At 48.7% G+C, this 70429-nt stretch overlaps 2 protein-coding genes across 6 annotated transcripts in view; both read right to left on the bottom strand.

The window, feature by feature from the left end:
- ZNF76 (zinc finger protein 76) overlaps positions 1-12729 on the bottom strand; it is a 36999-nt gene extending 24270 nt beyond the window's left edge. For 2 of the 3 annotated variants that reach the window (XM_011986550.1, XM_011986552.1), the window contains exon 1: positions 11798-11967. The gene's annotated coding sequence lies outside the window, so the exon portion shown is untranslated. Of the gene's footprint in view, positions 1-11797; positions 11968-12253 lie in introns of those variants that run through there. The other variant, XM_011986551.1, reaches the window with a different exon arrangement.
- Positions 12730-17751: 5022 nt separating this feature from the next.
- SCUBE3 (signal peptide, CUB domain, EGF-like 3) lies at positions 17752-57519 on the bottom strand. 3 transcript variants are annotated; one of them, XM_011986546.1, is made up of 23 exons: positions 56765-57519; positions 43519-43641; positions 42474-42599; positions 39393-39527; positions 38273-38398; positions 37946-38062; positions 35778-35825; positions 33253-33369; positions 31328-31450; positions 30709-30825; positions 29937-30062; positions 29525-29641; positions 29274-29378; positions 28863-28979; positions 28389-28547; positions 27932-28147; positions 27427-27588; positions 27052-27219; positions 26372-26533; positions 25758-25955; positions 25086-25238; positions 24897-24976; positions 17752-22299 (listed from the first exon to the last, which is right to left on the bottom strand). In XM_011986546.1, exons 1-23 carry the CDS (start codon positions 56847-56849, stop codon positions 22150-22152), a joined length of 3030 nt encoding a protein of 1009 aa, XP_011841936.1. In that variant the 5' UTR covers positions 56850-57519; the 3' UTR covers positions 17752-22149. The 3 variants fall into 3 exon arrangements, with proteins under 3 accessions (XP_011841936.1, XP_011841937.1, XP_011841938.1); XM_011986547.1 differs by lacking the exon at positions 35778-35825; XM_011986548.1 differs by lacking the exon at positions 35778-35825 and having other exon boundaries at positions 38273-38395.
- Between the last annotated feature and the right edge of the window lie 12910 nt (positions 57520-70429).

The raw sequence follows: 70429 nt of genomic DNA, 5'->3' as shown, positions 1-70429 counted from the left end.
GCAGTGGCGCAATCTCAGCTCACTGCAACCTCCACCTCCAGGGTTCAAGAGATTCTCCTACCTCAGCCTCCCAGGTAGCTGAGACTACAGACAGGAGCCATCACACCTGGGAAATTTTTTGTATTTTTAGTAGAGACGGGGTTTTGCCATATTGGCCAGGCTGATCTCTAACTCCTGACCTCAGGTGATCTGCCTACCTTGGCCTCCCAAAGTATTGGGATTACAGGCATGAGCCACTGTGTGGCAGAATCTGCTATATTCTTAACTCGAAGCAATGTCCATGAGGCTATGGAGAAACAGGCACAGTCATACACTGCTGGTGGTGGGAGAACATACTGGCACAATCTCTATGGAGGAGAGTTTGACAATATCAACCAAAATTACAAATGTACATGTACATATTGTCTGACTCAGCAATTTCACATCTAGTCTACAGGTAGACGGACGTGTGAAAATGGCACATGTCTAAGGTTATCTATGGCATCCCTGCATGTAATAAAAGCAAAAAATTAGAAACAGCATAAATGTCCATCAATATCAAACTTCCATACTATGTAGACATAAATGAGGAAGCTCCTTACATACTGACATGGCAAGATCTCCCAAATATAATGAATAAAAATGGCTAGGTATAAAACAGTGCCATTTATTTATTATTTTTATTTATTATTTATTTATGAGATGAAGTCTTGCTCTGTCACCTAGGCGGGAGTGCAATGGCATGATCTAGGCCCACTGCAACCTCTGCCTCCCGGGTTCAACAGTGCTTTTTATATACTGTCACTGCATTAAAAAATCTGTGGGCTGGGCGCGGTAGCTCACACCTGTAATCTCAGCACTTTGGGAGGCTGAAGCAGTCGGATCACCAGGTCAAGAGATCTAGACCATCCTGGCCAACATGGTGAAACCCCGTCTCTACTAAAAATACAAAAAATTAGCTTGGCAAGGTGGCATGCACCTGTAGTTTCAGCTACTCGGGAGGCTGAGGCAGGAGAATTGCTTGAACCCGGGAGGTGGTTGCAGTGGGCCAAGACTGCACCACTGCACTCCAGCCTGGTGACAGGGCGAGACTCCGTCTCAAACAAAGCAAGCAAGCAAGCAAGCACGCAAACAAACAAACAAACAAAATCTGTGGAAGCATAGTCAAGAAATTACTAACCAGGGTTGTCTGTGGAAGGATGACTGAGTGGCGATGATGATGGAAGGGTGACTTCTCAGGGAATATCCTTTATATTCCATGAAAAAAAAAGTGGCTGGGTGCGGTGGCTCACACCTATAATCAGCACTCTGGGAGGCCAAGGCAGGCGGATCACGAGGTCAAGAGTTTGAGACCAGCCTGGTTAACACAGTGAAATCCCATTTCTACTAAAAGTACACAAATTAGCTGGGCATGGTGGTACATGCCTGTAGGCCCAGCTACTTGGGAGGCTTAGGCTGGAGAATCACTTGAACCCAGGAGGCAGAAGTTGCTGTGAGCCGAGACTGCACCACTGCATTCCAGCTTAGGCAAACAGAGCAAGACTTGGTCCCAATAAAAAAATAATAATAATAAAAAAAAAGCTTTGAGAATGTGTTACCTATGCAACATAAATAAAAAACTAAAAATAGAAAGTCTAAATGCATGCTTTGTACTCCCTTTGTTGGTCATAGGAATATCTATGATTCTCCATACATAAGGAATGGAGAGTCCAGTGCTGATATGATGGATTCCATGTTACTGACCTATAGCAAAAGCACATCTGAAAACTGAGCTTCGTGATTCATGGAGGCCATTCTATAATATCATATGGAAAGCTGATCAGCTGAGCATGAGACAACAGCAAGTCTTTACAGGACCTGAGGACATGGTGGCTTCAATATGTGTGTCCCCAGCCTGGTCACAAGGGTGTGTCTGGATGAAGCGGTAGCCTAAGCAGGGACTACGTTTCTCCTTCACTGCTCCATGTGGCCGCAGGACAGTATTTCCTAGGTTGAGAAGATGATCTCAGAGAAAGAACTCTGGTCTTAGGCACACCTGCCAAATCCCCCACATCGAAGCCTCAGGTCAGTTCTACAATCTCAAAGAGCTCCCAGTTCCTTGGTTCTTATCTTAACTGTATGGGTCTCATGCTTTATCAACTATCCAAAAGTAGCAGGAACTCCCAACAAATGAAGTGGTGAAGTGAGATAGTACCAGGCTAACAAGTTATATCTGGCCTTCTTAGGGATGAACTATTCACTAGAGGGCCAGCTCTAGGGGAGTGTCAAAGAGGCACTAGAAAAGAGGTGCTCTGGCTTCCAGTAATGACAGTATAATGAGCCTGAGACCCTGAATGACCTGTCCAACATCACAAATCCTTCTGATTCTGAACTGGAAGTGAGGAGCCTGAGTACGCCTCATACTTTTTTTTTTTTTTTTTTTTTTTCCTGAGACGGAGTCTCGCTCTGTCACCCAGGCTGGAGTGCAATGGCACGGTTTCGGCTCACCGCAACCTCTGCCTCCCAGGTTCAAGCGATTCTCCTGTCTCAGCCTCCCGAGTAGCTGGGACTACAGGCGCCCGCCACCATGCCCGGCTAATTTTTGTATTTTTAGTAGAAATGGGGTTTCACCATGTTTGCCAGGCTGGTCTCGAACTCCTGACCTCAGGTGAACCGCCTGCCTCGGCCTCCCAAAGTGCTGGGATTACAGACATGAGCTACCACACCCGGGTGACTTCATACTTTTGCCAGCAAAAGAGACAACTGCATAGGATTTGTGAGACCATCACATTTCTATATCTTGACTGACAGCTGCCAGGGTAAAAGGCGTTTGAAGTTTGTTGGCAGCTTTGGGAAACAGCACCCAAAACAGGTTAGGGCCATCTGTTAAAGAAAATGGCTTCAGCTGCACTTGGATTTGTATCTCAGGGTTTTTTTCTTTTCTTTTTTTTGAGATGGGGTCTTGTTCTATAGCCCAGGCTGGAGAGCAGTGGTGCGATCTTGGCTCACTGCAACCTCCACCTCCCGGGTCCTGGTTCAGGCAATTCTCCTGCACGCCACCATGCCCAGCTAATTTTTGCATTTTTAGTAGAGATGGGGTTTCACCATGTTGGCCAGGCTAGTCTTGAATTCCTGACTTCGTGATCCGCCCACCTCAGCCTCTCAAAGTGCTGGGTTTACAGGCGTGAGCCACTACGCCTGGCCAGGTTTTTTTTTTTTTTCTTTCTTCACTCTCCAGGACAAAATTTCCCATTCCATTATGTAGTAGATGCTGACTACGTCTCCTCTAAACTAGTTTTGTGGGTGACTAATTTTATCGATTAGGATGAGCTATATCTTATACTCTCGTTTATCTGGTCAAAGAGACTCTCCTCACGATATAATCGTAGACATCTAAATGACACAGAATAAACACAGCCGCAGGGACAGTTTCCAGATGCAGTTAAAGGGATACACTGCCACAGAGTGTGTTTTCCTTAACACTTGACTCTTTTAGGGGAAAATAACATTCTTACTCTCTCTTATAGTGATTATAATTTAAGTTCCTGGAGAGCATACCTTTCAGCCTAATTAGCACCTAACAAAGAATGTGCCCACAGATACCAAATGATTAATACTATTAGGTTACATAGCTAACTGAGCTCTTTAGTTCAAATTTGAATCCTGATTCAGTTCTGCTTACTGTAAATTATCTAACTTGAACTCCTGAGACCAGATTTGAAACTCTTCATCTCCCACAGAACTGTGAGCTTCTAAGAGAAGCTCCTGGCAAGGAAGTACATGTTGAACGAAAGAATGGAGGAGGGAAGGAAGTGAAGTCCCCATCACTCAACCCTTCCCAACCACTCCCAATTCTTCCCTAGCCCAGCTAAGTGGAAGACTTTTCCCTCATCTGGAATACCATCTTGCCTCATCTCTAACGTGCATGTTCACTGCTTCCATGGAGACCCAGGTCAGGAACAAGCTTTCCCTGGCTAATGTCACACTTCAGCCCCATGTGCTGCCTGCACTTGGCAGTGAAGCCACACCGGGGGGTTGTCTGAGGTGCTCTCCACGGGCTCAGATTCATCTTCTCCATCATCATATCTCATGTGATATAGCACCCAGCACATGGCAGGTACTCACTGGGTATTACTTTAGCAAATGAAGGAAGAAATCTTATTGCCAATACCACTACCTGGTGTAGAACTTATTACCAGTTTCAAAAATGCTCTTAGATACATATATATTATCATGTTTATTCTAAGCACTTAATTCATCAACTCCCACCATAGGAGGGGCTGAGAAGACAGCTCATTTCTAGTCTAAAGTGGTCATTTTGGCTGGGTGTAGTGACTCATGCCTGTAATCCCAGCACCTTGGGAGACCGAGGTAGGTGGAAGGCTTGAGCCCAGGAGTTCAAGGCCAGCCTGGGCAGCATGGTAAAACCCTGTCTCTACCAAAAATACAAAAATAAGGCAGGTGTGGTGGTGCCCACCTCTGTAGTCCCAGCTACTCAGGAGGCTGACATGGGAGGACTGATTGAGCGGGAGAGGCTGCTGCTGCAGTGAGCCTCCATTATTGCACCACTGCACTCCAGTCTGGGTGACAGAACAAGACCTTGTCAAAGAAACAGATAATAAAACAAAATAAAATAAAGCAGTCATTTTGCAGATGAAGAGACAGAGGCCTGCGTTGCCAGAGGAGCCCCACAGGATCACATAGCTACCAGTGTTCTTCCCATACTCCGCTATCTCTTGCCAGGTAACAGTGTTCTTTAATTTCCTGAGAGTAGACATTTCCTAGGCTCCGACAGACTTGAATATCTAGCTGCTTACTCAACATCTCGACTCTGATATCCAAAAAACACTTCAAACTTGACATGTTCAAGAGTAAATTCCTTATCTCCTCCTTCTAACAACCTGCCCTCCTTCCAGGCTCCCCAATTTCAGTAGATTGGAATTCTACCATTTTGTTACTCAGGCCAAAAATGTGGGAGCCAGGCAGGTCACGAGGTCAGGAGTTTGAGACCAGCCTGGCCAATATGGTGAAACCCCATCTCTACCAAAAATACAAAAATTAGCCGGGCGTGCTGGCGTGCACCTGTAGTCCCAGTTACTTAGGAGGCTGAGGCAGATGAATCGCTTGAACCCAGGAGGCGGAGGTTGCCGTGAGCCGAGATCGTGCCACTGCACTCCAGCATGGGCGACAGAGTGAGACTGTCTTGAAAGAAAAAAAAAAAAAAATTGTAGCCATCCTCAACTGCTATTTCTTTTACATATCACATCCAGTCTATCAGCAAATCCTGTTGGCTCCTTTCCAAATATATCCAGAAGACAACCACTTCTCACTTTTCCATTGCTTCACCTTGGGTTCAAGCCACCAACTTCTCTTGCTTAGACTATTGTAGTAGCCTCCTAACCAGTTTCTCTCCTTCCATTTTTACCACATTATAGCTTATTCTCAACACAGCAGTCAGAATGACCTTTTCAATATGGCAGGCCATGTTATTTATCTGCCTAGAATTCTCTAATGGCTACCATCTCACTCACAACTCACAGTAAAAGCCAGAGGCCTGTGTGATCTGCCCCCAATTCACCCTCACCGCAACATCTGCCGTTTCTTCTCTCACTAATATACTGCAGCCGTATTGGCTGGCTTACTCATGTTTCTTGAATATATAGGGCACATTCCTGCCTCAGGGCCTTTGTGTTTGCTGTTTTTCCTGACTGGAATAAACTTCCCCTAGATGTATGCTTGACTTACCCTCTAAATTCCTTCAGGTCTTTGCTCAAATGTTACCTTTTTAGTGGGACCCCCTTCAACTACCTTATTTAAAATTTTAACACCCAGAATCCTGGCACTTTCTTCTTCTTCTTCTTTTTTGAGACAGAGTCTTGTTCTGTAGCCCACGCTGGAGTGCAGTGGCGTGATCTCGGCTCACTGCAAACTCTGCCTCTTGGGTTGAAGTGATTCTCATGCCTCAGCCTCCCAAGTAGCTGGGATTACAGGTGCCCGCCACCACGCCTGGCTAATTTTTGTATTTTTAGTAGAGCCAGGGTTTTGCCATGTTGGCCAGGCTGGTCTCAAACTCCTGGCCTCATGTTATCTACCCACCCCGGCCTCCCAAAGTGCTGGGATTACAGGTGTGAGTCACTGTGCATGGCCTACTCTTGGCACTTTCCATCTTCCTTCTCTGCTTAATTTTCTCAATATATATTTTACTTATTTGTTTATTGTCTGTCTCTACCCTGTCCATTCCTCAAACGGTGAGCTCACTGCTCTATTCCCAGTACCTAGAAAAGTACCTGGCACACAGCAGATATTCACCAAATATTTGTGGGATGAATCAATCAGTGAATGAATGAATATATATACCTTTAGGATCTCCCAGTAACCTGAAAGCTTTAGGCAAGAAGGGGAAGACCCTAGTCGAGCTCTGGTCTCTCTCCAGCCTGGGATCCCTCTTTCCTCCTTACTGCCTCACCTGCTTCTCAGGTCCAGTCCAGCCCTATTCCACCAGAAACCACACCTAAGCTGAGAAGAAGGGCAACAGGTGCTTGATGCCAGGATGTTACAATTCCCAGGCCACCAGGTACAGAATTCTGCAGGGTGCTAATTTTTAAATTTAGCATCCTGATATCTTACAAACAGAAGAGGTCAGAGAAAGGTTAGGACTAAATATACTACTTAACCTAGATAACAGTACTGATTCAGAAACAGCAGCTTATTTGCTCTGAGGTGTTTTCCAAGGAACAGTGCTAAATTTCCACTTGTTCACCTAGCTGTCCCTTCCTTTAATCTTTTTATAATGGATTTCCAACATACATAAAAACAGAAGGAATGGTATAATGAACCTCTTGAACCCATTACCCAACTTCAAAAATTACTAACATTTTGCCTCCTTGGTTTCCCCTGTTTCTTAATCGTCTCTGCAACCCACACTAAATATTTCAAACTAGCTGTTTTCTGGAGAACAGATTTATATAAGACAGCCCCTGATGCTGTTACCACTGTATTCGAGCAACCACGTCAAACAATCTATCTTACCAGAAATAGAGCAGGGAAAAAAAAAAAAAAAAGCACTTATACCCATTCCCCTACCTGAGCAATGACTAAAAAAGGAAGTGTCTAGCCGGGCGCGGTGGCTCACGCCTATAATTCCGAGGCCAAGGTGGGCGATCACAAGGTCAGGAGATCGAGACCATCCTTGCTAACACGGTGAAACCCCGTCTCTACTAAACACACAAAAAGAAATTAGCCGGGCGTGGCGGCGTGCGCCTGTAGTCCCAGCTACTCGGGAGGCTGAGACAGGAGAATGGCGTGAAACTGGGAGGCAGAGCTTGCAGTGAGCCGAGATCGGGCCACTGCACTCCAGCCTGGGCGACAGAGCGAGACTCCGTCTCAAAAAAAAAAAGGAAGTGTCTAAATTCCAGACTGTTTATATCAAGGGACATGCCCATTATCATGTTTGGAGAACTTTGGGGAGGGGTATTGTTGTGTCCACAAAATGAATGTAGACATGAACCGCTTTTACTTGTGTACATCTGATGCAGAATTTCTGAGTGAGTTTATTTAATCCAGCAAGTATTTACCGACTACCTGCTAAATATGAGGGATGAGATGAAGATAAAAGATAAAGAAAACCGGCCAGGCGCGGTGGCTCTTGCCTGTAATCCCAGCACTTTGGGAGGCTGAGGTGAGTGGATCACCTGAGGTCAGGAGTTTGAGACCAGACTGGCCAACATGGTGAAACCCCGTCTCTACTAAAAATACAAAAATTAGCTGGGCAGGGTTGCAGGCGCCTCTAATACCAGCTCCTTGGGAGGCTGAGGTGGGAGAATCACTTGAACTCAGGAGGAGGAGGTTATAGTGAGCCGAGGTTGCACCACTGCACTCCAGCCTGGGTGACAGACTCCATCTCAAAAAAAAAAAAAAAAAAGAAAACCTAGTCTCTGTTCTCACAGAGCTCACAGGGTGGGGGTGAGAAAGGTACATAAATAACTCAAATACAAGGCAGAATAAGTTCTGTGCCCTAAGTAAATAAATCTAAGGCAAGAACTCCTTTTTAAAATCCACCCACAGCAGTTGTAGAACCCAGGGTATACCCTTTCCTCAACTCTAGTTTTAGTTTCTGTTGTATTTATTGCTGTACAGCCAATAAGTACACTATAAGAGACCTGGGAATTTGGTGACCCATAGAATAGACTTTTGGATGTGGATCTTTGATGTCACATTTTGCTACTGACTCTCCAGACTTCAGTGGGTGGGGATTATCAAGTTTTCCCAGGGCTTGGAAAACAATGGGGCTAATTCAGTGCCTGCAGAAGCTGACACCCAAAGCATTCTACCCTGAGGGTATATACAGCAAGCAGCTTCATAACGGGATAGGACAGTGGGAGGGTGTCCAGGAGACACAGCTAGATTGATTCTGAAGGATTTCCAAGGGCTCTCTCCCTGCCCTCTAAAAAACCGAGATCCTTTGGTGATCTATTATTAGAAGTCATCAGAAGTTCCCAGAGAAGAGTGTAGTTCTCTGGATAAACCGAAAAGACTGATGAAGTTTGGTGGGACAGTGCAGCATATGAAGGAAGCAGAGCTGAAAGCAGCAGGGGCATATGCATGGCCCTGGAGTTAGATGCACAAGAGAGTGGAGGAAGAAAGGAGCAGAGTTGAGATGGAAGGGAGATTTATATTGTAATCGGTTATCAAGATTGGTGAGGTGAGGATGGCTGAGGGGACAAATAAGAGGAAGGCAGGAAGGGGAAGGCCCTGTGGAAGGGTGAACAACAATCCAGGTTTGAAAAGGTGATCACTGAGGGAGGAACCTGAGAGGCAGGATCTCGCAGGATACTGGGCAGGGGTATGAGAGGAGAGGCCTTAGAATGGGAGGGTGTGCAAGTTATACAGGATTGGTTCATGCTGGGATGGAAGGGGCTGATTCCATTGAAGCTAGTCACATCAAGAGGTCACTAAATGAAGTACAAATTATATGAAAGTTTCAGGTCACAGAATGTGGCTGAGGATGGCAGAAGGTGGGTTGGTGGAAGTAGAACACTGAGACTAAAAATAGGATGAAAGACTACTGGACTAGAGGGGTTTAGAGCATACAGACACGTGGATTCCTGGGGCTAAGGGACTTAACAAGATGAAAGGATTTGGGGTAAAGTGCCAATGAGGTGGGAGACACTGTACGGTTGGTGAGCTCATGGGGTAAGGGCTGGGAGCATCAAAGATTCATAGAACAAGAGATATTTGGGCAAAGGATGAAGAGAGAAGTTGACTGGGTTCAAGATACTCCAAAATAGGGCAACTTGAGAAAATGGCAGTAGGAAGGTCACTCTCTCTTTCTCCAAGGCTCTTCTTCCCTGAAGCAGATCACAAAACCTAGGAAGGATTTTTCTGACTTTCCCCTGAAGCAGGTCATAATACCCTCACAGAGAGGTGCCCTCCCTGCACTCAGAGGAAAGGAGTATCCTTATCTGTGAAGACACAGGGACACAGAGAGGAGTCTGAACAAACAGGCCTTGCTAAGTTTCTCCCAGTTTACTACTATTTGATATTACCCTTTTTGCATTTTTTTCCCACAACTATCCACTCTTCATCAAATCTAGTATAAAAATACACAAGTTTAATCATTTCTTTGGGTCTTCATTTCCTTATGAAGGCTGCTGTCACATAAAACTTACATTAAATAAATGTGTATAATCTTCTCATTAAATCTTTCTTTTGTTATAGGGGCCTAAGCCATGAACCTAAAAAGATACTTTCCCTCCCCTACAAGGTGCAGGGGTTTCAGGGGATATGAGATCAAAAGTTATGAACAGTAGGATGAGAAACTCACCAACTTATGTGGCAAAGGGTCACAGAAACCTTGAGGGTCAGGGCCAGTATCGGTGGCTCATGCCTATAATCTCAACTACTTGAGAGGCTAAGGTGGGAGGATCCCTTGAGGCTAGGAACTCAAGACCAGAAACCTTGGGGATCAAGGAATGAGCTGATGTTGGATTTAGGAATTACTAGAAAATAAGGAACAAGGAGCTGAGGTTGAGTACGTTTGGGGGAAAGACAGGCAATGGAGTAGGGTTTGGTTTTGTTCTGTTTTTTTTTTTAAACTGTGGGTTCAAATCTTAGCTCTGCTACTTAGCTGTGTGAGTTTCTGGTTCATTTCTCTAAAACCAACCAACCAAACAAACAAAAATATGGGAAAATGGAAGATATAATAATAATAAACTCTTTGGGCTGTTGAGAGGTAAATTTAACTTATATATCCAGAGCTTGGCACACAGTAGGTATTCAGCAAGCCAATCGTTATTGAGGGAAAAATCAGGGTAAAGAACCACAGAAGTGAGGCTACAGCAGAGATGAGAAGATAGGGATTCCAAGATGTCAGTAGTAGCAATATAATGCAAAGTATGGGCCACATGTTCAGTCTGTTGAATCCCTAGCATTCAGGACAGAGTAAGATCCATAGGAGCGTCTCATTTCTAACAACAGCTCATGCTGAGTTCCCATGTGCCAGGCATGGTGCCTGGTGCTTTACATGTGTTATGTCAGGCACCACTATTTTCCTCCCTTAGCAGAGGTGGGGACTGAAGTTAAGACAGGCTAAATAATATACCCCAAGTCCCACAGCTGGAGGGCCAGAATCAGACTGGAACCTAGGTTTGTTATGAACTCAATGCCCCCAAATGAAGCACTCTGCTATGCTGCTTTGCAAACATGTTAACTAATGGGGCCTGATCAAGGGAAATGGGTATGCACTATTAAGAGTGAAGAGGGTGATCTGGGAATGAGGGAGTAAGGTTCATGATGCAAGCAGATCCTGGGGTGAGGTTACAAGAGGAAACTTCCAGGGTAGGGTACAAAAATGATTGCAAAAAATTATTATCTTGACTGAGAATTGCAGAATTTCACAATTTCACAGATGGAAGGAAACTCAAAGATCATCTCACCCAACCTCATCACAGTCATTTTGAGAAACTAAGGTCCAGACTGAGGAGGGGACTTCTCCCAGGTTTCTAAAGCACAGCAGTGACAGAGTTGGGACCACACACTGGATTGACTGGACTCTGGATTGATCCAGAATTCTCTGATGACTCCAATTATTACTACTTCATATTAATCTCTATATTCTCCTCAGCACCAGAAAGGTGCTGGACGCTTGTAAGTCATGTGCTGATTGACACTGAAGGGCTGGGAGGGCAGAGAGAGATGCCAGTGGGGGTGATTTTAGGATAAAGGCAGACGTGGAATGAGGGTCATAGGGCTACAGCGCAAGGATACTGAGGGCTGTGTAGAAGATGAGTGGGTGGAAAACTATTGGAGTAGGGCTTAGGAGTTGCCAGCAGTTTTGAAGGGAGTCACCGAGTTTGTGGGGAACACAGGGTAGAATTGGAGGGTTACCGGGCCAGGAGGGTCACCCAGGTTTGGGGGTCACTAAGGAGGAGTGTGGGGATCTTAGGATCATGTGAGTTATCGGATTAAAACCGAGGGAGTCAGTGGTTGGTGGGTCTCTGAGAAGTGCTGGCGAAATTCCTGGGTTAGCAGCCAATGAATAATAACCAACGGTTACCTGGTGAGGTCTTGGGGTCAGTGGGTGGGGTGTGGGGTCACAGGGGTGGAGGCGGGCGCCGTCACGGGGTGGGGTTTGGGAGTCATGGGGGAGGAGCCGCAGGGCGGAAAAGAGGGGCAGGGACCCTGGGTGGGGAAGGGGGCCCGGCCGCGGTCCAGCGGCCAGGCCGCCCTGCTAGGGCCGGAGGGAGGTGGGCACGCCGGGCTCGGGACCTTCCCGGGGCCCTGCGCCCGCCCGGCCTCCCGCCCTGGGCATGGTGGACCCATTCTTCCCGCAGCCACCAACCTGACAGCCCCCGAGGGCGACTCCGCCGACAGACCGCCATGCACCGGGCCCCGCCACCAGCGCCGGCCCCACAACCCGCCTGCGCCATAGCCCGCCCGCCCGCGCGCAGCTTGCCTCGCGCGATATCCAGGTTCCAGGGCCGCCGCACTTTCCTCTCCTCTTGGCGCGCCTCTACCGGGCCCCGGAACCCGTATAGAAAATACCGGGCACGCTCCACCCCGCCCCCCGCTTCGCCGCGGCAACCATCCAACTTATCCTCGTTCCAGGGCTCCTGGAGCCCAGGCCGCCGAGATCTGAACCGACCTCCTCGGAGCCCCGCCCCTCCCCCAGGCCGGGGTGACGCATGGCCAGAGAGGCTGAGCGCCCAGGGAAGGCGTGCTGACGTCACGACGCCCGGGTCAGGGCCCGGGCGCAGCTCGGAGCCGGGTCGTCGCTATAGCAATCGGGAATCGCTACCTGTCCCTTCCAAGGATTCGGTCCACCTGAAGCGTGAGGAGGTGGCGGAGGCCGCAAGGGCTCTGCGCTGTCACTTCCGCGGCCTGCGGGCGAGAAGGTGCGCTTCGGGAGTAGCGCAGGAGGACTGGAGGCGCAGGTTGTGAGGGACGCAGGCCGGGGCTTCTGTCTCTGTCCTCCGAGCTCAGAGCCCCCAGGCTTCTTCCCGGCCGCGCGCTCAGCAGTCACTGTCTTACGGTCCCGAAGCGCTTTAAGGTGCGCAGTCCGCAGGCCTTGCCTACTGATCTTCGAGCCACCCCTTGAAGGAAGCAGTTGCAGGTATTAAGAGCTCCTTATTGAAAAGGACGATATAGAGGGGCGGTGAGGGACTCGCCTCCTCAGGGAGGGCGGCCTGGCGGTCCTCTCAGGTTCTCTCTCATTCCCCCGTCAGCCCCACCGTCAGGCTCGAAACTGGCTACTCCCTTTTGTAGGCTTGCTTTGGGGTGAGCATAAAAACCAAGCCCCTTTACTATTTCCCTGCTAGGAGGGGCTGCGATTGGGAAATTTTCAGAAACCTGAGGGAAAATTAAAAGGGAGCGAGCTTTCAGTAAAAAATCAAATTAAAAGGAGGGGAGTTAGAGAAGGAACTGGTAAAGATTGCCTTTTAGGAGAGGAACTGGGTGCCTGGAGGAATGAGGTGAGAAACTTTCCCCTCTCTATCCTTTCAGAACTTCAACTGGTTTCTTTTGTGTCTTCCCCGCCCTGAAAACAATTTAACTTAATAATTTTTAAAGGACGTAAACTAGACACAGTTACAAAGTACGGGGTTTGGGGCTTGTGGTAGCTAAAGATGTCTTTGGGGACACGGGCGTCCTTTTCCTCTCCTGCCTGAAGAGCTTAACTAGGAAGCCCCACTTTCAGTCTTAGACATCCCTTCTTCCTGATCTGATTTGTTCTGGCTGGGACCAGAGTTAAGTTTAGGTAGGCCAGTGAGTGGCAACTGATGGTTAGAATTCCTGTGATTAGAATTAATCCCGTCTATATCTCCCAGTGTGGAAATAAACTGCCTGGCCACTATGCTGCCCTCTTTCCATTCCTTTTTGGTGGAAGTTTGACAAGTTATTTACCATAGAAAATAACTTACAGGCCGGGCGCGGTGGCTCACGCTTTGGGAGGATCAGCACTTTGGGAGGCTGAGGCGGGCGGATCACGAGGTCAGGAGCTCGAGACCAGCCTGGCCAACATAGCGAAACCCTCTCTACTAAAAATACAAAAAATACAAAAAATGGGCTGGGCGTGGTGGCGGGCGCCTGTAATCCCAGCTACTTGGGAGGCTGAGGCAGGAGAATTGCTTGAACCTGGGAGGCCGAGGTTGCAGTGAGCCGAGATCGCACCATTGCACTCCAGCACGGGCAACAGTGTGAGACTCCGTCTCAAAAAAAAAAAAAAAAAAAAGAAAAAGAAAATACCTTATAGATACAGAGAGAGGATTAAGTAGCTCCTCTAATATGAATTGAGGGTTAGAAATACAGCAGGGAATAGAACTCAGGCTGTACCTGAGTTTGTCCCTTTCGAACCACCCTTTTTCCATAGCAATATATATATTGTGGATCCCGAGGTCAGGAGTTCGAGACCAGCCTGGCCAAGATGGTGAAACCCCGTCTCTACTAAAAATACAAAAATTAGCCGGGCATAGTGGTGTGTGCCTGTAGTCCTAGCTACTCGGGAGGCTGAGGCTGAGGAGAATCACTTGAACCCGGGAGGCGGAGGTTGCAGTGTGAGCTGAGATCGTACTCTAGCCTGAGTGACAGAGCAAGACTCTGTCTCAATTAAAAAAAAAAGTATCCGGTGGATTCCAAGTACCGTAAAAATCTAATGCCTACCATCATCCACTTAAAAATATATGAACAAGTGCTTCAACAGAAATTTTATATGGTTCTCTTTCTCCTTAAACTTCTAATTCCATTCACTTCCTGTAATTATTAGTATATAATTTACTAAACTTTTTTTTTACTAAATATTACTAAATATTTACTAAATTTTCCTAAATATTTTTAACATTTTTATGACTTGTGAAACCTAAAAAGTACAATTTTTATTGAAACTGCATCTTTTAATGAGAAATATGGTGTTTCTCCCCAATTAGTTCAGGTATTCATGGATTAATATTACCTAATGGTAGAAGGAGATAAGGTGCAACATCAATCCTTTACCTGTTTTTTATTTTTATAGATATGAGCATTGAGAAACCTTATTTCCACAACTGGGAAAGGAAGAGATTTGTTACAATGATATTCTTTGAGTCTTTGAACTTCTAAATTATATGCCAACAATCACAGAGTGATCTATTAATATTATCAAATACTATCAAATAGAGTCTTTTAATTTTGTTAAAAGCAAAGGATTAGAAACCATTGAACTTCCAAAAGGATTTAGAGTCTCAGTTTCAGTTTTATTAAACATGATTATTAATTATCTGTGACGTTTACACTCAGAGACACTTTGTTAATCAGATATTGATTTCCATACTTCTTTGCCAACACAATATTTTTTGATAAAATTCTTTAATTATTACATGTTTTCAAGATCTTTTTGTTAAACTGAAATGCAGATTCAGCTCATTCACTGTATAGAAAACAACTGCCATTTGTGGAATTGGCAAAGCCAGTTTTCATTTCAAACCAATCAGCCAAATCAGACCTACTTTCTGTTAGAAAAATGTCTGACTTTATTCTTCCATTCAGATAAATATGTTAACATTCATTTTGAGGAATATTATAACAATTATTAGGGAATAAATGATTATAGCTTATAAAATGGACCACTAATAAACCAGTCAAGATTAAAATTATTTAGACCTACTATTAACATAGTAAATGGTAAAAATGAGATAGTACTGTTTGTCATATAATTAGGAATAATGCTGTATAATGTATAGTTAAATCCATCAGTTTTGAGAAGTCATATAGGAGGCATATATTCCCTTGGTAAATGTGTGTACCTGCTGTCATCAAACTCTTGTTGTTCAGCTTTTGGGAACAATTAAATGAGAATCATGTCTAAAAAGCAGAAATAACTAATAATCTTGTTACACAAATTTTTTTCTTCTGTTTAGAAAGGAAAGCTATATTTGCTAAGAAATAATGAATTGAGCAGCTAGCAATTTCATTTTTTACTAGGAGGTAGAAAATAATAAACATTTTATAAGATAAAATAGGAAAACTGATTACAATGGGAATATTTTGATATGAAGTGGAAAATAATTGCTCCCTCCCAGCTCCCCAGTTTTTTACACCCTGGACCATGCATCAAAATTCAGTGTAGGGGAGAGATACTACCTCTTTTGTAAAGTAGGACAAGGACTATGGTGAAAGTGGGGCAGTGGTAGAATGGAGAATGTGCATGAATATGTCAGCTGGCTCCCAAACGGATTGGTTTGAGATTTTTTTTTTTGAGACGGAGTCTCGCTTTGTCACCCAGGCTGGAGTGCAGTGGCCCGATCTCAGCTCACTGTAACCTTCGCTTCCCAGGTTTAAGCGATTTTCCTGCCTCAGCCTCTTGAGTAGCTGAGTAGCCACCACGCCCAGCTAATTTTTGTATTTTTAGTAGAGATGGGGTTTCACCATGTTGGTCATTCTGGTGGTCTCAAACTCCTGACCTCGTGATCTGCCTGCCTCGGCCTCCCAAAGTGCGAGGATTACAGGCATGAGCCACCGTGCCTGGCCTTTTTTTTTTTTTGAGATGAAGTTTCGCTCCTGTTGCCCAGGCTGGAGTACAGTGGCACAACCTCGCCTTACTGCCACCTCTGCCTTCTGGGTTCAAGCGATTCTCATGCCTCAGCCTGCCAAGTAGCTGGGATTACAGGTGCCTGCCACCACACCCAGCTATCTTTTTTTTTTTTTTTTTTTTTTCCTGAGATGGAGTCTTGCTCTGTTACTCAGGCTAGAGTGCAGTGGCCCAGTTCAGCTCACTGCAACCTCCCCTTCCTAGGTTCAAGTGATTCTCCTGCCTCAGCCTCCTGGGTAGCTGTGATTACAGGTGTGCACCACCACACCCGGTTAATTTTTGTATTTTTAGTAAAGACGGGGTTTGACTATGTTGGCCAGGCTGGTCTCGAACTCTTACCTCAGGTGATCCGCCCACCACAGCCTCCCAAAGTGCTGGGATTACAGGTGTGAGCCAGTGCACCTGGCCTGGTTTTAGAAAATATTTTATAGGGAAGATGAAGATCTGGAAATTTATTCCTTTAAAACTCTCCTCAGACTGATTTGAGGCTATTGCCTGGGTATTCCTTGCAGTCTTCACATACCCTAGGAAAATCTTCATGTACCCCACTTGGAATACTTCTTAATATAGGAATATCAAAACTCCAGTGTCCCTGACTATACATTATTTTGAGACGCCAAAGCAAATGTCCTAGGAAGTAAGGAGGAAGACTTGTTGTTCTTGGAATAGAAGTGACTTATGAGAGAAGTCAAAGAGAATGGCTCCAAGTTCGTATAGTGTGAAGGTCATGGATACAGTCCTTGGCTTTGCAGTTCTAGAAGTGTGATTTTGGGTCAGTCCACACAAAGGTGTTCATGTTTTGTCACATTAAATCAAACTCATAGGAAGTTAATGTACATAATAGAATGCTAGTGCATTCTTTTATATTTCTAGCCAGCAAGTGAACTGGATTATTCCCCCTGTTGGGGAAATCTTATCTGGGAAGATCAGTTATAATCAGAAAGTTACATGAGGAGTGTGGATCTTGAGCATGGCTATTGTCAATGAGCTGATGAGCAAGTGCTCACTACCTGGCATATAATAGGAGCTCAGTAATTATAGAATGAAGGTACTTCATCTATATCTTCATTATAGATGCTAAAGGGTAAGTTTAAGATTCTGATAGGCCACCCCAACATGTTTTTTGATCAGGTAGATTTTTCCTTGTTCCTCAAGTTATACTCTTAAATGGCTATATCATGTAGATATTAAATCCAATAAAATTTCACGTCAGGGAATTATATAATTGCGACAGCTAAGTTTTATCTATCATCTCTGAGCCTAGAAATTGGGACTGTTCATTGATAAAAGAGATTGGAGATTGCTTTCTTGTGCCCTGTAGGAGTAGTGATGGTGGTAGTGACCAAATGATCTGTATGTCACAATACTATTTGGTGGCTAAGAGTGTACTGCATACAAAGAATGACACTGGGTGACCCTCAGTGCTGGCGCTTTCCTAGAGGTGGACATCTTGACTAGGGAGGTGCTGAACCACCTGTGGGCTGGTCAGCTGTTGTGGGCTGTACTGTGGTGAGGCGGAACAATAAATTTCCCCCACTCCTTAGATCCCCCTCAGGAGATAATACTTGATACTGCTTTTAAGGATAGACAAAAGACAAGCCTTTTCAAATTTTAAAATCATTAGGGATGAGTTGCCAAAAATTTTGGGTTTTATCTGGAAGCTAGAAGACATTGTCTCCTCAAGGCTTTTTCTGGCTCTAGGATAAGCTATTGAGATAGAGGAAAAGATGCCGGGCTGAGGAGTTTCATTTAGTATTTTAATAATAATAAAAAAGACATACAAAATCCAAACATTTCTTTTTACAATTCAGATACATATTTTTCCCCAAGTGCAAAATACTCTATGAACTGCATCATTTGCTGTTTATTGTTGATTGTGTAGGAGATGCTTACTAAATTGGCAGCAGTGGAAGGCAGATATAAATACAATATTTTGAGATTTCTTCTGCATTTAACAAAAAGCCTCCCACATGGTGATGATTATTCTGAAACTTGAGTTCAGCTCACACAGGAGAATAAAGTTTTCAGTTTGTTCAAACTGCTACAGCCTGTGGTGTCTAAAAAAGCTGATGACCACTGGGGGTTCTGTTCCTTCTAATCATATATTTCCTTGTACAAATAATGACACAAGGATAGGGTGTGCTACTTTTGAGACGGGTCAAATGTAAAAATATCCTTGTGTTGTTTGCTCCCACTTTTCTCTTACTGTGCTTAAGAAAGAAACCTGGAGAGTTAATATGTTCTGCTTATGGTCAGTTATACTTTGTCTTGGTACTCCTTGTTCATGGCTGTAATATTGAGGTTAAATAGCAAATACAAAAGTTTGAATGCTCTATAACGTTTTCTGACATTTTGAGATATGACCTCATAATCCATTCCAGAGTCACCTCAAACATGTATATAGAGAACACTTCTCATATATAAAAAGTTTCTCTAGGGCCAAAGACCAGGACTGTGTTACTGAACTTTCAGCAACGAATCTGAGTCTCTACCACCTCAAACTGACCAAATCTTGGGGGCTGTTAAAGCAGTCACAGCTCAGTGCCAGCCTTTGGGGATTTCTAGGCCTGGGGCAGGCAGCTCACAACCAGGATCTGGTCAGTTTTCTTCTGACTCCAAGAGTTGTCTCAGGTTGCAGGAATAGGCATGGCCTGATAATATAGAAAGAAGGAGGCAGAGAAGTAAAGAGTAACTGCCGTGTTGCTGAAGATATAAGTGCCTTTCTGGTATGCATCACTTGGTGCGTGAAGCCCTCCCATTTCCAGGCTCAGAGCAGGTGAGGTTTTGGAGGTTTTGTATTAAGATGAATGGAGGCCCCACAGTACTGTAGCCCCACACCCTACCCTGCAGAAAGGCCTCTGGGTTGCTTTATGAAGGGTTCCTATTTATACCATCTTTCCATTTCCCTCCAATGGTAAAAACCTCTCTTCTGTCTGACCTGTAAAGACCTAGAACGTCCCTGAGCATTGACTCCTCATTCAATCCACTTAACCCCTAGTTTGATGTCCCAGGGCCAGCCTCCTCCATGGGTTCAGCAGCAGCTTTGCCTGGGTTCTGAACCCTCCAACTTGGAGGACCTAAATTAAACTTGGTGGACAATAGCAGGTTTTTACCTGCTCACCAAGATCTGCCTTGACATCAATTAAGAAGCCTAGTGGTCTATGCCTTCCACACTGTGGAACTCATTTGCAGGTCTCATAAACCATGGAATAAATGGTTGGAGGATGTGTATTTGTATATATGTATGTATGGTGTCACAGCAAAGGAAGGGAGAAAGGAGAAGCCAGACCCTGAAGGCATATGTTGAGAAGCATGGTCACTGTTTGGCTTTCCAAGAGATGCAAAACGGCTGGCAGAGAGGAATCAGAAAGTTATCCTAGGCTGGGCGCGGTGGTTCATGCCTGTAATCCCAGCACTTTGGGAGGCCAAGGTGGGTGGATCACCTGAGGTCAGGAGTTCAAGACCAGCCTGGCAACATGGTGAAACCCCATATCTACTAAAAATACAAAGATTATCTGGGCTTGGTGGTGCACACCTGTAATCCTAGCTACTGGGGAGGCCGAGGCAGAATTGCTTCAGTCCGGGAGGCGGAGGTTGCAGTAGGCCGAGAGAGCACCATTGCACTCCAGCCTGGGCGAGAGAGCGAGACTCCATCTCGAAAAAAAAAAAAAAAAAAAAAAAAAAAGAAAGGTATCCTAGCTTCTGGTGGAGAATTAGGATAGTCAGAGTTGATTAAAGAAGTTTTCATGGTGCTTCCTGGGAAGTACAGAGACACTCCTACTAAATGACCATTTCCCATGTTTGGAAGCAGCCATTTTGCATCTTTACAGTGGCCCTCCTTGACCCAGAAAGACAAAGGTAGCCACTTTACCCACAAGGGCCATGATGTTGGCTCATGGTTGTCAGGGAATCTAGCTGTGTCATTGGCTACCTACTGCTATGGCCATTTTGGCTGATGAATGCTACCAATGGGAGGGTAGGGGGTCAGACTCCTTTATTTAGTGTTGAGTCTCCTGGGGGAGCAGTAGCCTAGGACAGTCACCTAGAAATGAATCTGAGCTGTTCTGTGAGTTACCAGGGGAGTTAAAAAAATAAAAAAAATTTTAAAAAGTAATGAACCTGAGGAGTCAGTTGGTAGCCTTTGATTGATTGGGACTACAGCTTTGGGGGAGCTAGGATGAGAAAACGGAAAATAATTTTATAGGCAGCAGTTGGATTAAGGGCAGAATGTGTGCAGGCTTTGGGCTTGGGCATGGACTTGATTCTTCTTCCATTTGATTCTTTCTTCATTTTGAAAAACAGTAGTTGAGGAAGCTAAGCTTGAAGTCAACTTTAAGAGGGAAGTGACCAGAGCCAGGCAAATAATCTGATGCCTTCTGTCTTATTCTTGGCTCCCACAGCTTTGTCTCTGGCCTCAGGACCCTGAGTCAGCCCATCCCCAGGTGGTATGTCCTGGTCCTCTTCCATGTGTACACCAGGGGATAACAGAATGAAGACAGGGAAAAGATGGAGGTTTTCCCTACTTGGGGTAGAGAATCACTGACCAGTTCCATTGGCCTCTACAATCATGAGGTCCACGCTGACTCCATGGAGAGGCATAGGGATAGCAGGATTGGTTTAGCAAACATAGGTCTCTCTCCTTCCTGCTCCATCAAATCCCCAGAATTACTTTCCTATACATTAGATGCCTCTGCACAATTACCCTGGATTACCACAGCCAAGGGCTCTAGGTGGCCAGTTGGTGGCACAGAGACAGATCAGATGCTCCAGCACTCAAGGTTCATGAGATTCAAAACCGATTTTCTTCCACTCCAAACATACACTCTTTTCTCTTGGGCAGCTATAAATAGGGTTTTGCTAGTAGAGGAAAAAGAAACAAAAACAAAAAACAAACCCAGAAAACAAAAACCCCTCCGTCTAGACAACATAGAAAGACTCAAAATGATTGCACTTATTAGGTGTGGACAGGGTGGGCAGGAGGCTCGCCAAGTGCACACACATTCCTTTTGCTGCCCACAGCCTGAGGCCAGAGGTAGGTGGCTCCAGGCTGGCTGCAGAGTGGGGTCCTCTTTGGTGAAGCCCACAAGCCAGCTGGGGCTACAAGGGAAAAACAACTGTAGGGCAAGGCCTAGGCTGGCTTCAGGTCAATAGCCATGTTTCTTTAAGGATAACACGTAGCAAGAGGAGTAGGGCTCCCCCAGGGAGCATCACATGGGGCCGAGGAGGTGGCTGGGCCAGGGAAGACAAGTAAGAAAAGGGATTGGTGTTTGAAGTTGACTTCCAATTGTTCTGTGTCTAGTCCTTTAGATGATACATTTTTTTCTTTCTGTTTTCTTTTTTTTTTTTAGCAATGCTTTAAAACCTGGTTTCTGTCCTGCAGAGCTACAGTCCTTCTCTCAGGGAGCTACAGCGGGGCATTTAACATGACAATGCCTGCTGCTTTTCCTCATTTAGCCGGTGTCCATTAACTCAGTGTTGTGGGCCATTTGTAAACCCTTATGGAGTAGACCCCAGGCAGACATGTGGGGAAAGAAAGAGAGGATCTGTATAGACAAGAAAGCTGGCCATGTGGGAAGTACAGAGCTCAAACCATGTGCCCCAGAGGACTGGTGCTGGCATTAAGCCTGTACATCAGAGGCTTCTTTGGCAGGACCCTGGACTGTTAGAGTCACCCTAGGGAGCAGAGCCAGGGGACATTTTGGCTCCTGACTAGCAAGGCACAACCCTATAATGGCAGAAGCCCTTCTTTCCCCTCCCCGTTCCCCACCAGACCCACTTCCTTCATGGGCCTTTTAGCACCCTTCCAAGCTTATGGGGTCAGGAATGTGAGCTGGTAAAATGGGCAGTGGAAGGGGCTGTACTGTTTCTTTACTTCTCAGGGGGACTAGAGCCAGTACTGAATGGCTTTTCTAGGGAGCATGTTAGAAAAGGGAAACAGTAGAGAGGCAGGCAGAGAGAGATAAAGAAAGGAAACTAGAAGGACATAAAGGGAGAGTGCCTGGTCTGTGTAGTGATACTTTTTTTTCCCTCCAAAAAGAGAGGAGAGAGTTCCTTGTCTGAGAGTAGGGGGCTGCCGGCTCTGAGGGCTAAGGAGTCTGGGGGCTTAAAAAATTGGGTCTCTGAGCCTAGGATTACTATTTGTAGGGCCTCAGGAAGCTGGAAACTTTGGAGCGGAGCAGCTTGATGAAGGATTTTGGCAGCATCTCCTTGTGTTTCTCTGTGTACTTGAAGTAGTTCTGGGGGTGGGCTAGCACCTCAAAGAAGGCCTTGATGAGCTTCTTGTCCTGCAAAGGATGGCAGGGATCAATGTCAGCCTCAGCGTCGGGGCTGGGAAAGAGGAACACCATGACTCACCAGCCCTTCTTGATGTCTACTAGGCATCCTACACTGAATATATCCAGAGGGCAACTCTGGATTCCCATTCCCAACATCTGCCCCTATTCTGGAATTCCACAACTGAGTCAGTGGCAGCTCCATCCTTCTGTTGCTTAGGCCCCAATCCTTGGAGCCATCCTTGAATCCTCTTTCTTGCTTACAAGTATAGCAAATCCTATTCACTCTACCTTCAAAATATGTCTGGGTCTGACCACTTCTTATCATCTTCCCAAGCCACCATCATCTCTGACTTGGAGTACTGTAGTAGCCTCCTAACTGGTCTCCATGTTTCTGTCTTTGTCCCTCCACAGACTCTTCTCCCCACAGCAGCCAGAGTGACTTTTTGTGTTTTTAATTAGTTCATCTTTTTCCTGTTTGAAAGTCTTCTCTGGTTTCTTTTATCACTCAGAGTAAAGCTGAGTCCCTTGCATGGTCCATAGGCTGAATGTGATCTGTGTCTTGCTTTCCACCTCCACTCTTGCTCCCTCTGTTGAGCCACACTAACCTTCTTGAGATTTCTGAACACACTAAATTGCTCCCATGCTCCTTAGCTTGGAATGCTCCTCCCTCATCTAATGGGGAGCCCTTTTACCTCATTTGGGTCTCTTCTCCTTAGAAACCTTTCCTGACCACCCTGTCTGCAACAGCAGCATGGTATGTGGAGAGCCTACTAGGTGCCAGGCACTATGCATTAAAACTCAGATCTTCTGGCTCCTAGGCTGGTGTTCCTTCCACGGCATCAGTGGATTTTTCAAATAAGAAGTAGGAGTTTCAGCCTCTTACCCCACTTTAATCAGAACAGCTGTACTGCTTTATGTGTTGGAATTCCACAGTACATTTGATTTGAATGAAATAAGGGTTCAGATGCTTTAAAAATGTTTGAAAAGTATTGTTTAAAGTATATTCTTTGAAGTCTGCAAGTTCTAGGCGATTTTTGTTGTCAAGGCTTTTATTTTGATGATAATATAAAAAATTTTGCTACTACTTTTTTGCAATGATAATTTATGAAGGATAATTCTATGACTGTGACTATAGTTTCTTTTCTTTTCTTTTTTCTTTTTTTTTTTTTTTAGACTGAGTCTAACTCTTGCTGCCCAGGCTGGAGTGCAATGGCATGATATCAGCTCACTGCAACCTCTGCCTCCCCGGTCCAAGCGATTCTCCTGCCTCAGGGTCCCGAGTAGCTGGGATTACAGGTGCCCGCCACCACGCCCGGCTAATTTTTTGTATTTTTAGTAGAGATGGGGTTTCACTACGTTGGCCAGGCTGGTCTGGAACTCCTGACCTCAGGCGATCTACCCGCCTGGGATTACAGGCGTGATCCACCGCGCCCAGCCAGACTATAGTTTCTTTGAGACGGAGTCTCGCTCTGTCACCCAGGCTGGAGTGCAGTGGGGCGATCTCGGCTCACTGCAAGCTCCACCTCCCAGGTTCAAGCAATTCTCCTGCCTCAGCCTCCCGTGTAACTGGGACTACAGGCGTCGCCATGGCACCCGGCTAATTTTCTGTATTTTTAGTAGAGATGGGGTTTCACCGTGTTAGCCAGGATGGTCTCAATCTCCTGACCTCGTGATCCACCCACCTCGGCCTCCCAAAGTACTGGGATTACAGGCATGAGCCACCGGGCCTGGCCAGACTATAGTTTCTTAAGGAAGATTTTCTCAAATTGGGATTCACTGACCCAGGGCATCTAGTTCATTCTTCAATGTTGGATTTATTTTCCTTGTCAAGTCTGTACATAAATTGATTCTGAGAAAGCTGTGCTAGATCTGCTGCTTTTTTTGTTTTTGTTTTTTTGAGACAGTCTCACTCTTGTCACCCATGCCCAAGTGCGATGGCGCCATCTTGGCTCACTGCAACCTCTGCCTCCTGGGTTCAAGCAATTCTCCTGCCTCAGCCTTCTGAGTAACTGGGATTACAGGCGCCTGCCACTGCACCCGGCTAATTTTGTATTTTTAGTAGAGACGAGGTTTCATCATGTTGGCCAGGCTGGTCTCAAACTCCTGACCTCATATGATCCACCCGCCTTGGCCTCCCAAAGTGCTGGGATTACAGGCGTGAGCCACAGTGCCCAGCCGATCTGCTGCTGCTTAATGGGGCCTGGGGAGGGCGTAAGGGAAGGAAGGGACTTATGCAAAAGTATCTTTCTATACTTCATTTTCCCTATGTCTCTTGGAAGAGGTAGGTACATTTCTTCTCCTCACTTTCCCTTTTTCTTCCAAGGTTTCCCCAAGGTGTAATATAGTGTGGGTGACGCTGCAGTCGGATGGGTTTGGGCTCAAATCCCAGCTTTACCATGGGGCAGGTTCTTTAACTCTCTATGCCCCAGTTTTCTCATCTGTAATGAGAAATGGAGAAATGGAGGCAATGGAGAAAGCCCCTACCTCATAGAGTATTGTGTCTATCAAATGAGAATATTCATGTAAGCACTTAGCATATTGCCTGCACATTGTTTTGTTACATGCTCATTAAATGTTAGCTATCATTATTGTTAATATTCACTCACCTTTAAAATCTCCTGGTGGTTTTCAGAGGCATAGAGCCGGCCATCTCGCACAATGTCTTCTACCAGCTGCTCATAATCTTCTGCAAAGTCAACCAAGGGGAGGGGCTCAGGGGCGGGAGCTCTTCCTGCTCTCCTGGTTCCCTCTCAAAACTGATGTACCTCCCCTTCTCACCCACCTCCTTGGCTCACCATCATAGGTAACATAGGGGATCTGGAAGCCACGGGCGCTGTTGGCCTCGCTTGTCTTGAAGTTGATCCAGAGCTTCCTGGAACGGGCAGTGAAGGCAATGGGGCGCTCGTAGGTCTGGCAGGTCTCATAAGTGGTAATGGAGGATGGGGATGCTGGGAAGGCAAGCAGCATGTCAGTAGAGCAGCAGGGCAGGCTACCCAAGCCCTCCTAGAACGTGGGCTGTAGAGCTGGTGGTGGGGGTATGGGGCAAGAGAGAGAATCATTCTGACAAAGGCTCCCCCTTCACATACACACACCCTACCCCACACCCTCTCCCATTGCCCACTGGGCTCATTCCACAATTCCTCCTTGATACCTGGGCGCTCACATAGTGTAATAAATTTGACATTTAAATGAATAGAATGACAAAAATGCTAGGATAGTAAAGTGACACATGTAACACCATTGGAGTTCTAGCTCCACTGCTAGCTTTCTTAACTCTGTTCTCTACCAAACATGTATCATTGCTGTTTTCCTTTGTTAGCTTCTCTATTCCCAAAGGCCTCTCACTGTTTCACCCTCATAGATCCGTGACTTCACTGCCCCACTTCTTCCTGTATCAGTCTCTCTGTCTCTCCGCCTTAACCAGATTTGGACTGCCCTTCCCTGGCCCAGCTCTGCAAGCCACCCACAGTTCTTTCTCATGACGAGGACGTCCCCACACTCATCCTCAGATGGCAGGAAGATCTCGGGTACCACGATAAGGATCTTGCGCTTGGGTGGGGGGTTGATGTTCCAGATGCACTCCACACCGGCTGGGTAGTTGCCCGGGTAGTTGGGGGACTCAATATAGCCAGTGAACTCACCCAGCTCCCCACCACACTGACGATCTGCAGCCAAGCCCCAATGGATAAAATAAGAAAGAGAAGGGAAGTCAGTGGGGAAGTGCACTGGGGGAACTGAAGAGTTCTGAAGGAGAGGTCAGACATTTATGAGAAGACTGCATCCTAGTTCATCATTATTTTCCAAGCTCTGGGTCCATCTTCCTTCCTGCCCTTTTAGTACCTTCTCTTCTCACTTCACCTGTCTCTGCTTCCTCATTACCTGTCTCCAGGGAGAGGGTGCTACAGGGTCTAGCCTAGCAACTGGCCTTGAGATTGAGTGAGTTGGGGAGAGGTGGAAGGTGGGGCTTTCCTGCCCCTCCACCCCCCAGCCCTGCTCCCTGTTGGTTTCACACCCCTCCTTTAGATGTCCACTGCTCCCAGGCGCCTCTCCTCCCTTTTCCATAGCCTGGCTTGCCACGTACTCTTGCATTGGGCCACACTGGTAGAGCCATCAAAGTCTGTGCTTGTGTTTCCTGGACAGCGGGTGCAGAAGTTCTGACGGAAGTCGGGCTGATAGGAGCCCATGGCACAGCGAATACAGCGATGGATGCTGGTGTTATAGTAGTGTCCTGGGGAGCACTGGACTGCATGCAAGGGAGAAAGGCAGGAATCAAGATGGTGGGCAGGTGGGAGTTATGGGGCATGGGATGGACAGGATACATTCATCTTGGAGAATCAGGAGATCAGATACATCAAAGTTCTTTCTAGGGTCTCAGCCTTTCCCAGTCATACCAGAATTTAAGCCCATGGAAAAACAGAGTTTACAGAGTGGTTGGCTACAGTGCCAATCCTTTTCTTTCAGACGCTGAGCACAGTGCCAAACCTAGATAGAAACTCATTTGGGATATGGAGGAGAATATGCCACCAGTTCTCCAAAGTGGAGGGGTAAGTGGGACTGTTAATTATCTCTCAGTTCCCAAGCTTGGAACTAGTGGAGGGGCAGGGTGGGTCCTGGAAGCAGGATGGTATGGTTGGTCAGGTAGCTGGGCCTATTACTGGTTTGGAGAAAATGGTGGGTCAGTGTCCACTCTGGGAACCTGGAGAGTTTTTTGGGAGTAGTTGGGGTTGGGGCATCCCCCACGGAGGTGAGTAGCTTACTCACCTTTGGTGTCACAGTCTTGGAAGGAAATGGCCCCTTCATGCTTGGTGGTGAGGCCCCCACCACAAGGGAAGCATAGGGTCCGTCCTGCTTCAGGTTGGTAGGTGCCACGTGGGCATGGCTGACAGGGCTTGAACCCATCTACAGAGTGTTGGCCAGGTGGGCACTGACCTGCAATGAATCAATGGCCCAACTCTGATGGGGATGGTCCTGAGTCATCCACATGGGGTCACCCGATCTCAGAGGGCAAAGGTATACAAACAGGATGTTGACTAAGAGAGTGGCCTGGAGCCTGGGCCTGCCTTTTGGGAAATCCCATGCCCATGGGCGTCCCAGTGCCCACCCTACCCCACTCTGTATTGTTTGTTCCCCTGGCACCTGCACACGTGGTGATGTTGGTGGCTCCAAGAGGCCCGTGGGCATCACTCCCAGGGCAAAGGTCGCAGGAGAGCTGCCCTTCTCTCTCCTGGAAGGTGCCCGCTGGGCATGGCACACACTGCTCCGTCTGGCCGTGGTAATACGTTCCCTGCGGGCAGCTGACTGAGGGAGAGTCGGCCGCGCTAGCCACCCACCCCCGCAATTCCCACCACCCAGGCCTGGGACTCCCCTTCCCACTCCCCGCCACAACCCCCAATTCAGGGAGAATCTCTGTCTGGGAACAAACACAATCCTACTTGGGGGGGATAGGAGGGCCAGAGCCGTGTGCAGGAGGATTGCCAGCCCCACCTGGCATCCTTCTAGATTTCAGCCTGGGACCAGGGAAGGGAGCATCCTGGCTGCCTCATAATTTGAGAAATGCAACTGAGGCCACAAAGGGTCCTGCTCTGAGCCAGGCCCAAACTGGGTCTTTCCTATATCCCTGCTCCCCAGTAAGCTCCCTTACCACACTTGGCCCCAGCACGGTGCTGCCCGGGCCTACAGGATTCCATCGGCTCTGCTCGCTCCCCGGCTACCAGGCCCGGCTTGTGGGCCAGCTCATAATCAAGGCCTGCCAGGCGCAGCAGGAAGCGGTCCTGGTTGATGGACTTTCTGAGCATCTTCAGGGATCCTTTCAGCCGCCGTTCCATTCGCTGTCGGAGGCAGGGCAGCCCACAGCTGGCTGGTGGTGGATGGCCATGTGTATTGGGGAGGAGGAGAAAGAGTTGCTGTGAGCAGGAGGGCAGGGGAGCAAAGCTGGGAGCTAAGAGGGGCATGGTAAGAGGGACTAGCTTTTAGGCTTGGCACCAGGCAGGGTCTGCCCCTAGTACAGGCTCCATCCCTTTTTTGCTGCTGAGGCCTGTGGTTTCCCTACCTCTGCCCTCCCCTTCCAGTCCTCTTCCCAACAGTGCCCCCAGTCCCACCTGTGGTTTCTTCGCTTCTGACCTCTGCCTCCAGTTCCAGGGTGAGCCTTGTGACCTCTTTGCCTGGAGGGGTCCGGGCTCGTCGGCCCTTGCCCTTCCGAGCGGAGTCACACTTAAGGTGGATGAAGGTGACCTGGCATTCAGAGCAGGGGGCACCACCTGGGAGAGATGCCTTGTCAACCCCAGGGACATCCCCTGGGAAGTTCTCATTCCCAGCCCAGACAGACCTCCCCAGATCTCTTAACTGTAACTATCTCTCAATCCTGTTTTAGTCTAGGGTCCTAATTAGCTGGTGGAGGGGAATAGCGTGGGACTTCCTTGGCTGCTATGCCTACAGCTGCTTTTTCCTCTGCTCTGCCTAGAGTTCAGGATGCTGGTGGGTTTTTGAAAGAGATCTCACTAATCAGAGGAGCTGAGGGGTAAGGAGGGTTTAGTGGCCAGATAGCCAATTGGAATGGGGTCCCCAGTCCAAACCTGGCCCTGCGATTCTGCCAGCCTCCTCTGTTTTGCCTTTGTTTCGCAGGTGCAAACGGCATTTGGCATCCTTGATCTTGAAGGAGGCCCGTTGTTTAATGGACAGCACTGCAGCCTCTAGAGGGATGGTAGAAACTCAGCACAGTATGGGATGCCCATGGAGGTCAGAGGTGCCATGGGGGATGTTGAGAAGCTGGGCAATAAGCCAGGGGCTTGGCTGGGGGAGTGAGATTATGAAAGCCAAGGGAATCAGCTGTTAGGGCAGAGGGAGTGAGGGAGCAGGGGTGGAGAATTACAGGGCAAAAAAGAGGATCCAGGAGAAAGGCAGGCCAGGGGATTGATGAAGAACAAAAATAAGGGATTAATGTTAAGAGAGTAGGGTGGGAACAGGGCTTCTGGGCTGGTGCTCACCATGGCATTGGTTGGAGTTCGTGCTGTTCCCATTGTGGCCAGCTCGGGCTGGAGCAGCCCTGGGGCTGGGAGTCCCACAGCTCACCGTGAAGCCATTCTCAGACTCTGAGAGAAAGAGCCTGTCACAGTTCTGACCTGCCTTCCCAATCCCCACTGGCTGGAGGAATCCAAAGGGAACGAAGGAGCTGCCTGAATGGCCAGTCCTTCCTCTTTTCTCCTCCAAAGCTCTCCAGCACCCTCCTCCCATGTACCTGGCAAAAACCGGGCCATGGAGGGACAGGTCAGGGCACAGGTGTCCTTCTTGCCAGACCGGTTGCAGCTGAGCATGGCTTTCGAGGCCCCAGGACTGCCCTGACACTTCAGTGGCTCTAGGAAGGGGAGAGAGGCCTGAGCAAATGAGTACATTCCTTTCCCACCCTCTCCCTCAGTTGGGTAATTTGGAGGAATCAGCTACTTGCATAACTATTGTACCCATGTTGTACCCATGGAGACTGATGATGGGATTGTTTACTACAAATTTCATGTCTTTAACTCAAAATGGCTACATTCTCCACCCTTTCACACCTCACACCTTTCCCCAAGATGATACTGTATGTTTTCTAGAACCCCAACTGCCCCCTGAAACTGCAGTGTCATCTTTGGTCAGCAGAGGGCACTGCCCACCTGTGCAATCTTTGCCATTCCAGTGCAGCCGGCCCTGGCCTGCTGGGCAGGTACACTGGTAGCTGCCAGCAGTGTTGATGCAGCCAAAGCGGCAACCTCCCCGGTTGATGCTGCATTCATCCACATCTGGGGGAAGGAGCAGGGAGACAGAAAAACAACAATGGAGTTTGAGGAAGAGCCAGAGAGTGGGCAGTGAGTGAGGGCCTTTGGTTAGAGTTCCAGGTACCCTGTGTTATGCAAGATGAGTAAGTTCGAGAGATCTACTGTACAACAATGTGCCTATAGATAACAATACTGTAGTGTACACTTAAAAACTTAAGAGGGTAGATCTCATGTTAAATATTCTTACAATTTAAAAAAATTAAAAAGGTATTCTAGGCACTGTAAGATGACTACTGGCTTGAGAAGAGCTCAAACCTCCTTCCGTTATCTCTGTCCCCAAAGGAATGATCGAGAAGGGGCCAAGCCGATAAGCTTTTTAAAGCCTTCCACTCCTCCCAGCCAGTGAGACTGTCATTTGGGAGCTGAGAGTGGGGTTTCAGGGACAGTTATAGGAATGGGAGATAGGAATTTTGGAGGCAGGATGCTGTTTCCCCAGTCTCCCAGTTCTTCAAAAGCTGTCTTAATTCCTCCTATTTTGTCACAGTGGATGAAGACATGGTGCATGCACCAGGGATTGCCCATAGCCACAAGCCAACACAGGGACCTGTTCAGTTGGAGGGTGAAGGGGTGAGGGGCCAGGGTGGCTGGGGGTGCAAGCTTACTAGCTTACCCCCACAGTGGGTGACACCATACAACAGGTAGCCACGATGGCAGAGACACTGGAAGCTTCCTGGTGTGTTGACACATATGTGGTCACAGGTTCGATCAAAGGAACACTCGTCTATATCTGGAAGAGCAAAGATTCAAGCCACTGAATCTGTCTTGGAGCACTTGACCCTTGCTCAGGTGAAGGACCCAAGTGAGGGGCCTTGGCTCTCCCCCTTGAACTGAAGAGTCCCTATTCACGTCCTTGCTCTAGGACCAGGGATTTAACAATGCCAGTCCATCTTCTCTGCCCCCTCTATTGGAGTCCTTGGAATTAGGAACTGCAAGATCTAGTGCCTTTAGGTCAGGGCCCACCATGTGTGGTTAGGTACGTCCTACTCTGCCAAGGATATGAATTGGGATGAAATCCATCCCTCAGTCCTTGCCCAGCTGAGTGCTTTGATGTGGAGCTGGTCCGCTGAGGGGAAGGAGGGAGTACCATTTGCTAATTTGCAGGATGACACTGCCTATAGAGACTCTGCATGATATCTATTGAGTTTCTAAGACTTTAGTCCTCTGGCCTCCTTGAAGCTCTCCCATAAGAACCTCTCCTACAGCTTTCACCTTTGCCTGAGTCTGCTCACCCTGGCAGTTCCTCTCATTGATGAGAAGCTTATAGCCTTTCTTGCAACTGCATTCGAAGCTGCCCACTGTGTTCCGGCAAATGTGGTCACAGCCCCCGTTGTTTAAGCGGCACTCATCTATATCTGAAGAAGGAGGACAAAACAGGATAAAAGATACTATCAAAGGCTGAGAACAAACAAGGAGAAAGGTCCCTCCCTCACTGACAAGAGACATGCAAAAATGAAGGAGTCCTGGGCCTGCCTCTTCTTGATTCTCTCTCTCTCTCCCCCTCTCTCCCCCTCTCTCTCTCCCTCTCTCTCTCTCTCCCTCTCTCCCTCTCTCTCCTCTTTCTCTTTCCTGTTCAGGAGATCTGTGGCCATTAGTAACACCCTCTCTTCTGGGATTGAGTGTTCTTATAAGGGGACAAATTGGAACCAAAACTAGAATCAGGCCCTCAGGGAATTACCTAGAGGAGGGGGCAGGTGGGCATTTGACCTAACAGGCTAGCCCTTAGTCTCCAGCTGATGGCCATTCCCAGAAAGGCTGGTGGGTAGGGTTATCTCTTTCCTGTCTCTCAGGTTGGGGGGTTGTGGGCATGCGGGGCAGGGAGAGGTGGAGAGTCAAAAGGGACTCACTGAAAAGGGGCAGCCTTTAGGGAAGAGGAGGAGCTGGGAAAGAGGCCAGGCAGGGAGGACCTCCAAGAGAGCCAGTGAGGCTGGGTAGCTGATGGGGGAGGGCTGGGGGCCAGGCAAGGGGCTGAACTGGGAGAGATCTGGAGAGACTCAGACCTGAGGCAGCTTTCAGCACTAGTAAGGGAAAGGGGGGCTGGTGAATGGCTTCCTTCCTGAGGTCAAGTTCCCCAAGCTGGTGGCAGACAGGACCCAGGCTACTCACCCCTGGGTGGGGGAGGGGGCAGGGAGGCAGCCTTCCACTTCACTCTTAGCATACCTGTCAACAGTTCTTCCAAGCAGGAAACCTCTCAACTCTGGCTGGCTGACCTGCTGCCCTAGCCTCCCCCCTCCTCTCACGGCTGTTGGGCCAAAAGACACAAAGAACAAGCCCAGTCCTCCTAGTCCCCACTCCTTGTGACTAGGGGATATGGACCTAATGAATCATCATTTTCAGTATGGCTACTCTTCCTTTTTCCTCCTCCCTTTCCCCCCATTCTCCCTCAGACCTGGCTAATTAAAAGGAAGGGAAACAGAATGGATAATGTGGGTAACTATACTGTAATAACAGTATAGTTATACGGTATAAGTATACTGTAATAACAGTTAACACAAAGTGTTTCCATTTGCCAAGCACTATTCTAAGTACTTTTTATATAACAACTTTTTTAATCACAACACAGTATGAGGCGAGCACTATGGAAAACTGAGGCACAGAGACATTAAGTGACTTGCCCAGGATCACAGAGCTAGTAAGAGACAGGGCTGGGATCTGAACCCAAGTAGCCAGGCTCCAGCTTCAGTCCTCCTAACGAGTATCCTACTCTCCCTTTGACCAGTACAGCCTTTCGAGGGGGAAAGATTGTTTCCCCAGAGCCCACTGGGAAGGTCTGAAGAATGTGGGGTAAGAAGGTTATGGAACACACCTGTGACCTCATGCACACACAAAGTCAGGGCTCAAATATCCTTCCAGACCCAGGGGCAAATGTGAATTGCATGTCCATTAACTAAGAGGGTTAGGGAGCCATGGGGGATAGGAATGAGAGTAGGGAAACAAGGTTGGGTAGGGGAAGGGGGCACTAAGGAACTGGCTGGACGTCTCTGTCCCTTGAACTGAGATGGAACAGGCAGATAGGAGACAACCCTTAGCTATGTCCTAGGTTCTTCATAAGAAGGAGGCTAGGGAGGTGTTATTCCATAATAGGCACCCTATCTCTGGTCCCAACCTCAGGCCTTTACCAAAGGTCACTCTGCTTCTGTCCTTTCAAAGTCCTTACCTTTGCATGTCTTCCTGTCTGGCTGCAGCATGAAGCCCACAGGGCAGGTGCAGTGGACACCAGTCGCTGCATCGTGACACTTACTGTCACAGCCCCCGTTGTTGACAGCACAGGTCTCTGTTTAGGAGGGAGGTGGGGGATGGTAACGAGGTTACAGGCCTGGAGGAGTCCCAAACTCTGAGGGTAGTGGAGACCACAGAGGCCCAAGGGAAGGCCTCAGCTGCCTCTCTGTGCTTTAGAAGGAGCATTAAGCCGAGGGAGGCTCCTAGCCCCTTTCCTCCCATCACTCCCAACCCCCATCGCCTCACAAGTACAGCCAAGCAGTCCACTTCCCTGCCCCCTACTTGATTGAAACAAGGTGGACAGCAGTGAGGCAGGTACAAGCCAGAGCTGTCAGGCAGGAATGTGCCGAGGGGGTGGAGGAGGTTGCGGGGGGGCAGGGGCAGTAGGGAGGGATGGGAGCTAAGTGAGGGTGGTTCTGGCCGCCAGGGAACCAGAAGGGACAGATAGGAGTTTCTTCCTCTTTCCACTATCTCTTTGGTGGGTGGGTGGGGATTGTGGTGGGACAATCTTATTGTAGGTGGATTGGAAAGAATGAGCCTGGCCATTCCTAAGGCAACTGAAGAATACCCATCAATTTATCTTCCCCTTCCCCGCTGCCTAGCTGTCTTAAGAAAGATCGCACTTCCAGGACCAACTGACTGCTCATCCTCAGAGGAGGTAGCACATACTGGGTTGGTTAATCTACCTTTGACTCCTCCCAAACCTTCCTTTTAGTTCTAGATGGAGACAAGCTGGCTGTTTTGTTGTTTTACTTTGCTAATGGGGAGATGTTATATAGGAGAGGAGAGAGGCAAAAGAAAGAGAAGAATCCAGAGGAGAAGGAAGGGTGTAAAAAGGTTAGTGAAAGAGAGAACCTCAGAGCTAGGTAAGACCTAAATGCTTATTTTGGCTAAGTCTCTTATGCTGCTCCCTTTTAACTAGTAAGTTTTCCCTATCACTAAAAGGTCAGAGTAGGAGGAGTGCGGATGGGTCACTCTCCCTATTTTCTGAATTCAGAGCAGGAGAAAAACAGGTTTAAATGGTAGCTTGGGAAAGTCAGATGTGTCTAAGGAAAAGCCATTAGTTCAAACAGTGAAGGCCCCTGATACAGAGACTGTGGAGGTGGTGTGGACTGTCCTCTTGGGGTGACTAGAATTCTCCCATTAGAGAGAGAGAATCCCAAGGCCTCCACTAGGGAAGATAGAAGAGTGGTTCTCAGAATCAAGGGAATTGAATAAGAGCAGTACTGGATGTACTGTCATCTTCTTGAGTCTCTGACTCCCCACACTCAGGCCCAACTCTTGTCACCAATGAGAACAGGAAGGCCAGGGCTCTAAAAGAAGCCTAACTCTACGGGTCCCTGGCCATGCCCTGGTCCCTCAAATGCCCATGTGTGGAGCAGCTCAACGTGGAGTGGGATATCCTCTGTGCCATTTCCACTTTAGTCTCTCCTGAGGCTCTCCAAGACCATGGGAGGAACCTAGTAGGGAACCTTGAGTTCAGGTTCCAAGCCTAGCCACCCCCTTAAGAGTGCTCTTAGCATAAGAAGAGGTCCACTAAGCCCAGGAGCAGGGGGAGGGGCACGGATATCTTATGCCAAGGCCAGGTAGCTTCTGAAGGATGTAGGACAGGGAATAGCAGAGCTGGCACAATGTCCATCCCAGGCTGGACAGGAAGCTGGGCATAGCTGCCCACCTCTGCAGGATGGCATTCTCGAGAGCAGGGTGGGGCAGCAGGACCAGATAGTCTCACCCCTTTGCTCTCTAGGTCACAATATTAAAACCACAAGTTACTCTGTGCTTACGCTGTGCCAGGCACTTGCCAGGTAGATGCTCTACATGCACTATCTCAAGCATTACAACCCTAAGGGAGGACTGTTATTTTATAGAAAAGTAAACTGAGGATCAGAGAGGAAAGTAGCTTGCCTGAGGTCATACAGTTAGAAAGTAGCAGAGCCAGTATTCAAACTCAGGTCTGCCTGAACACACATGCCATGCTCTTAATCATTATGGTGGGAGAGAATGGTGAGTGATGCTGGGACTGTGAACTAATGTGCGTAAGAACCCAAGAAAGAAGCCCCAAGGAGGGGATGGCATCTAACCCTATCGCACCGCTATCTCAGGTGGCACAGTGGGCATGATGGGGAAGATGAGTCTGGTGGGTAGAGCGGGGGTGGGGAGCAGATAGCTGGGAGTGGGGTAGGGTGTTAGAAGGTGGGTGTGGGAGGAGACAGCAGAAGAGGAAGGGCAGAGGGAGAGTGACAGGAACAAAGACGAGACCAACATGAAAGCTCCCGGGCCAGCTCTTAGGGACTCAGGTTTCTTGTCACCCAGTGGGCCCAGTGCCCAGGCTGCCAGGATAGCCCTGATGGCAAGTTGAGGCCCAGTCAGACCCAGTGGGCATGCAGTTAGTGGGAGCCCCAGCGGGTTAGCCCTTCCCCTAGCAAGCCAGTGAGAGCAAGCGGAGAGAGCAGACATATTTACCATTAGAAACGGCTTGAGTGGGGATGTGCTGCTCTAGCCGCCTTTCCCCTGTTTGACATTGTAAAAAAGCTGTTTAGGTGCTGGGCAGAAGCCACTGTGGCCCTCTGGGCCCCGGACCCCTCCCCACCCTCTCCTCCCCACTGCCAGCCCAAACCACTAGCCCCAAATGATGAGCCCTGGGACCCTTATGACAGCTTCACTCCTCATCCTTATCCTGTCTGGTGGTATCCCCAAAGATGCCAAGCTCCCCTCAAGTGACTGAAAAACTGAAACAGTCTCAGAAAGGGGCAACCAACCATGGGCCCAATACCACAGAGCCTGCCCAAGCCTAAGCTGGGATGCACCCTCAAGTCTTACTAACCACAAAATCCCAAATCCCAAAGGGTGCCGCCCTTTCTGCTAAACTATATTGCCTTCTCAGTCTTCCCACCGAATCTGAATGTCCTGATGGTCCCAGGCAATGATGTTTCCTCTTACCAGGGATGGCCAGAAAAATTAGATATAGGGCAAGGTAAAATAAGTTCTATTGGAGAAGAGGAAGAGGAACTAGGAAAGAATATAGCTGTAAACCCAGAATTGCCTCATTTGCTCTTTTCTGCCTCATTTGGCCATGGCCCAGTAGTGGAATAGGTCTTGAGTTAGAGAAGAGCCCAAGCTCAATAAGGGTGTTTTCAGAAGCAACCATGTCTGGAACTCTGAACAGAAATAAATCAGAGAGGAATCAGACCTTCACATCCCTGGCCCCTGACTCATGCATCTTTTCTTTGGGGACTGCAAACAATCTCTTTTGAGAGACTGGGGATGTGTGAATGTATCCAGGAGGTGGTGGGAAGTTTGGAAAGCAAAATAACTAGACCTATGAGTAAAAAATGAAAGGAGCTGAAACACACCAGCCCAAAGAAGGCATCGAGAAGACCTAAAAACGTTCTGGGGTCTCTGAAGAGTTAATTCAGAGGGAAATGTGGCAGGAGAGATTTTAATTATATAGGGACTGTAGAACTGGACATGCAAGTCTCTGGAGCAAGTGCCTGAGGGAGCCCTGTAAGAGCATCATCTGCTCTCCAGTTCCTGTTCCTGCAGTGAAAGGGACAGGTCTCTGGAGAGTCTAGTTCTTCAGTTAATGTCATGTCTCTGATATACATAACTTCATACACAGTGACCGGGTTCACATACCCCCATCCTCAGCATGCCATAGCCCACTAGATGGACAGTCATTCATAAACATCTATGCCCACACAGCAAGCTTGTGCCCTGCCTGGGTGAAAACACAGCCTCTCTCTCAGCCAAACCTCTTCATTTTATTTCCCACTTCTCCAAGAGGAAACCTTGTTCCATTATCTTTCTCAGCACTAAAGACCTAAAGGCTGAGGGAATTAGGAATTAACTTTAAGGAATTAAAGTCATCTAGGGTACCTGAAAATATATGAGATAAGGCCTAAGAATTCAGGAAGAGGGATCCAGGTTAAGAGGGCCTCAAATCAAAGTGAGAGATGGAAGGCTGTAGTTGGTGAGGAAGAAAGAGGATTGCTGGTGGAGCTGAGAGGGAGTACCACTGGTATCTGGAGGAGAGAGAAGGAAATGGGGGCAAGGGTGAGGTGAGTAGAAAGGGGAGTTGCAGGAGGAGAGTGAGGAGAGAAAGAATAAAGAGGAAAAAGATACCTGGAGCCAGGAAACCCCATCTGTCAGTTCAGGGATGGTTGTTCCAGGAAGGAGCACTCTGTCCCACCCTCAGGTGCAGAGTGGGGACACTTGGCTTTGACAATTCCTCTCTTATCACACTAGTCAACCAAGGGCCTCTGGTCAGGCCTAAGGAGATGCATTTCCCCAGCTCTCTTCCCAGTTCTCAACTACAGCCTTGGTCAATAAGCAACTCTGCTAATTATTCCCAGTTTGGCAACACTTTTTCCGGGGATGAAGAGGATGGTGAGGCTCCTGGAACAGGGTGGTAAAACCACTGGGTTGGGGAGGGGAAGAGGGCCAGGGAGCCCTTCAGTCTCTCTTAGAGTTGTCCCTTACTAGACCTGGCATTTTCTGGGTCTTAACTCTCTCACCAGTCCCTCTGTTCCCAGCACCTGGGCCCCATGCACTCCTCCACTTCCCCGGTTCCCAAGGGGTCCCACCGTCACCCCCATCTCAGGTGGACTGAGTTCTCCCCTGGCCTCACCCACCGATGCATGTCTTCCCGTCGGTATGGAGCACAAACTTGACATGGCAGCCGCACCGGGGACCCTGCTCTGTGTCATCACATGTGTGTTGGCAGCCGCCGTTACCGTAGTTGCACGTCACTGTGCACAGAGAGGACAGGGCCCTGTCAGCTTGCTCCTCCCTGGGTTCCACAGTTTTCTACAATGTGGGTATTGGCCCCCTTGCCTAGTTGCCTCCCCTATACTCCCTTTTCCTCCCAGCCCTATCCTCTTGCTCCTGAAGCCCTATACCCCTCCTCTTTGTTTTCACCCCTGACCCCACTGCCCCACCTGCCATCCCAATTATCTCACATTTACAGTCCCGTTGGTTCTTGGTAAGTTCAAAGCCAGGACGGCATTCACAGGCAATACCCCCCTTGGGCGTCTCCCGGCAAATGTGGGCACAGCCATGGTTCTTGTTCATGCAATTCATTCCTTCTAAAAGAGAAGAAAGGGGGGTGAATGCTCTGTACCCCTGGATGTCTAGAAGAGGAGGACTACAAGGGGCAACTGGGGACCTAGGGACCTGGGAGAATTCCACTGAGGTTGAATTTAACACAAGGAGGGGACTGACTCTCCTTGTCCAAGGCCTCCTGTCTTCCCCACAGACCTGGGTGCTCATGAGCAGAGCTCAGAGCTGTTCTGAATGATGTATTAATAGCTAGCTATTGATACTCATCCGAACAAATGATCACCCTCTCCTTCAAACAACCAAAAAATTGTGTATAATAGGTGTCCAGCACTGTGCTGGAGATGGGGTGGATTTAGGAAGGTTCGAGAAAAATACAAGGTGTGATTACTCCCCTCAAAGAGCTTACAGTCAAACTGAGAAGAAGATCAGTAGAAATCAGATCTACAATGCGAGTGGAAGGTAACTGGTATAGATATTTACTATGCAATTTTATTCAACAAACATTTATTAAACTCTCACTACATGCTGGGCAGTATGTTAGGTGCTGGAGATACAACAATAAATTAGACATAGTCCTTGCCCTCAGGGATGTCACAGTCTAGTGGGAGTGGGGGGCATGAGTCATAGAAACAGACAATATAAACCCATTATTCCTGCCTGACCCTCCCAGACCAATACAAGGGAAAAGGTATTGGTGAGGCCCTCTCAGATAGGCAGCAGCTTAGAGAAGCTCAGCCACCTACAATTAGGGACAACATCCACCTCAGGTCTGGACACAGAGGATACTCCATAGTAGCCTTAATCCCATATTGACCCCAACCTCAAAGTAATTTCTCCAGATTTTGCCCTAATAGGGTGTCTGTTCCTAGATCCTTTGGGGTGTGATTGAATTGAAGGACAAGAGAAGGAGGAGCTAGCTGAGGTGAGAACGGACGGTGAGACTTAGGGGCTGTTGAGGGACAGCTGGGAAGAGAAGCCTGGGGAGGACAGGGATGGGGCCATCCCAGGTCATGGGCTGACCTTCTGGCCGCTGGATGCAGGTATGCTGGTTGTCGCTGAGGAAGAAGCCTTCCCGGCAGTGGCACTCATAGCTGCCCATCATGTTGACGCAGCTCTGCTGACAGCCGCCGTTGCCCTCGGCACACTCGTCCACATCTGTGCAGGATAGGTAGGCGGTGGGGCCATGGGGTGCAGGCAGGGTCCAGGGTGTATCCCAAGACTTCAGCACCAAAGGCAGTCTTAAGAACTACCACCCCCTAAGCCCAGCCTTAAGCCAGGAAGTCCTCACACCCTTGTCAGCTAATATTCCACTAAGTTTAAAAAGGCTGCCGTGAGGGCAGAGCTGGGAAGCTAAGCAAGTGGGGGAAAAGGGGACCTTTGAACCTCACATGTCACCTAGGTGAAGCCATGCCTCCCTTTCCCTCACCTGTGTAAACTGGGTATGAGGACAGAGGATACCAGGAAAGAAGCCAGAGCAAGAGGAACAGTAATGAAGGTAAGGATGGAGATTGGTCACATTGGTTGGAGAGGTAACGGGGGGTCACAGCTGGTTGCAATGAGCAGCCAGGGAATGTAGGAACCTGGGAAGTGACTCTGGGTGCAGGCAGAGCTATGGCCATGGTGCTGAGGTTGGAGGGGCAGGGTGGGGAAAGGCAGCTGAGCCTCAACTCCTTGTGGGTCAGGGACCATTTCTGTGGACAGGCCACGGCCCCATCCTTCCTCCCCTCCCCCCTCTGCCTGGGCTTGCTGCCATATTTTCTAGCCTTTCTCCTATTTTGGTTTAACAAAACAAAGTCTGACAACTTGGCGGGGAGGGATCTGGGGAGAGCTGCCAGGCCACACCCTAGATGGTGGGGGTTAGGGGCAGGAAGAACAGTAGGCTTTCACCCCCAAATCACCACCCCTAGGTTCTAGAGCCAAGCTCACCCTGGGGCCCCAATTCAACACCTTGACTCCATCTCTACGCTAGCTACTGCCCTCCGAAGTCCATGGCCCTTCTCAGTTTGCCTTGGCCCGGGAGGCATCATGCAGATTGGTTGTCAAATGGAGCAGCTAGAATCTGGGCTCCTGAGGGCTTCATCTGCCTTCCCACCCTCTCTACTGAGATCCTGAAACCCTCTCTTCCCCTTCTGGCCAGGGCAGAGGGGCCCAGATCCAGCTGGCTCTTGCCTGAGAGGTGCACCTGTTGGAAGAGCTAAGGTGTACCTTCCTGTGCTTTGCTCCTGTCTCCACCCTATCTTTTGCTATTCTCTTGACTTCTCCCCCATCCCTGTCTTCCTGCTCTTGCCACATCCTACATTCTATCCTTCTGTCTGCTCCCCTTACCATCTAACCTTGTGGCTTTGCTACTGTAGCCAAGCTCTTTCCTCCAATTCTCAGTGGGGAAGCTAAGTCCCAGAGCATGGACAACTTTCTCAAAATTCCCCTAAGAGCCAAAGGTAGGGGAACCCTAACCCTAGGTAATCTTTGTCCCTTGACCCTCTCTATACCTAATCATTCTCTTGTTCCTCTGGTTGGTTCTCCCCAAAACACTTATAGGGAAACAAGATATGGTGAGAATCAGGGGCCTAGAAAAGTCAAAGGCAGCCAAAGAACTCAAAAGCGTATGTGCATGTCCTGTAGGCAACTGTCCTGGTCTAACTGCCACAGTTTCCCTTCCCAAATGAGTTTCATAAGAGGCCCTCAAGGGTGATTGGGCAGATATGAGGCCCTTCCCTGGAAGCTAAAATGGTAGGAGAGGTGACCAGGGCTGGGATTAAGGGCTCAGCAGATACCAGGGTTTGGAGGCCTGGATTGGGTGTAGAAACCTATAGCCTGGGTCCAGTGATGGGTTATGACTAGGTTTGGAGGCAGCTCTGCAGTAAGGAGGTTCTTCTCAGCCAATAGGACTTCAGATAATTCATCTGTTTGGTCAATTGGTGGGTGGGGACCAGCCCAGCCTGCTTTTATGGGCATCATTCCTTTTGTTCCTCTTCCTTTCCTGGTCCTTTCTGCTTCTAGTGCCTGTTTTCTGTTGTGGCTACAGGGCAAAGGAATTTAGGAGAAGGCCCTGGGTTCAAATTTCAAATCCTTTTCTGCTATGAGCTTCAGATTTTCTACTTGGGGAAGAGTCAAAGTAATTTTCCAAAATGACAGAGACCAAAGTTGAGTTCAGTTCCTTAGAGATTCTCTTATCTCTGATCCAGCTCGTGGGACAAAGGAGATCAGTGAGGAGAGGGTGAGACTGGAGATTGCAGGAAGAACTGGGAGAAAACAAGCCTGCAAGGGTCAGAGGCTCCCTGGGGCATAGGGATGCCCTGTCATCATCATCAACAACATTCTTCCCATTACTGAGCTCCTACTATGTGCTAAGGATTGTACAGGGCTCTTTTCATATGTTGTCTTGTGGTGATTCGCACAGCAGCCTTCGAGTGAGTTATTACCACCCCATTCTATTTTAGTTATTTTTTGAGATAGGATTGCTCGGTCTGGAGTGCAGTGACACAATCACAGCTGACTACAGCCTCGACTTCCTGGGCTCAAGCCAAGGAAGAGCTCCCAAGTAGCTGGGACTACAAGTGTGCACCACCACGACTAATTATTATTATTATTTTTTGTAGAGACAGGGTCTCACCATGTTGCCCAGGCCTGTCTTGAACTCCCGGGCTCGAGCAATCGTTCTGCCTCAGCCTCCCGAAGTGCTGGGATTACAGGTGTGAGCTACCACACCTGGTCCCACCCCCATTTCAGAGAGGAGAAAGCTGAGATTTCCAGAGATTGGCTGATTTGCCCAAGACCCAAGGCTAGTAAGCAGCAGAACCAAGATATCTGTGTGGAGCCAAATCAGCTTCCTACCATGCCTCACCACTGGCTAAACCCCTTATTCCCATCTCCTGGCCCTTGCCCTAGGAGCATTTCATAGCAACTTCTCCTCTAATGTTTTTCATCCAGCAGGATTTTTCATTCCAAGTGGCCAGTCTCAAAGGGGAGGCTGACCTTATTCTCTTGTAAATGTAGCTCTTTTTGATCACTCGCTCCTCCTTCCCTGGGAAATAGGAAATGCTGAAAAGATCTCTTTCTCCACAAGACATCCCTCCACCAAATCCCCTCTCCTTTGCTTACCCAGACAGTTGTGTCCGTCATGTGCCAGGTGGAATCCATCATAGCAGGTACACCGGTAATTGCCAGGGATGTTGACACAGTCATGCACACAACCTGCATTATCCTCTCGCTCGCACTCATCCACGTCTGTAGGCAAAGAGAAGCTGAGACAGCTGAACCCACCTGTGAACCCACTGTCCACCCCCCAGACTCAGCCTTATTGTTGTGTTTACATAGTAATGTTCATAGCCTATAAGCCATTTAGCATTTTTCTGTTTTCATTTAAACCTAAGTCATAAACATTTTCAGGTCTCCAGTCATTCTAATTACCACTGTATGTGGTTGCAGAATATTATTTTTCTATTCTTATAACTCCTTTTTCTCTATTGTTACAGATTTAGACTTATTTCATTTATTTTACAATCATAGATAATGCATCAAAGAACACCTTCTCCCATTTATCATTTTGTTTCTTTGAATAAGTTCTCAAGAGTAAAATTTCTGGATCAAAGGAAATACCTTTTAAGATTCCTGGTAGGTATTACAAAATTACTTTTCAATTTATAATGCAACTAGGAATTAACAAGTGTACCCTGTCCACTAAAGTCTCACCAACACTGAAGCTCATAAATTTAGTATCTCAAGGCTACTTTAATTTGCATTGATTTAATTATGAGAGGAAAATGTGTTTACATTATGAACTTCTTCTGAAGCACACTTTCTGTTCCCGTCCATTGTGGACGTGGTGTAAGGGTCTAAAGATAAAAGTTCCAATGCCAGGGAACCTCAGGCCTAAGTCTCATGATTTTCATGCTCCCACCCCAGCCGCGTTGTGGGCTGTAAACTGTCCCCACCAGGACCTCTGCTAGCCTGCATGGTGCCTTTGTGCAAATTAGAAAATGGCACCCTCTCTGGAAAGATGTAGTTGCCCCCCTCACCCCCCCCTCACCACTTGACTAGTGGAATTTCTAGCCTTGGTGTGATGGAGAGTGGCCAACTGAGGGCAGTGGCACTGGTGTGCCCTCTTCCACAGGTCCCTCTCCTCCAGGTGCCCTCCCAGCCTCACCTTTGCAGTGTTTGCCATCCCCTGTGTAGCCAGACTTGCAGATGCACTTGTATGACCTCGGGGTGTTCTGGCAGATAGCATCGATGTGGCAGTTGTCAGTCCCTTCCACACACTCATCCACATCTGGCAGGGGCAGAGGGGGCACATGAGAACCTCTGTTGGCACCCCTAAGGGGTGTCTTGAAGGTGGGCTTCCAAGGGCAGAATCCCCTCTTCTCTAAAACAGAGGCAGTGACCCCTCCAGAAACAGGTGCTGTCCCACATCTCTCTGATTTCAGAGTGGGCAGACACTGATTTTGGGAATTCAGAAAGAACCCCCACTGCCCTCAAAAATACTTAATTCACAGTGACAGCTAAAACTCCATCATTCGAAACACTCCTTTTTAAAATTTGAAAACAAACCAAAAAACCCTTAGAGTGGGTAGTATACTTAACTTGATTAGGAATAATCAACTTAAAGTGAATGAGTTTACGGACGAGGCTTAGAGGGAGGGTTAAGGGGAAAGGCATGGGAACAGTGGCCTCTAGGAAGGTGGCAGGGTCCAGCAATCATTGGTGAAGGAGGAAAAAAGGGAGATGGGGCATCTGAGGGATCTTCATCTGTCTCATGATTCTGCTTGAGACCAGGCCTGCTTCCACTTGCCCACCATGGAGCCCAGAAGCTTTACAGGAAAAATGTTCCATCCTGGATGATTTTCCTCGGCCCCTGTGCTGCCAACAGTAGAGACATCCAGAGCTGGCAGAGGTTGGCACCAGCTACCTGAAGCCTAATAAGTGCAGCCCTTTGGGCCCTAATCCCCAGTGTTCCTCTGTCTCCTGGCCCTTGCTCTAACAATAGGTGCTATACACGGAGCTATACTTGAAGGAAGAGGCCACTCACAATCTAGCAAAAAGAGGATGGTTACGAAAGGACATAGATGAGGCTGGGCGCGGTGGCTCACGCCTGTAATCCCAGCACTTTGGGAGGCCGAGGTGGGCGGATTAGCAGGTCAGGAGTTTGAGACCAGCCTGACCAACATGATGAAACCCCTAAAATACAAATCTACTAAAAATACAAAAATTAGCCAGGTGTGGTGATGCGCGCCTGTAATGCCAGCTATTCAGGAGGCTGAGGCAGGAGAATCGCTTGAACCAGGGAGGTGGAGGTTGCAGTTAGCCGAGATCACACTACTGCACTCCAGCCTCGGCGACAGGGTGAGACTCTGTCTCAAAAAAAAAAAAAAGAAAGGACGTAGAAAAGAGTCTTTGGGCAAAAGATTCCAACTTCTGAGGCAATATTATGGTGCCCTTAAATCTGAACTGAAATAGAGAAACATGTTATTCAGTTGAAAACGCCTTATTGAGTGTGTTTGTGAAAGGCGCTATAATAGCTGTGGAGGCTCAAAGGTGACTCAGCCCAGCCCAAAGGAGAAACAAAAAACATGGAGCAGGATGTGGCACATGCCCTGAAGGCATGAGACATAAGGTGAGGGGGTCCTCGACCCTGCACATCAGAGTCAACTCTCCTAGGAGATGTCCAAGCCGCAACCCCAGAGATTCTGGTCAAATAGTCTGGACTGGTGCCGGGCCATCAGTATTTTTCTAAAGCTCTTCCAGTTATTCTAATGTGTAGTCAAGGTTGAGAACCTGTGTTACAGGGCAGATCAGAGGAGAAAGAGACTACTTCCAGTTGTAAACTGGGAAACCCAAAATAGTGTCTTAAAGTAGCAGCCTGCAAGTGAGCGAGCACTGAATGGGAGGCATTACTCTCCTGTGATCCCACAACTGAGCACAGAAAGGAGATGAGATTTGACACCAAGACAATTTGATATCCAAGTGTGATCTATGGGCCACAGAATAGCCTGGGTTTTATTAAAATGCAGATTTTCAGGACTCATTATAGCCTTTTTGAATCCAAATCCTTAAGTGACTGATTATTTTTACTGAGTGAATGGATGCATGAACCAGTATTCTCTCCAATTTGTAGATACCCAGAGTCCTAGCTTGAGACAATTACCTGTCCTCTGGTTTTATACTCTGAAGCTTCCTGGGGCTAAGAAGAGAACTGAAATCCCCAAACACCCTGCCTCAAATCTCACAGGTTTCCATTCAGCTCTGCATTCTACCCTTCAACCCCTCTGCAGCCAACCATCATACCAGTTGATTCTAAGTGCTGGGAGCCTCTGTCTACACTTACTCTCCACCTCGCTCGGGCTCCGTAGTCATGGTGTCTACCTGCTGGCCCATCCTGGGAAGTCATCCCAAAGTGAAAGAATGGAGAAGAGAGGGCATGGAAGACTAGTTCATAGGTAAGGGCAAGAGGGTCCTCATAGATGCTAAGGTGCTCTGTGGAGAATCAGTTTGTGCAACTGATGAACAGAAAACAATACAAAGAAGTGTGCTATCACAGAACGATCATAAGTACTGGAACCAGTCAGTCCCAGATTCAAATCTAGCTCTACCCCTCTCTAGGGATGGTTTTCTTATTCTCCATCTCCTCCCCCTTAAAATGGGGATGATAATACCTCTTTATGAGAGGCTGTGAGTAGATGATGGGATAATTTGTGTAAACTGGCAAATAAATTATCTGGTAAACAGTAGGGTCCCAACACAGGAAGCTTGAGATGGTATTAAGTCACTGGTCAGGCAATAGATGCTCTACAGTATGACAGCCACTAGCCACATGTGGTTATTTAATTTAAAATTCACTTCCTCAGTTGCACTAGCCACAGGCCAAATGCGCAATAGCCACATGTGGCTAGTGGCTACCATGGTGGAAAGCATAGATATGGAACATTTCCAACACCACAGAACTAGCACTGCTATTAGCACACCACAGGATAGCACTGCTGTGGGGTTCTGAACAAGAGATACTCCCTGGGTCCAGCAGCATGGATACTGGTCTGGAACTGCTCCCCTGGCCATATCAGAGGTATGTGACTGTCTCTGAATCAGCTGATGCTTCACTAGAGACTGTGTCAGACTATATGGGCTCCCAGTTCTTCCCTTTGCCTCCCATTCAGTGCTCATCAGTACTAGAGTGGATCTTGATGCTGATCACCACAAACCAGGCCTCCTAGCAGATTTTTTTTTTTGAGACAAAGTCTCAGTCTGTCACCCATGCTGGAGTACAGTAGTGGTGTGATCTTGGCTCACTGCAACCTCTGCCTCCTGGGTTCAAGCTATTCTGCCTCAGCCTCCTGAGTATCTGGGATTACAGGCACGTGCCACCACACTTGGCTAATTTTTGTATTTTTAATAGAGACATGGTTTTGCCACATTGGCCAGGCTGCTCTCAAACTCCTGACCTCAAGTGATCTGCCCGCCTCAGCCTCCCAAAGTGCTGAGATTACAGGCACTGGGATTACATCACACCTGGCCAGATTCTTTAGACCCCTCCTACAGCCAGACCTCTGCCACCATCTAACCCCTCTCCCTCACCTCCCTGCTCACAATGCTTATCCCTCTCCAGCAAAGAGGCTCTGCTCTGGAAGGCATTATCTCTTCCTGTTCCCTCTACAACGTCTAACCATCCTATTCCTTTCTATGTATTTGCATATTTTCATTATTCACATTGCAGATGCATTCCTCACTTTTCTGTTCCAGCCACACTATGCTCAGCTTCCCATTCTGGCTCAAATTTTTCTTCCCAAAAGCTATTTCTTGTAAGCCCCGTTCCTGGTGAGTTCCTGGTCCAAGGGGACTGTTTTCCTCAGTTCATTTACAGCTGTCACTGAATTGCTCTGCTAATACTTTGAGGCATATTCATCTTTCCTTACTTGGCTGGGTACCTGCTGAGGAAGATGTCCCTTCAACGTTTGGTTGGAGTCTTTCCAAGCAGAACAGACCTAAGACAAAGCTGTGAAAGAGGGCCCCAAATTATACCCAGTATCTCCTCCTTCTATCAGTCATTCTTCCAGAGCTCCCTCCTACCATACATGCCCACCCAGAATTTGTCCTTGCAAGGACCCTTCAACACTCACAGCACAGTCTCATCTTAGTCTGTTCTCTCAGGATGCAGGTGTTACTAGCTGGAAAACCAGTTGATGCTACCGGGTGTGGACTGGTTTAAACCAGTGGTTCTCAACCCTGGGGCTGCACACTGGAATTCCCTGGGGGCTTTTGAAAAAATGTGAATGTACAGGTGCCCCCTAGACCAGCTGTATCAGGATCTCCAGGGTGAGGCTGGGGCCACTATCTGTCTTCCTTTCCCAACTCAGGTAATGCAAATAAACTATTTGCCCAAGCTGGGAAGAGATTAGAGGCAGCCACATGACAGAGTAGTTAAGAGGTTCTGGAGCAACATGGTCAGTTCAATTGCTTTCTCTACCTGTGTTTGTGTGGTCCTGGGCCAGCCTCTGAACTTACCTGTTCCCTCCTCTGTATGTGGGAATAATATTCATCATAGTACCTCCCATGGGGAGTCCAGGAACATCAGGTGAGTTACCCATCAAGTACTTAGCACCACAGTGTGGGCATACAGCAAGTGCTCAACAAAGGTTTGCTATTTTTTTTTTTTCTTTCTGAAACAGAGACAGGGTCTTGCTCTGTTTGTCCAGGCTGGAATGCAATGGCATGAACATAGCTCACTGCAACCTTGAAATCCTGGGCTCAAGTGATCCTACCACCTCAGCCTACTGAGTAACTGGAACTATATATGCGTGGCATCATGCTCTGCCAATTTTTTAAAATTATTTTTAGAGGCAGAGTCTTGCTATGTTGCCCAAGCTGGTCTCGAACTCCTGGATTTGAGCAACCCTCGTGTCAGCTTCCCAAAGTGCTGGTATTACAGGCGTGAGTCACCATGCCTAGCCAAGGTTTGCTACTATTATTCCTTCTCTCCAACCTTCTCTTTGTATTCTTTCTGAACTCCCATTCCCTATCAAAGCCCCATTTCAGGCCTGGTTTGGGGAAATGCAGCACCAGTGAGCATGTGTTAGTGGGGAGGATTTGGGGAGACACATCCCCACTGCTTACTCTCCCTTTGGGCTGGGACGGCCCAAAGAATGGGCATGAAGTGGGTGAGAGGCCAGTTGGGAACCCAAAAGCTGTCCTCTGCAATTCTTTTTGAAGGCTAGGGAGATCCCACCCCTACTTCAGGCCATGCATTGGAACCAAAGTTGAGGTGGGGAAGAGTGGTGGCTGCAGAGATACAGACAAGCTAAGACCTCCCTGCCTCACCCTGTCCTGGCACAAAGGCACAAGTCTGTAACTACAGCAGCTTTTCCCAGCACCATCTGCCATTTCTTCTGAATTTGCTTTCGCGCCTAGCAGAGCACTCCATAAACTCTCCTAAATGTAGGTAGGAAGGGTGGGGTGGGGTATGGGATATGAGGGTCAGAGGGTCAGACCAGAAAGGGTGGATTATTATAATACAAGTAGTCCTAAGATTCTGAAGATGGGCAGGTGTGCCCTAAAATTCTAAGTAGTCCTAAGATTCTGAAGATGGACAGGTGTACCCTAAAAGGGAAGCAGTGGGATTCCCGAGTAAATACTTCATCTACTTCACAAGTTTGCCTAGGCCCAGCTCAGGAACAGTAACAAATGGAAATGAGCAGGGATGCGGGCTGTGGACAAGCAGACCCCCTAGGTAGAGTCCACCCCACCTTCCCATTACCACAGGAATTATTACCTTACCACCCACAGGGGAGGGGGTAATTGTGGGCAAATTTGATGGGCCCAGTGAGACAGTCAGAAACAGCCTGCCTAGAGCCCTAATGTACCCACCCACATGGCTGTGACATCCCCAGCCCAGCCACGCTAGCCCAGGATATATGGTGTGTGTACGGCACTCTGCTGTTTTCCTCTCCTTGAATATCCTTGAGGACCAAGTTCAGGTGCCTCTGCTGGGACACTCCCTGTGACACTACCAGCCTTCTCTGATCTACTCTTTCTCCTTACTCCTAAGACTTACTGTCAGGTTCTCTGGTCACCTGATCAATCCCAGGCTTGCGATACCTCATATGCTGCCTTGTACCATTATTTAACTTTTAATTCATGTGTATAATTTTCCTACTGAAGCAGTAAGCTCCTTGAGGCCATGGCTCCTAAAGCTTTGAAACCCACGCAGCAACTGGAATAGGGCTCAGCATTCATTCATTCACTCACTCAATAAATAGTTATTGAGCACCTCCAACATGTGAAGCACTATGCTAGGTGCTGGGGATTTGGCAGTGAACAAGAGATGAATTCTACATTGAAGGCACTTAGTAAATATTTGTTAAACAGGCGAGTGGATGGAGACATGGATGTGTTAGTAGTGAGTACATGAGGTCTCTATCTGTGGCATCCCTTCTGCTCTATGTTACCTCAGAGAAAAATCTCACTTCTTTACTCTCTGTGATCCCACAACTGTTCTGGGTGGAGGAAGTCCCAGGAAGTTTAGTCTCAAGTGAAGAGTAGGGAGAGAGGAAACTAAACTCACAGAAGGGTAGTACCCACTTAAAGGTATCCATATGCTGAGTGCTGGGGCCAGAAGAGACTGGGACCAATGAGTCATAGGGTCTCAGGGTCTTCAGACATCATGTGGGACTGCTACAGGGATCTTTTCAGAGCATCCCCTTCAACACATGTTCCTCAGCCTCCATGCTAACAAACACCCAATGATGGGGCACCTGAGATAGGCATTCCACTGCTTGCCCCTGGTGAGTTCCCTCATTCTCACCTCTAAGTTGCTACATCTAAGTAACATCCAAAATAAAACCAGCCCAGCCTTGGGCCATGATATCCTAACCCACAGCATGTGCACATGTACCCACACCTGTGCATATCTGCTCTACCTCCAGGTCAAAATAGCAACCAGGGAGATTGGCAGAGCCTGGAGTAGCAGGCTGTCTTCCCAGTTTGGGACTGGCCGAGGCACTGTGACCTCAGCTAGAGCCTGAGCCCCTCCTCAGTCTAGAAAAAGCTTATGCAAGGATGAGGGTGGCCTAGAGAAAGTCCAGAAAACCACACAAATAACCACCTGTTGATTCCAAGGAGGAGACAGAGCACTTTCTCCTTTTAAAAACAGTATCCTCTCCTCTCACTCAGGCTTAGCCTGCTCAACTGAACAGCCAGGAAAAGCTGCTGGTGTTTGGTGATTTGAAGGGAAGGGGGTCTGAACCTCAAAAGCTTGTCACTTACTGGGGACCCTGATGAGTTTCTCTCTGATGTCCTGCCTTACCCTTAATCTAGCTCCTTGATCATTTGAATGTAACCTTAATTGGACAAGAATTTTCTCCCTTTCAGTACGGACGAAATCAACAACCCTGAATCAGAAGCTTTTAGAGGATGGGTAGTGAAGTGAGGGAAGAACAGAACATTGTAGAGTGAGGGGCAGGGAGGCAGGCAGTGGGCATAGGTAAGTTCTGGTTTTGTAATTAGTAATATTATCTCTTTAAATTAATTGGAAAAAAAAACATTTCAGATTTGTATAATTTCACTAAGTGTACAGTTTTTTCATGCAGGTTGGTTCACTTGGTCTTCAGACTGTCCTCTCTCATTGAATAGATGAGGAAACTGAAGCCCAGTGAGGATACCTCAGGAAAGAGCAGATAGCTAGTGTACAGCAGGATCCAGGTCTTCAAACTCCCAGTCCAGTGCTCTCTCACTACCCACTGTCTTCTCTAAGCACTTGAGGGAGGAATCCACGCCTTAGTCATTAGTGTACCTCCCCCAGCTCCAACTCAGCACTTAGTTCAGCATAAAGCATGCATCCAGTACATAACCACGGAGCAGAAGGAGCTGAAATGTGGATGATCCAGGGAGGAAATCAGCAGTGGGAATGCAGATGCTCTGAGGCTTTGGGCATGGGAGCAGCAGAAGAGAGCAGGGCTGAGTAGTGGGCAGGGAGGGTGCAGACACAGTTGCAATAAGGAAAGGGTGGGCGGTACAGCAGTGGGCAGGTGTTGCCTGCCCTTGGATTCACTATGCTGGGGCCAAGCAGCTGGTTAGAAACAAAAACAAACACCAGGGATACAGGTTCCTGCTGTTAACAGCTTCAAACCGCCAGAGGAAAACTCCAAATAAATATAATTAGAAACTTGTAAAAACGTCCTCTCTGTAAACCTGCTCCCCAGGGTCTACCCTTCAAGCACTCCCCTTCCCCAGCCCTCCCCTCAGTGCCCACATATCCCGATACTCCCCCCTTTCGGAGGGATTCCTTAGATGTGTTTCCTTATCCTGGATCTTCCCTCCAGCCCTGCAGCCCCTGCCCAGGTCTTTTCTCAGCTTGTTACCAGCAGTGACCAGACCTGAAGAGCCCCTGGTGTAGGGCTCAGAAATCCAAACCCCACAGCTCTCTAGGGCTATGGTTATAGCCACAGGGAAAACCAGAGGTAAGAGCAAGGACCACTGTGCCCTATATAGGGGTCATCATCCCATTTGTGCAGCCAAAGCACAGCATCTAACAGCAACTACAAAGCAGTGCTTGATCTGCAGGGGGACATGTCTAGGCTAGGGCAGAATACAGACAGCTAGTCTCAGAGCTAGAAACATATGGAATCCTGGGGCCCAGCTCCAAGAATATTCAGTTCCCATAACACAGATATTTCAGCTCCACTTCCCAACTTTGTTTCATACACACATGCAGAAACACACACGTGTTCTTCAGTTTCCAGGGATAAATACCCACTTTATGGACACAGTAAGAACTATCAGCTACTTGGGGTTTCAGGAAACGGGTGGGGGAAGAAAGGAAGAGTATCCAAGTGACCTAGCCTCATGAGGCAGGCAGAAGTGGACCAGCATCCAGGGAGGAGAGGGCCTGAGATTTGGGTGAGTAACCTGTGGAGGCCCGGCGCCTTCTGCCTTCAGCAGGAAGGATTTCAGTGAGATGTGCAGAATCTCAGGGCTGCAAGGAACCCTACTGATATTTTACAAGTGAGGAGAGGGATTTCAGTGATTTCCTCCGAGGCTCAAATCCTTAGGCTCTGCATTTGTCTAAACCCGCTGGCACCATATATCTCTATATCCGTGGTGCCACTTGAGGCTGGCATTGGGTGGGCATGGGAACAGGAGAGTAGCCAGTCCAGTGTCAGGTGGCTGGTGGGGGAGGGGAGTCTCTGTCCCCTCTTAGCCCAGGTGACTAGCTCCTGTACCCCCCAAACGTCTCTGGGTTGACCGTTGTTTCTCTTCTATACCCAAGGCCCAGCAGTCCTTCTGTTTCCAGACTCTAGTCTTCTGAGCTGAAGAAGCTGTCCCCAGGTCTGGGCCTCTTACGGGCACTGCCAGCCTCAGAGCAGCTCTGCAGTTTCCAGCCCTGACAGGGACTCTTTCTTATAAGTGGTCATGTGCTAGGGATATGGGACGTCAAAGGAGGCCCACGCCCTGACATTTGGGGACCAGAGCTGGGGGCAAGGACTGAGTGGGATCAGGCAGCAAGCTCTTCCAGCTCCATCTTCTCAAAAGGTCTGAAGCCCTTTGTTCCCTTCCCCTGTCCTCAGTTCAAGGCACTGGACCAAGCCATTCCACTTCTTTACTTCTCCAACTAAAACAAAACTCACATTGCCCCCACTTCCTTTTTTCTCTCACCAGAGTACTTCACACACACACACCCGCCCTGAGTCATGCATACACATTCACATGTGTGTGAATGCACACTTCACATTCCCAAACTCACACCCAGGACCAGCTCCTTTTACAATAGGTCCCAGCTGCTCACATCTCAAACCGGTTCTCATGCTCTCAGATTCCTGAAGGTTTCAGAAAACAATCTCATTTGAGGGCTGCTGATGACTGTCTTCTTTCTCTGCCTGCAGTAATTCTGGCCTTAGTGTCTTCCAGTCCCCTTTCTCTTATTCCACCCTGCAGAGACTCAAGGAGATGAGAAGGAAGGGGTTGAAAACAGGGAAGAGTCTCTGTACTCTCCCACCCTGAGGCTTTCCCCACCTCTGAGACATGTCATGAGAGAAGAGAGGTCAAAGGGATTCCTGAAGAATTTCTAAGCAGTCCACCCTCTTCTCCATCTTCTGGAAAAATGGGGGGTGGGCTTAGAGGGAACTGACTAAAGATTGGGTTCTGAGTGGGGACTCTCCCTCTCTCCACTGTGGCCTGGATGGGGCACAGGCAATAGCCGGCTGCCCACGGGGCCACCCTTACCCGCTGACACGGTTATGGTTTTCATTTCATATTTTGGAGGGAGGGGCTAGGAGGAACAGTCCCCTCACTGTAAGAGCTGGCCACAGGAGCCCAGGGAAGCGGGGAGGAGAGGAAACAGCCACATTAAAGAGGAAGAGAAGGGTGGGGGAAAGAAAGAGACACATACACCCAGACAGAGACCCGGAGAGACACACCGAGACAGAGAGACACTGTTTGCCACCACACGAACGCTCTCAGTCCCAGGGATGGGGTTACTTGGAAATTCTAAATGCATGACTTTATCAAAACTCTATCCCTAACAAGGAGAGAAAACTACCAGGTAAACTAAACGGCCAGGCTGGCTCTCCTGGAGCCAGCCCTGGGGACAAGTTTCCCTGGAGGCCGAGAGACCTTTTCATTCAGCTGTAACCTGAGCCCTATGCCAGGATTAGGTCTTTTTAACCACTGCTTCCACCCCCCCCCCCCCCACCAAACACCCACCCCCCGACCAAAAGCAAAGCAAATTAATGCTTTTAAGTTAACAATTATCTTGGTTATCCAGTCTGTCTACTTTAAAATATACAGACAAGCACTTGAAAAACACTCAAAACCATGTCCCCTCATGCTCCCTCCTTCCCAGTCACACAGGCTTACCCACCCACTCTTCCATACAGTTCTCACAGACACTAAAACAGCAGTTTACCCGTAGCAACTACGTTACAAGAAACACAGACATCCAGCTATGTTGCCTGTTGGTAATTGTGGTGAACCTCTCATGTGTGCACACTCGCACACTCACCTTTACACTTAGGGCTCCCTTCCTTGTCTCCCCCTTTTCCCCCTTCCACATGCCTTTGGTTTTCCCACTGTGGGAATCACTGATGAAAAGGGACAGAAACCCAGATACCCCCAGAGGTATAGTAACTCTGTACAAGATACTTGCCAAGGGTATTTGATTTTAAAAACCTGCTAGTGCTTCATATGAAGCATGTGGCTGGCATTAAAGGCACACTTTCTGGCACTGCTGATAACCAGGAGATAGTTTGAAGGCATGTCCTCCCTGATGCTCACAGACTCTGTCTATGGGTAAGGCTGTAAGGCTGCCCCGCCTGGTCAGTACTAGTTCTTCCTGCAGCATCTGCCTGCAAATTTGTGTCCAGAGACATCCCTGTAACCCAGTAAACCTGCTATTAGGCAACCTCTGGCAGATGGGGTTTGTAGATTTCCTGAAGAGAAGGGTCAATGAAAGGCTTCCATTCTAGGCCAAGCTTAGGGATCAGAAGAAAAGAAGGAAGATACCAAGCTAACTGCAGTCCAGTCACAGGAAGGGTGGCCTGTGAATGAGATAAGCTGGAAACAAAACTACTCTTCTATAAGTTCCTTGAGGGCAGGGGCCTCCACTCTGGCAGCATGTTCCTCAGTACCCAGCAGGGAGTCCAATGAAAGGAAGCCCTGGAGTACCATGGAGGGATTCTGACTGCCGTTCCTGAATCACCGGTGAGCTGATCTCCCGTACTTGAATGCCTTGGCTTGATGGCACCTGTCCCTTGGAGGGGTCTCCATCTGCCCCTGGGCCCCCCTTGAATACACTGCTTCTCCTTTGGTCCGCAGCCTCACTAGGCCACTGCAGACACTGGCTCCAACTTGAAAGAGGCCCTTATCTTGTCTCGAGGTTACTTCATGAAATCTGTTCCTTCCTTCAGACTAAACTCCCTAGCTAATTCCATGTTATGAGTAAGTCAGCACACACTACAAAAGCCAGCTTTGTTTATGAAAACACAAATCCACAGTGAGGAAAGGGGCTGCTCCCAGGTTGGGGGTGGCAGTGGTGGTGGGCTGTCTGGAACCAGGACTGGAAAAGAGGCAGTGTGGGGTTGGAAGGTGTGGGGGTAGGGTCCAGTATTTGACAGCTGAGGGTCTCTAGTGTTTCAGTTCTGTGAAAGGACAGGTTGGAGGGGGAAGAGGTTAGCTGAAGAGGCAGTGTTTGGGGAGAGGAAGGCGGCATTGATACAGCACCTTCCTTTTCACAGAGCAGGAGTCCATCCAATACAACAGAGCAGCTTAAGAGCCAAACGCTCAGGCTCTGGGACACAGTGACCTGTGTCGGACACTCAGGCTTCCCCAACTCCCAAGTTCAACTTTCCTTCTGGCCCAGCCACCTCCTCACCCCAGCTGGCTTCAGGAGTCCCTGGGACAACAGGCAGAATCGTACTCTCCTGGGCAAAACCTTGCCAGGGGGAATTTTCTTTTTGTCCATATAAATCTCTTGTCGGTGAGGACACGATGGGGGAGGGGTACAGCAAGAGGTCAAGGGGGAGGAGAAACTGTCCCGAGAGAACTGTGGTACATCAGCCTAGTCTGTGCCTGCACAGCCTTGGGACCTGCCAGGCGATGAGCTGGGGGTCAGGGACGGGGGCAGGAGGCCTCCCTGTCTCTCTTTAATTCCTAGAGGGATCTGTCAGAGCTCCCCAGCCTGGAATTCTACTTTGTTATTTTAATGCAATTCTGACCTGGATTTAAATGGAATTGGAAACCCGAGGCCTTAATAAATAAATATTATGATAAGAAATGAAAGCCATGCAAGACGAAAGAGATTTCCCCCCAAAGAGGCAGAAACGCAACATTCCTGTCGGGAGCCAGTCACAGAAATTTTCTTCTCTTCAGCCCCCTACCATCCGGTGAGAGATGAGTTGTTTCCATAAAAGATCCTATTTTTCTTCAACATTTTTCCACTGATAAGGCATCAACTTAGAAATGTCTAACTTTGCATGCGGGTTGGGGGTAAGGGAAAGAAATATACGGCACGGCTGAAAAGTTTTCATTATTCCCTTAGTCTCTCCAGGCCACAGCGTAAGTTTCTGGCAATGTTTGAGAGAAGAGAAAATTCTCTCTCAGATTTTGGAGGACAAGAAGTCTTTCCAAGATGCTGGGGGTGGATGAAGTCGGGCGGAATTCTGAGGCGCGTGGTCTCTTCTGCCCACCGCCCTCAGAGCTTCTCACTTCTCTCTGCCGCCCCCAGCTCGTCCGGCTTTTCGCTCGGGGCGCAGCGCCCAGCGGTCGGGCCCCTGGCCGGGGAGTCCGGGTGCACAGAGCCGGGTCCTGACAGCAGCACGCTCCCCAGCACCTGCCCTGCCCCTCGGGAATCACGCCTAGGCCCTGAGGCCCAGCAGCCGGGACAGCCCCCAGGCCGCGCGCCCCTCCTTCCTTACCTTGCGCGGCTTTGCTGTACTGGGCGGCGCGGGCGTGGACCAGCAGGACAAGCAGGCAGAGCCCGGGTACGCGCCCCGAGCCCATGGCAGGAACTACTGGCGGCCCAGCCGCCGGGGCCGGTCTCGCGGCCAGGGGAGGGCGGAAGCCGGCCGGATCCCAGCGCGCAGGAGGGGGAGGGGAGGGGGCGCCCCGCCGGGGCCAGGCCGGGGGCTGCAGTCGCGGGGCGCGGACCGCGGCGCCCTCGGCGCGAGGCTCCCGATGCTACCGGCTCCTCCTGACCGGACGTCGGGGAGAGCGAGGCGCAGAGTGCGAAGAGGCGAGGGGCGCCCGGGGCGACTGACGGAGGGGAACCCCCGCCCTCTCCAAGCCGGCCTCTGCCAGCGGCGGCGGCGGGGCTGCTCCGTCTAATCCCACCCAATTCCCAGCTTCGCCGGGAGAGAGCTGCAGCCGGAGAGCGCGCAGAGCCCGAGCGAAGGACCTGAGAAAGGGGAGGGGAAACGCAGCGCCAGAAACACGCCCTTTCTGCCTCTTTCTTCCTCTCTCGCTCTTTCTCCGTCTCTCAGGCTCTTTTTCTTCGCCTTTCTCCTCCTCCTCCTCTTTCTCCTCCTCTCCTCGCTCCTTTTCGTTTTCTTCCTCCTCCCCCTCCTCCTCCTCCTCCACCACCTCCTTTTTTCGTGCCCTTTTTTCTTTCAAATGGGGCCTCGGCGCGGCGGCCGCTCCCCCTGCGCGCCCGGGCGCGGTGGCCCCCTCCCCAGGCTGCCGGGCCGCTGCCTGCAGGAATTTACAATCCGGCGCTGGGGGAGCGGGCCCGGTCTCCATGGAGACGGCTTCCCCGGGAGCAGAGAGGTCAGGCGCAAACCGTGCACAATCAATGGATCAATGCAAGCTCCGCTCGGCTCCAGACCAAACAGCACCGGGCTCCGACTCGTCCTCGCTCCCCTAGGAAAGAGTCGAGGAGCGACGGTGCGTCCCCGCGCTCACACGCGAGGACGGCCGTGCGGCGCAGGTTTGCACGCACACCTCCACCCGAGACAAAGAGGGAGCGAGGTGTTCGGGAGGCCGGGGCAGACGTGGACACACGGGCACTCGGGCGTGTCCACCGACACAGCCTGACAGAGGACATAGGACCTCGGAACACACCGCCTCCGACACCAGGCGGAGTAACACCCTCTTAACTTTTACACCTACCACACCCCTACTCTCAGGACTCAGTCCCCATTCCTAGATCCGAGTCCACTTTGAGGACCAAAAAGAAAGTAGCCTCCGCCTGCTAAAACTGCCAGTTCCAGGACAGACTCCCTTGCAGTTAGGGCCTTGGAGGTAAGCCCACTGAACCACCCTACCCGTAGAGACTTGGACTCATATACAGACACTCTCGTGTGCTCAGCACAGGGGCAAAAGCTACCCAACAGAATCATGTCTATGTGTATAAACACAAAGACATAAAGACAGGTACAAGAGGCTCCTCCAAACCTGCACGCCGCTTCAAGAGGTGGTCCTGACTGGTCCATTCTTAACCCTTCATCCCTCCAATTGAAGGGGAGCAGAGGAAAGAGAAAGGATATTTTTAAAACAGGGGCAAACTGTGCAAAAGGAGCAGTGTCTTCCAAACATGGATGCTGCCTCTTGACTGTTCACCCACTCTGTATCTTCTTTCCTTCCATTGTAAGGGAAAGAGGAAAGACCTCTTGAAAGGTTGTGAGGACTTTCTTGGAGTGTGAGGCTGTGTTCAGAATGAGACCAGGCCAGGTTCAATTTTCTACAGGGAAGATGCTGCTAGGACCCAGACTAGCCTCACAGAGCCCTCAGCGTACCCAGGAGGAAGAGGCAATGACCAAGATCTCCTCAAAAGAGATTCAGTTCTGAGACCCTCAATATTGGCTGCCCACATCAGCTGGGGCAAGGGGAGGGCTTTGTTGGCAATGGTCCTGTCCGCTGGGGAGAAGAGCTGAGCCCTTCCTTTCCTAGGGATTCAGTGGAAAAGTAGATGGAAACAGACTCAGACTTCTTATCCTGGGATGAAGATTACTTTTGAACAAGTCATATCTCAATGGGCCTCAGTTTCCTCAGAAAATGAGGGTGGTGGATTCACTCAGTGGTGGAAAGGGGGCAGTGCCCCAAGGAAGCCTGGGGGAGGAGGCCTGGAGAACCTTGCATAGCATCAAAGATGACCTTTGGGATGCGAGCACATAGATCATGGGAATGGTGTGGAGGCCACAGAAAGGCTGGGTCAGATGATTGAGGTCCCTCCCAGCCCTGCCACTCTAAGATGCCCTCCCTCCTTCATTCCACTGGCAAAACCCTCCCCTTGCAGCAGTTTTGCCTGCTGCCACCAATTATGTGTAGGGTTGGAGGACAAGTGTAAACTTGCCATCCTTTTTGCCCCAAACAAGAGAATGGTTTCAAAAAAAGAGAAAGAATTGGAGGTTGCCGGATGGTGCCTGTGATCTCCATGGGGGCACAGGGAGAGAGAGCCGAGGAGCCCCCCCGCAAGGCTGGGAGGGGAGATGGCACGCTGCCTTGCTTTGCTTTGCCTGTGCCTTCTTTGGACACTAGTGTAGCTCCTCTGGGTCCCTGGGGGGATGGAGGGAGGGCCCCTACATCCTCCTTGAGGTGGGCAAGGAGGATTTTGTAGGGGGATTGTGGGTTATTTTGGGCCTTCAGTTCAGGGTGATTTCCTGGCCCTCTGAGTACGGATATTTCCCTGACTTTCAGGGAGGGAGGCTTAGGTGGGTTCTTCCACCTAAGCCACTATGTCTCTGGAAGATTGGTTTTTTTTTGCCCCCTAGTTGCCTTTTATCTCATCCTACCAGTTTTCCTCTGATGATTTCCTCTTTTCCTCTTGGACCAGGTGAGCTTCTCCTCCACATCTGGGCAAAAAAAGGCTGTTCCCTGCTCTTCTCTCCTGCTGCCACTCACCCAATCTGATTCCAGAGTACCCTCAGCCCTTCAGAGTATTCTATAAGAGTAGAAGCAGGGCTTATATTACCAGGACACTGTGAATTGAGGTGCTGGTCCAATTCACATTGCTTTTTGCCCTGTCCTCTTCTCCAGGGACTCAGTTGGACAGTAACTCAGGAAGATGACAGGGAAGGAATAACAAGATGGCACTTGCAAGTGGTACTACAAAAGCAGCAGCAGCACGTGCCATATCATAACTAGCAGGGGCAAAATGTCCAGTGGGCTCTGGGCCTCCCACACTCATCTCTAAGGTTGCAGTATGCTTTGGGGCTTCATTTTCCTTCAGGGATGCTTCTGACATTCGTTTCATTCTACTTGCTCCTAAAAATGTCTGGGGAGAGGACTGGCAGGGGTCAGGGATCCCATAGCTGATAGATCTTGGTTCAGGTCCTGTTTAGGGATCCTTCTGCCAGGGCCCACCAGACTCAGGGGTTTCCCCTCCCCTGCAAGGTCTCCTTCCATGAGCTTTGCTTTTTCTTTCTGCTCCTCAGTTTCCCCATATATAAAATTAGTCTAATGACCCTACCTTGATGGGCAGTGCCGTATAGTCTAATGGAGAGCACATACAAGCTAGAAGTAGACTGCCCTGAGATCAATGTTAGGCCCTACCATTTCCCAGCCATCTATTTTTCTTGGAGAGTTATTTCACTTTTCTGAGCCTCACCTTCCTCACCTGGAAGATAGATATGGTTATATGCCCTCAAAGATGTCCGTCCATCAGTGTCTGTGTGGACTCTAAACAAACCTGCAATTCAAATCTCAGTTCTGTTACTTTCTATCTCTGTGACTTCAGGCAAATTAATCTCAGGGAGTTTCAGTTTTCTCATCTGACATAGGGGATAAAAACCTTATGGGTTAATGGTGCTAATTAAATGAGATAATAGGTGGAAAACACCTGGCACTGGCACATAGTAGGCATTCAATAGGTGGAGGCTATTGTTCTTTCCACTACTTCTCAGAAGAACAAAAGCCCAAGTGTTTGGGGCTGGGTGCAGTGGCTCACACCTGCATTTCAAGCACTTTGGGAGGCCGAGGTGGGCAGATCATTTGAAGTCAGGAGTTTGAGACCAGCCTGACCAACATGGTGAAACCCTGTCTCTACTAAAAATACAAAAATTAGCCAGGTGTGGTGGTGCACACCTGTAATCCCACCCACTTGGGAGGCTGAGGGAGGAGAATCATTTGAACCCGGGAGATGGAGGTTGCAGTGAGCAGAGATTGTGCCACTGCTCTGACCTGTGCAACAGAACTCAAAAAAAAAAAAAAAAAGCCCCAGTGTTTGATAACAAAGGTATAGTAGTGCCTGGTGGGAAGAAGCAGCCTTGTCCCAGATTAGACTTTGGTGCCACTGGGTGTGAGCACAGTCAACTGGGCTAGATTCTCACCACCCCCAACAGGTTGCTGTCTATCATACATTCCTACTGAGGAGGTTCCAAAAATTCCATGCATTCCAGCACACCGCCCTTGTCAGCCACACTTATACATTATGCAGTTAGAAGAATATTCACTTGCCAGCTAGGTAGCTCTGGAGTCTCTCCATCCCTACTGTCTTGCACCTCCTACTTTACCTTAAGAAGATATAGACACCCTGAAACACAAATTAGAGCTCATAGCTACCATTTACCGAGTGCTTTCTATGTTCCAGGGACTGTACCAGGCACTCCATCACGAGCCTATAAGGTAGGAATTGTTATCCCCATTTTATTGGTGGGAAAACTGAGGGTCAGGTAGATTAACTTGCCCAGGATGACATACTAAGAAAGAACAAAGCCAGGACTTAGGCCCAGGCCTGACTCTGAAGCTTGTATACCTCCTCAGCTGTCTACACTGCCTCCTCTGAATTCACAGAGACTTGATACACTTTTGCCACTCACACTCTAATCATTGGGATCAGGTTGAGGGTCACAGACCAGCACCTTCACATACAGGGCTCTTTACACATATCCTTGCTCTGGAGAGTCATTTAGCAATAGAACTGCAGAAGACTTTAGCCATCACCTGTCTGGTGATGGGAGGTGAAGTGGCTTGCCCAGAGTCATACAATATTTAAGAGACAAAGTGGCTAGGCACAGTGGCTCACGCCTATAGTTCCAGCACTTTGGGAGGCCGAGGTGGGCAGATCACCTGAGGTCAGTAGTTCGACACCAGCCTGACCAACATGGAAAACCCCGTCTCTACTAAAAATACAAAATTAGCCGGGCATAGTGGCGCATGCCTGTAATCCCAGCTACTCGGGAGACTGAGGCAGGAGAATCGCTTGAACCTGGGAGGTTAAGGTTGCAGTGAGCGGAGACTGCGCCATTGCACTCCAGCCTGGGCAATAAGAGTGAAACTCTGCCTTAAAAAAAAAAAAAAAAAAGGGACAAAATAGACACATAAACAAAAAATCAGTAATTGACAGATAGAGAGGAAAAGAGAACAGTCAGAACAGCAACAAAAAAATAGAAGAAGGGAGGGAGGGGATCTTACTAGGCTGGTGAATGGGCTGTTTTGTACTCCTTCAGGGTAGCTCAGGAGTCATTTTGCCATGTAGGCAGAGGCTTGGAGGTAACCATCTCTCAAAGTCTGTTTCTCAGCTCTGGGATTCTAGGGATACCTTGTTCCCAGGTCCTTAGTGTTGGCTTTACAGAAAGGTCCACAGGCAGCCCTGCCAGGACATGGGGCAGAGGTAACCCAATCCAAGCTGCCCCACACCTGTTCCAGCCTCTCCTCTGGACACTTAGGCCACCTTCAGTTTCGCTCTCTTGGCCAAGTCACCCCAGTTTGCTCCCACCCCTCCTCTCTACCCACATCCACTCCTGAGTTACCTTGCCACCTGCTTCCTCTCCACCTGCGCCCAGCTGCTTTCACTAAGGAAACAAAAATCTCTACCCTGCCAACTGGCATTGTCACTGATGTGTGGTTCCAGATCCCTGCACATCACAAGGCAAGTCTCCAACCACCCCAGGCCTGCACCCTGACCCCTTCCACACAGCTGCCCTCCCAAACTTGTTTCCCTCCTGCCAACCCCAGCCCCCATACTTCTCCAATCAGTGTCCTCAATTCCTGTTTCTCCAAAAAGCCAAGAGCCATCTAACCTGAGCTTCCTATCCCCTGCTGCCTTCTTTCTCCACTGCTGGGAGAGGGGTCCATCCTTTTGGCCAAGCCTAATACCATGTACATATACCAGGATCTCATCCCCTCTTGCCACTTCAGGGAGCTCGCTCTGTCAGTTATCCCTTCTTTTGCCTGAATGTCTCACCTCAGCTCCTCCTGTAAACACAATAAGATCTGCAGCATCCTATAGAACTTCCCAGCATCCCGCAGGGAAGTTCCACAGACCCTGCTGCCTCTCATCCTTCCAGGCTCCCAACTTCTCTGCCCTAGGTCTCCATGTCATTGCTTCCCTTTCACCCCTGGCCCTAATGCATTCTGTCCCAGGCTCCCTCTGCCACCCCTCCCCCAAAGTTTCCAGCAACTTCCACATCTTCATATCCAGGGCTGTTTGCCAGTCCTTATCTAGCCTGACCTCTCTGCCTCATCCAAAACCTCTGAACATTCTTCTTCCCCTTCTTGGAGCGCTTTCTTCTCCTGCATCTACTGCTGGCTGCTTTCCCTCCACTGGCCTCTTAATTGCTAGACAGTTTGAGCTTCTAGCTTGGCTTTTTTCACTTCTCACTCTCCCTAGGGGACTCTGAGGGACAGCAAGGGTGATGGAAAGAACATTGGCTTTGTGGTCAAATAGTCCCAAGTTTAAATCCCAGCCACGTCAGTGGGTGAGCTTGGGCAAGTTTCTTCACCTCTTTGAGCTTTATCATCCTCATCTGGAAAATAGGGAGGATAAACTTCTGACCTTGCAGGTTGTTGGAGTGTTACTGATGATGACTCATGTGGAAGGTCACTCACAAAATAGGTGGACAGCATGTAGCGGGGCATTATGGCTCCAGGCACCACCAATATGCCAATGACCACCAAATCTATATCCCTAACCCCATTTTTCTCTTAGCTCTAATTCTGTATGTTCAATTTGCAGATCTATAGCTCTAGCTCCCTCCTCTCCTTCCTATCTAGTCCTACATTGCCACCTACTTATAGATACTTCCGATGGTATTTTTCAAGACCTCAAGCTGAACCTACCCCCAACTGAACTCATGCCTCACAACACTCTCCCTTGACCTGTCCTCTTCCCATGATCTCCATCTTGAGGTTAATGGCTCATAACCTACTCAGTGGCCCCATTTGGATTCCTCAGAGTCCTAAGGACAGTCCTCTTCCCGATCCCTCTTGCTGCTGCCACAGTTCAGGTACTTCCTGTGTCTGCTGTGGGCCACTGCCTGACAGAGCTAAGTTCTAGCTGCCTGGCACAGTGTATGTGGCCTTCTGTGCTAGTCCTGAGCCTTTCTTTCCAATGACATTTCATGGTTGTCTTCTGACTTCACCATCACTACACCCTAGCTACACCATGCCTGGCACACACCATATTCTTGTCAGCTGGAGAACTACTGCACTTTAAAAACTTGTAGTGGCTCATGCCTTTAATCCTAGTGTTTTGGGAGGTTGAGGCGGGAGGATGACTTGAGGCCAGAAGTTCAAGACCAGCCCAGGCAACATAATGAAACCCCGTCTCTACAAAAAATTCAAAAATTAGCTGAAGTGGTGATGTGCACCTGTAGTCCTAGCTACTCAGAGGCTGAGGTAGGAGGACTGCTTGAGCCTAGGAGTTAGAGGCCACAGTGAGCTGTGATCTCACCACTGCTCTCTAGCCTGGGCTACATAATGAGACCCTGTTAAAAATAAAAATAGAAAAGATCCAGCTTCCATGGTACCTTGGTGGGGAAGTCTTTTTACTGCCCCAGCAGACTCGGAGCTCAGTGGTCCTTGAAACCTATCCCAGTGATGGCCCTGGCTATCAGTAATGGTCTGTTTACCTTCCACTAGTTCTATCAAACCTTTGAGGGCAAGACCCATTTGAGTCACCTCTGTATCCCCAGCTCTAAGCATATGCCTGGCAGATAGTTGTGTTCAGAGAATTATTTATTGAATAGCTGAAAGAATGAAGGAAGGGTGAGCTCACGCAAACCCCAGAGGAGAAGTGAAGCATTCCCTGACCTTGTCTCCCTGCCTCCAACCAGTCTGAGGATGCTTCAGGTTTCCTGGAGGACCTAGGGCAGCAGAGGGTGTTGAATGGAAGGGCAGTGAAACCCCCACTGAAAAAAGACCATGGACACAGAGGGGGCCTAGGAGAGGACTCCTGCTAGAGACTTTCAGGGTCTGGAAGACACAGATGCATATCTGGAACCTTCCAAGCCAGAGCTCAGGATATACCCGAAGGTCTGAAGAATTGGGTAATGGCAGCCTAGATAGAGCAGCCAGAGGTAGGAGACTGGGCAAGAAGAAGCCTGAGTGGTCAGAGGTCTGGGGCCAGAGCAGATGAAAGGGGTCTATAGGCAGCTCTCATATGAACTCTGGGAGGCAGGTCCAGGAAGGAGAACCCTAGGTGAGGCCACTTGAAGGTCCCTGGGGGATTCTCTGCCACGTCATCAAAGATCTTTCTGACTGATGCTTAACATTCCATTATTGGAGAATCACTCCTTTGAGCTAAACCTTATGTTCTTTGGCTCCAAATACAAATATTCCTGTGAGAGAGGGTGACGGCCTTTGCCAGTTAAAACTGTAGTTATCAGTTGACACCCTAACAAACATGTTGTGAATATCAGAGGAGGGGCTGTAGGAACACTCATAAGGAACTTCCTAATTTGGTTAAGAGGTGGCTTGCTTTCCCTCCCCCTACCCTATTCTTTATGCCTATCCTCTCTTAAATCCCCACTGGGTTCCCTCCTCAGAGGAAAAGATGGAGAGGTGGAGAAGGACCACTTCATCTACCAATACCACTCCTATGGATATCCTGGATTAAGGAAAGGATAGGTGGAAGTATTGGGGCAAAGTTCAAGGTATCCATGAACCAACTTCAAGTAGACCATAAAGCAAATTGTTGTAAAACAAAACTCAGTTACCCAATAGCTTCTATTACATTTTCAGAGAAGAGCTCCCATTGGGCTGAAAATCATTCTAGGAGAAACTGAAAACCTGCAATAAGGAAGGATTGTCGGAATGTTTGCCAGCTATGTGCTTGTGCTGAGTGTTGATATCCTTACAGAATTTTGCCTCCCTTTCACGGCAAGAGGCTCTCTTCGTCATGCCACGTCTCCACTTCCCAGCCAACTTGGCAAAGCTGAGGAACATCACAGTCAGGCTGAGATTCCTTGGTGCCCTGCTCTGGTCCTGCAAAATGTAGTCTGTAGGAAGCTGCAGTATGCTGGAGAAGAACGGGCTCTTCCCTGGGCCCCTGACCCGGACTCAGTGATGTTCCACCTCTTGATCAGCGTAAGGGCTACTGAGGAGGGAGAGGAGCTCATTCTTTCTTTCTTTTTTTTTTTGAGACGGAGTTTCGCTCTTGTTGCCCAGGCCAGGGTGCAATGGTGTGATCTCAGCTCACCGCAACCTCCGCCTCCCAGGTTCAAGCGATTCTCCTGCCTCAGCCTCCTGAGTAGCTGGGATTACAGGCACCCGCCACCACGGCCGGCTAATTTTTGTATTTTTAATAGAGATGGGATTTCTTCATGTTGGTCAGGCTGATCTTGAACTCCCGACCTCAGGTGATCCACCCGCCTCGGCCTCCCAAAGTGCTGGGATTACAGCTGTAAGCCACTGCACCTAGCCCAAGAGGAACTCATTCTAATCCTTTTCTGTCTTCACCCTCTGTCCCCAGTCCCCGGTCCAATGCTGGGATTGATTGAGAAATTTGGTGGCTTCTCTTTGGTAGATCCAAATTGTAATGCCACCCTTTACCAGTAGGTGCCGCCATCTAACATACCATCTTTCAGCCTTGGTGAAGTCCTGAAGCCAGACCTCTGGGAGTCTGTCTACTCAGGGAACCCACTGCCTCCAACAAATTTGCAAATAAAATTATTATATATGAAATAGGCCCACACTGGTGAAGTTAAGATGTGGAATTAATTGTATGTGTATTTCTTTGTAACCACAGACTCAGTGTTTAATGTTTGACATATATTGTGCACTTACTGTGTACCAGGGACTTAAAGGATATGGGGATTCAAAGATGACATGGTTTCTCCTTTTAAGTTTATAATTTGGTAAGAGAAATTCACATCTAAGTCATTGGAATATAAGGCAGAATGTGGTAAATGTCCAAATATGGAGGTGCCAACATGAAATTCTAATGAGGGCATAAACAGCACAGATTAATTCCAGCTGGAAGCAGGAGGACGACTCAGTGGAGGAGGAAAGGGTTTAAAGCTGACCTCAAAGAATATATAGAATTCTCATACAGGGAGTTGGGTGAAGAGAGTGAGGGCTTTCCAGGTGGCAGGAACAACGTGAGCAAAGACTTAGAGAGGAGAATGTCTTCAGGGAATTAGTAATGTGGCTCAGTTAGAGACAAGTATTTCAGAGAGTGTGGAGGAAGATCTGAAGGGTGGGATGGGGCCAGACAATAAAGAGCCTGTTGCCATCAGATGCTCAGCGACTGACAGTGTTGCATAGGCTTCAGGAACCCGGCGACTTTACAGCAAAGTAGCAGCATGGCGGGCTCAGCTTCATGAATTAGCTTTATGTGTGCTGCAGGATTTCTTCAATGTGTTGATTTTTAGTGAATTTATTTCATCATGGATGCAGGAAGAGAACAGAAAGAAAAAAGGGGAAAAAGGACATAAAAAGAAATGGGCTGGGCACGGTGGCTCACGCCTGTAATCCCAGCACTCTGGGAGGCCAAGGTGGGCGGATCACGAGGTCAGGAGATCGAGACCATCCTGGATAACACGGTGAAACCCCGTCTCTACTAAAAATACAAACAATTAGCTGGCTGTGGTGGCGGATGCCTGTAGTCCCAGCTACTCGGGAGGCTGAGGTAGGAGAATGGTGTGAACCCGAGAGGCAGAGCTTGCAGTGAGCCGAGATTGGGCCACTGTACTCCATCCTGGGCGACAGAGCAAGACTCTGTCTAAAAAAAACAAACAAAAAAGAAGTGACAGGGAGGGAAATAATGGACAGAAGGAAAAGAGAGATGGAGAAGGAAGAGAGAGAAAGAGAAGGAGGCAGCCCTGGAGGAGGCAAGGCAGAAACGCCCTCTGGCTTCTTGCCCTGGCCAACCACAGAGGACAATGTGAGGCGAGTTTGGTGATGTGTTTTCTGCTGGCCCTGTTTGTTTTTCGTTTTTCTGGTGTTGGACAGATCTGGGGTGAAGGAAGAGGGGGACAGGGTTGTGGCTGGCATTGATAGTGGTCCTTGGGCTGGGCTCTGGGCTGGTGGGATCCTTTAGTGGGGGCTTATGGGCATTGGAGCTGAACTTTTGAAGTCCCTGGGAGGGGGCCTCTTTGTAGGTGTCCAGAGCCAGGTGACCTTCCTCAAGCCTGGAGATGGTTTGCCCTAAGCTCTTTGTCTCTGTCTTTCCTGACCCTGGCAAGAAAGAATTAGTCCTTGAGGCCTGGGCTCCTTGCCTGTGTAGCCAGGATGTCGTGCTGGGCTGGGGAGCCCATGGGGGTAGCAAGAGCAGCTGCTTCCAGACTGGCGCTGGGGAACGCAGGGAGAGTCCATGAGAGCCAGACTGCTCCCTGGCCCCGATGATGAGTCTGACTTTCTCTCCCATCCCATGGCCCTTGGAAGCCAACCTAACAAGCTCTATTAAAGTTAATGAAACGCAATGATTCCTCTGTTTGCTCGGTTACAACTCATTACGAGTTGCTCTTGCTTGCTCAGCTCTTGCATGCTCAGCTCTTGCAGAGGAGATTCATTTGAGTAGCCAGGGCTTGGCCTTTGTCCCCCTAATTTTTATTGGCCCATTAACAAGATCAGATACTTTGGCTGACCAGGAGTAAGTATCTAGTACCCAAGTCCCAACAAACCCCATTGGGTGGAGTTTCAGGTGATCTTTTGAGTCTAAATTAGCCTAAAAACATGCTGTTGCCCTTCCTCCCTCTGTTGCTTCCCTATATCCAAACTGAGTTTTATATGTAGGTACAGCAGGAGTATGCAGAGATTTCAGAAGTTAGGAGATGCTTTTCCAGCCTCTTTAAAATGTATCTCAACCCACTGATTTAGAGAAGTTCCCTAGTAAGAGCTCCAGCTCCTTTGGTTTAAGGGCTTTCCTCCCCCATTTAAATGGAAATGTACTGAACATTGTTAGTCGTTTATACTTTGGTGTGAATTAGTTCATATTGTCACTTTAAGGGGATTTGGGAGTCTCCTAAATTGTATACAAACTTTTGTCCACACTATTCATTCTTCCAGAGAGAGGTTTTCTACAGCTTTCTTCAAAATTTCCGTAACCGCCCTCCCCCGCCACACACACGTACACATGCACACACGCACTCCCTCTCTCTCTCAAAAGGTTAACAACCTCTATGTTAGTAGAAGACTGGGCCGTAACTGAAATTACAGAAGACAAACTCTCCTTCCTTCACCATCTGCTTGGCCAGTCCTGCCTCTAAGGAGGGACCTTCCCCTCGTCCTTAAGTTCCTTATCCACAGACCTCCCATTGTCACCACAGCTCAATCATGTGCTTCCCAAATCTTAAAACCAACCTCAAGTTGGTGGGGAGGAGTCAAGAGGAGAGCCCTTGAACTCTATGTTGATTTACATGCTGAGGCTGTAAATGATAGGTTTACATGCTGGTGTAAATACTCATAAACTCACAGTAAGTGCAGGGCATCACATGCTTTCAGTATCCAGATCCTCTGCAGCCCGTACAGGCCTGGCATTCTCAAGGTCAGGGAGGAGAGCACCGAGTTGGCAGCAGCTAGCATGACAGGAGCCAACTGTGACTATGGAGGAAAAAGGCGTGCTTGGAGTTGGTCTCTAAACCCTCATCCTCTCCTATACAGCAGGTGGCTTCTGCACAGTGATACCTTGGCATGACTCCCCCTGCTGCTCAGCCAGCCTGACTGTTCTTTTGGGTTAAAGCATTGTCTCCAGAAGGTCCCTGTTAAAATGCAAAGGGGCTTCTTGCAGGGTGACTTGGGCTGGTTGGCTGACTGGCTGTCACTCAACAGAAAGCAGAGACCCCAGATCAGGGAGGTTAAAGTTTGGGAGAAAGGTTCAGGTGGGTCAATACTATAGCTACATGAAGTTGATTTAAATGGCTTTCCAGGTGCTCTCCCTAATTCCACTCTTGGGGGCTGAGAATCTATCCTTCATATGGCAGCCAGAGTCATTTTAAGGCTGGGCCATACAACCTCAACACAATAGACATTTGTTGGGGGGCCATCCTATGCATTGTAGCATATTTAGCAGCATCCCTGGCCTCTACCCACTAGGTGCCAGTAGCACTCCCTCCCCAAGTTGCGACAGCCAAAAATGTCTCCAGACATTGACAAATGTCCCCTGGGGGAGGGGAGTGAAATCATACCCCCATCTCCCCTTCCCCCTGCCCCACTGAGAATCTCCATCATAAAGTATAAGTCAGCCCATGTTACTCCCTGATCAAAAATCCTACCATGTCTTCTCATTGTTCTGAGCATGAAATCCAGTTGTTTGGCCCAGCCTTCAAGGCCCTGTGTAGTCCAGCCTTGCCTCCCTCTCCTGCCCCACCTTGTACCCCTTTGCTGTCATCTACCATCACCCTTTAGCCACACAACCCTTTTTGACAAACCTAGATAAACCAAGCTCTTTCTTGGACAGGGTGGAAGATGGAGAGATATGGGCAGAT

Source organism: Mandrillus leucophaeus, unplaced genomic scaffold (assembly GCF_000951045.1).
Source record: "Mandrillus leucophaeus isolate KB7577 unplaced genomic scaffold, Mleu.le_1.0 Scaffold3, whole genome shotgun sequence".
Taxonomy (NCBI): Eukaryota; Metazoa; Chordata; class Mammalia; order Primates; family Cercopithecidae; genus Mandrillus; species Mandrillus leucophaeus.
This window is presented reverse-complemented; position numbering and strand designations above follow the sequence as displayed.

Coding starts and splice junctions, on each gene's coding strand:
- SCUBE3 (XM_011986546.1), bottom strand. CDS start 56,849: ATGGGCTCGGGGCGCGTACCCGGGCTCTGCCTGCTTGTCCTGCTGGTC. Junction 39,528..42,473: donor TGACGGACACAACTGTCTGG/GTAAGCAAAGGA, acceptor TATCCTGCACAG/ATGTGGACGAGTGTGCCGAG. Junction 33,370..35,777: donor CACTCAAGCCGTTTCTAATG/GTAAATATGTCT, acceptor CCTCCTAAACAG/AGACCTGTGCTGTCAACAAC.